The sequence below is a fragment of the Nannobrachium achirus genome, assembly GCF_963921795.1.
Source record: "Nannobrachium achirus genome assembly, chromosome: 7".
Lineage (NCBI taxonomy): Eukaryota > Metazoa > Chordata > Actinopteri > Myctophiformes > Myctophidae > Nannobrachium > Nannobrachium achirus.
This window is the reverse complement of record NC_137816.1, coordinates 57,083,935-57,151,434: the sequence shown is the minus strand read 5'-3', so window position 1 is coordinate 57,151,434 and position 67,500 is coordinate 57,083,935. Positions and strand designations below refer to the sequence as shown.

Below are 67,500 nucleotides of genomic sequence, written 5' to 3'. Positions count from 1 at the left end.
CCGCTTTAACAGGTAGTAGAAGCCAGCAGTGAAAGACATAGAAAAAACTTCGGGCTCCTCGGCCGTAAACTACGAATGAGTTAATAACCTCAGTATGTTCCACCAAACAGAAGAAAAATAATAATCTTGTGACTGGTTTGGTTTACTCAACAACATGCAATTAATATTTAATCTATGAGGAACTGAGCACGTGCAAATTGGCCTATTACAAATCAATGCAGGAGTTCTATTCTTTTATCTCCATCGCAATTAAACTGTACTATTGCATTCCCGCCTAACCAACTGTTAATTCCCATTTTAGAAAGTGTTTCTAAACGTGAAGTAGGCCTATTGATTTGATTTGATTGATTAGTAGACTAAATCTGGATTAAAACTAAAACTTTTCAGATAACTAAAATATGACTAAAACTGAATGACATTTTATTCAAAAGACTATGACTAAACTAAGACCCCGTGCAGACAACAGTGGTCTCTAGAGAAAACAGCAGCGGTGATTACAACGATGTAGTGTGCATGCCATGTTGCTAGGTGGCAGTGACACACTATCTGCCAGTGTGTGGCATCATGTCCGTTCCACTTCCTATCACTGCTGTTGTTTACATATATCACCATGGCAGTGTGCAGGCTCCACGGTGATGCGAGGGAGATCGCTGTCAAACCTTTCACCCTAGAACCTGGTCTCAACAGAAGGCATATCTTACATTTTATGTTGTCGTTTTCTCGTGAAAACGGTTTTGTGTGCACAAGTAACACTGCAAGGTGCTCACTCTAAGCCATATCTGTAAGGCTGAAAAACAGAACTTAGTAAGAAGATATACTGACTGACTGACTGACTGACTGACCTACCTTTATTGATGGTGTGTGTGTGGGGGGGATTCAGTGGGCACGGGCAGTACAGCAGTTAAGATCCAGTTGCAGAGTAAACAGCAGTAACTGTGAGGTGAGATTCAGATTTCAGGTGGAAGACTGACAGACACACAGAGCTATTGTTAGGAAGTTGAACTAAAAGGTTTCAGTCCAGACTGACAGACACACAGAGCTATTGTTAGGAAGTTGAACTAAAAGGTTCAGCTAAAGTCAATATTGTTCCTGTACGCAGAGATCGTGGAGTTTTGAACACTGGATGTTGATGGAGCCCTACCTGACTTAAAGGACAACTCCGCCCTAAATAACATCATCTAGGCCAGACCTGGGCATTGTACTGCCCTTTGGTTCACTCTGACTGGCCTGTGTAGAGTTAATGGCAAATGACAAAACAAACACATGTCTAGTTTTACCTCATGCATGGACTAAAGCTGCAATGCTTTTATTTAGATTTTTTTTAATTCACGTACATATGGACGCAATGCGTACATCAGCACGAGTGCGTGATCATTGGATCGTTGTCTCAATAACAAGCAGGTGGTCAGACTGGTCACAAGTCAAGACGACCTGCCTTACCTTACCCATCAAAAATGTCTAAAGTGGCTAAAAAAAGAAAAGTCGATGCCGAATGCCAGGTTTTCAACAAAGATTGGACTGCCAAGTATTTATTTACTGAAGTCTGAGGTAAAGCTGTGTGTTTGCAGGGAGCACATCTTGCGGGGAACACTGCCTTTTGGCCGGCCCTCCACAATATTTTCTGTTGTTCATGTGGCCTCATGGAAAAAATTATTGCCCACCCCTGATCGAGGCTCATGTTCCTACTTACATTGATCCCAAATGACTGTCCATGGGGTCTATTAGGCAGAAATGCCCCTGTTGTACAGTTTCCCCAGCAGAACCCAACAGCCCTCATAGCATAGAGTGGATCCCGTAAGCCTATCGCTTTTACAGTTTTTGTTTTGCGGTCAAAAGTTTTTAAATTATTGAATCAATCTGTTATAAGTTGTCATTACACGTGTGTGTGTGTGCGTGTGTGCGTGTGTGTAGCTTCGAGCTAATGCGTCTGTGCTGGCAGTACAACCCACGCATGCGTCCCACCTTCCTGGAGATCATCCAGACCATCCGCGAGGACCTCCACCCCTCCTTCCAGGTAGGAAATGATCCATTGATTGATTGATTGATTGATTGATTGAAGTATTTATTAGAAATGTGCTTAGGAAAAGGTACAGTTTCATGACAGTAGAGTTCACTACAAGGTCAACTAAAAGCCAAGGCTCATTTACATTGAGATCCTTTTTTTTTTACTCATATTACATTGAATGACAGACGGTACTAAAGAAAAAGGGGGAAAAAGACAGTTGTGGGAAAAAAAAACATGATGCAAAAATAAAATATATTTACAATAGAAAGGTCAGGGGTAAGGTTAGGTTAGGTTTACTGTCACCAGTTTTGAGTAGCAGCAGTGTTGATTTTGTCGACTAAAACTATGACGAAAGATGTTTGTCGACTGCGTTTTTTTTCACTGACGAAAACTAAATAAAAACTAAGCTGTGATGACTAAAACTAAGACTAAATATATTGACTATTTCGTCAACAAAATAAAAACTAGACTAAAACGTTAGGTAGGGCCTAGTGGAGAAGAGAGTCGTTTTATGTTTGGTTGCTCTCAGGTGTTGCATGCTGAAAATAGCCGATCTACAAGCTCACAACGCGTCGCGCTGCGACGCGTTGTGAGCTTGTAGATCGGCTATTTTCAGCACACAACCAAGTATAAAATCAGTCATTACGATGCCATCAAGGCCTGCCAAAATACATTTCAGTTGACTAAATAAACTGTATATTTAGTCGCCTAAAATCTTATGATATTTAGTCTAAAATTAGACAAAAACTAAAACTTTTCAGGTGACTAAATTATGACTAAAACTAAATGACATTTTATTCAAAAGACTATGACTAAAACTAAATCAAATGTTGCTGTCAAAACAACATTGAGTAGCAGCCGCCTCTAGGTGGCTTTTCAGAGCGGTTTTAAGTTGGGGAGTTAGGTTTTCACACTCCTTTAAGGCCTTCGGCAGGGCCTTCCACATTTTCATGCAATGAAAGTTGATAACCTTATCGATCGATTAATTGATAAGCTGCGTTTTTTTTTAGGACCAAAAGGATTTTTTTTGTCCAATTGCACATACCGGTAGTTTGAATTGATGTATGTAACATTAACGAGCGTCAACGAGCTTCAGCTGGACACGCACGCACGTACACACACACACACACACACACACACACACACACACACACACACACACAAATAAAACTATCAATTATAATCATTTAATTTAGTAGAATAATTTGGTCAAATGTCCCTGTCCTTCCAGGATCTGTCCTTCTACCACAGCGAGGTGGAGCAGCAGTGCCCGCCGCCGCCTCCGCACGACTCCTTCTGCTCTCCTCCTCAGCAGTCTCCTCCTCCCGGCCGCCACTCCTTCCACAAGGAGAGGTGCCTGGACCAGGACACTCCCCCAGACCACCAGGAAGAGGCGCTAGCGCCCGCTCCTCCTCCGCTGGACGTCAGCCACGCCTCCTCGTCGTCGTCGTCCCCAGGTAGGTTTGGAGCGCTCCACTGGTGGGCAGGCTGACCACTTTTTGTGGTCACATGTTCAGATACTGGATTCTGGTTGGCTTAAAACAGTGGTAAATCAGTCAACAACCTTGAGTTGGCTCATGGACCCCGCCCACTGTTGTGTTTCTGAAACAATTAATGATTGTAACTAAATAACCTTGCAAGTTACAACTGTGTTACAACTGTGTTTCAGGGTTGTTTGGCACTCTGCTTCGCCTCGTGCCACAACCCTGAAACAGTGGTAAATCAGCCAACAACCCACTCCCTCTCATGATAAATGGCTTACTTCTCAACCTTTTCAGGCCGTGACCCCCAAAATAATCATATTTCAACTGGGTACCCCTCTATACACTTAAACATTATGTTGGTTTGATTACTGTTGAGTGAGAAAACAATGTTGCACATTAAGTTAATCATCTGGGGACCTCCAAAAACATTTGGGGACCCCCCTGTTGCCATTCACTTTGCCATTCACTTCATGCATGCGCAATGCGCATACCCTCTATAGCAGCAAGTACTCCTTAGTCCCTCATTCAGTTACACTCCTTAACTCATTGGTTGTTTACAGCCGAGGAAACCGAAGATTTTGTCTTTCACTGCTGGCTTCTCCTACCTGTTAACACGGGCGCTAATCCAGTTCCCATCGTGCGCGATCGGACACTGTTATGCATCGTGTGTTCGCGTATTCCATCAGCTTCTCAAATCCTTTTAAATTTTGAAAATTGATCAATCCGTTCTCCATCTGTAAGCCGTGGTGTTTACACAGAAAGGCCTCAATCTTAATCGGTCCGCTCCATAATGTGTCCGCATAGAAACCGATCCCGGAGCATTAGTTCCGGCCTATTTTAGTTCAGCTTCGATATATATTTTTTAAAATTAAAGCTTATTAAATCTTCGGGTTCCTCGGGCATGGCGGAGAAGCCCTACAAAGGGGTATTTTTTTTGCAGCAGTTGTGTTAAGGAGACAACATAAAGTAACCTTGAACCTCGTTCCACTCGTCCTCCACAGGAGGAGGCCGTGTTCCCGCCTGTCCGACGACCAACGCCGCGGCGGCCGACTCCCACACACAGCCGCTCCCGCAGCCACAGACTCCGCCCACTGGACAAAGAGACAGATGTGTTCCTCCCTCCTCCGTCCTCCCCGCGCTGCTCCCCCTGACGCCGCCCTCGTCTGCGTCCAGCCCCACCCACCACCACCACCTCCCGCCGCTCTCCTCCGCCTCCTCGTCCTGCTCGTCCACGCCGCCACACAGGAAGTGTGAGGCGCTGGCGTCTAACGGGGCGGGGTTGGGGGGGGTGGAGTCTGTGGCGGACCTCCAGCCGTACGCTCACATGAACGGGGGCGGGGGTGGAGGGGGAGGAGACGGAGGAGGGGGAGAGGCGGGACAGCGGAAGAACGAGCGAGCCATGCCTCTCCCCCAGTCCTCCTCAGCCTGCTGACCCCTCCCCCTTTGGCCCCTTAGACCTCGCCCTCCTCTCGACCCCCCCTGGACCTTTTTTCTACGCATCCCGACGCCCGTCTCTACTCCCGTCTCTTAACAAACAACAAACAAACGGACGGACGGACACACACGACGGCCCTATTCCCCTTTTGTTTTGTTTTAAATTGAAACAACAAATAGCCTGTTTTTTTCCAACAGGGCTGCTGGGAGTTTGTTTTGTTTCTTCTCCTTCTTGAATAGCAAAGACTCATGGGAAAACCGGAGAACTCCTTTTTTCTTTTCTTTTTTTTTTTTGTCTTTTCTCTGGGAATAGGGGGAAAAGATTATGAACTACATGCCTTTTTTTGTCAGGTTCAGTTGGGAAGGTAGGCCAGTTAGGTTCGGGCATTATTATTATTATTATTATTAATTATCATTATTATATTTGAGAAACTGATTGAAAACTGTTGTATTGCAGGACATGTGTGGAGACTAGAGGAAAAGCGATTACACCACTCGGTACTGTGTGCACGTGCGTGTGTGTGCGTGCGTGCGGTTTAGCGTTGCGTCTTCGTAGCGCCATACTGTAGGGTCCGAGCCCCTCCGTTGTCATGTGGACAGACTGCTGCTGCTGAGGTCAGTGAACATAAGGGGGGGGAGTGGTTCAAATCTGCCAAATGTGTTGCCAAATTGTTCTGTTTTTTTTTGTCCTCCATTTTCAGTCCTTCCATTTCTGAGGGTCTGGTTCCTCCATTTCAACATGAAAGCAATCAGTTGTATTAATAATATTATATCACTCCAGAAGTTTTCTATTTTCTTTTCTTTTCTTTTTCCCCCCATTTTTTTACACAGGTAAATCTGTGGTTTTGGGTTCTATGGTACTATATTGTTGGTTAAAAAAAATAGTGATTTCATGGGAGAGAAGTCCCTTCCCACTGCACTGCCTTCATCTTAGGACATAGTAGATGCACATGGGTTGCATGTGTATATGTTACAGTGTTTTTGAGGTACCAGTGAGATTGGAACCGGAGCGCTCGTTTTGTAGTTCACCACACCACCACCTGCTCACCCCTATCATTGATGGTGACTGGTAATTAACGCACCTGTGTAATTCTGTGTATCCATTTTCGGACATGGAAGCAGGAAAGCAGCATTCCTGCTAGCGTAGCTCCCTGGCTGCTGTTTGTTATTGTCGAGGTGGGCACATCAAAGCCAGGTGTGGATCAAAGCCACCGCTTGCTCCACCTCGTGCCCAAAAACGGGTACCTCAAAAACACTGTGATATATATATATATATATATATAATATAAACACGTCCAAGATCGCGGAATCACAGATTCCTGATGGGAACTACCTAATAGCAGAGCTTAATAATGGGTAAGGCGGCACAAGAAAGGGCCCCATGACTTAAGTTGTCAAGCAAAAAAATAAAATGGATACAGAAATCTCTCACACAAAAACAAATATATGAGACGAAATTAACAAACTAAGAAGAGGTGGGAAGGGACTAGAGCAGTGATTCACAATTACAGTCCTAACCAGTCCCAACCAGAAAGCCGTTTCTGGTTTTCTATTTGACCATGCAGTCACCTGCATTCACCTGGGGCTCCGGGTCTGAAATTAAACCCCGATTGGACAGCTAATTAGCCATATTCACACCGTGACCATATTGGATCACATGACCACATGGGGTAGCAAGCAGTGAATCAGAAGCTCAAAACAGCATCTTGGGTAAGGCAAGACCCGCCCCCTGAAGCTCCTGATTGGCTGCGTTGCTACCCCTTGTGGTCATGTGATCCAATATGGCCGCGGTGTGAATATGGTCAATTGGAAGACCAGTCTGGGATCCCATGGACCTGGACTTGAGAACCACTTTCCTTAGAATAAAAGCCAATAGAAAAAAAAGGAGCCTTCATTTTGAGTCTTAAATAAGAGGTTTGTTCTATACAAGAAGGTTTTATTTTTTGACTAGTCACTAGTCTCGCTCTCTGTTCTATATATATATATATATATAACTATGATGGAAAACATTTCTACGGCTCTAACAGTTGTATGTTGGGGCACAGAGCATTTACACATACTTTTGTTTGTTGTCACTTTTTCTACCTTTTTTACGGTTGGGAGACGTTCATCTCTTACTAGTCTGTACAGGAAAGAAGCTGCTATTTTATTCTTTTTGATTATTATTATTTTTTTCTCTTGTGGTTGTAAAATAGGTTGTATCTATTATATAAAGACAAATGTACAATCCTTCAGGTTCACATTCTGAGAGTTTTCCCACTATAGTCCCCTTTTTTCCTTTTCTTTCTTTTTGTGATGCTCCAACTTATGTAAAAAAAAAAAGAAAGAAAAAGACAAAAATATTCTTGCACAACCTTGTTGCTGTTACTGTTAAAGGAGAATTCCTCGGTACATCGCTTTCAGACCTTGTTTTCTTGGTATTTAGCATTCAAAAAATAGGTCCAGGTGTTTTTTTTTAATCCAATAAAGCATATTGTCCTTAGTTCACAACGGCATCCTTGGGCCATAGGCAATTCCGCTTATTAAGATTTTCTGTACTCTGCTGTTCATAAACACACCGATGAGCTAACTTGCAGAAGTTACTCCATTATAATGTTATTGTGGAGATCTGCCGTAAAAAGATTCGGTCACGTTCTAAATCTCGTATCGCGAGACCTCAGAATACTATTGAATCCAATAGGATTCTAAATCTCGCAAGACGAGATTTAGAACGTATGCGTATCGTTTTACGGCCAATTCACAACAATGACGTAAGCCTGCCGTGCAATGTTGTTGCTACAACAACAGTGTGTGTAGAGAGAGACGATTTACTAACGCCGAATTGCCTATGGCCCAAGGCCGTTGTGAACTGTATAAGGTTGTCGCGGCTCGGTCCGAAATGGACAACAATGCTTTTTTGGATTAAAAAACACCCGGACCTAATTTTTGGAGGCTAAATACTAAGAAAACGAGGTAAGAAAGCGATTTAACACGGAATTATCCTTAGGTTCGGGTCTCTTTTTGCAGCATACTGTCAGTGGTGATCAATCCCATATACTGGAGGATGATGGACAGGGCTTAAAGGGATAGTTCACCCCCATTTTCTTTTCTTTTTTCTATCTATTACTCATGAACAGGAACCATAGTGTCTCTATTCTGGGCATGTTGTCATAATAGGCAAACATTCTGTAAAAAAGAAGGGGGAAAAAAAGGAAAATATTTGGTGAAAATGTATCTAAAAAAACTATTGTAGATTGCCATTCAACAGTTTAAATCCCAACGGCAGCACACCAGCTGAATCTTTATTTAGCACAATTTGTTTCCTTTTAAAGATATCTTTTGGGGAGCTTTTCTGACTGTATGGATAGTCTAATGTCTGAGACAGACAGGAAACTGGGAGAGAGAGAGAGAGAGATGGGGGAGAGATGCAGCAAAGACCGTCGGGAATGGGATTTGAACCCACCATGTGCTGTCAGGCTACATTAGAGCCTAATAAGTGCCCGGACCGCTAGGACAGAGGTCCGGGCCTATTGAGCACACTTTGGAGCAGACTAGAGGTTAAATGAGTTGTAACTGTCATCTGGTGGTGTTTGGTTGGAGTAAAGACCACAACTAGAGTTGTGACCATAATCGTCATCGTTTATCGCAGTGGTTTTCAACCCTTTTCATATCGGGCCCATTATTTATTCTGCATTTGAGCCACGGACCACCATTTGATTTAGCCTCTCAGACCCAACACTTTACATATTTTGTCGTCATTGGATAGGATTGTGTCCACAATTCCATGCTGTTTAGATTTGGTGCCATAGAAGAGATGACAGGAAAACATTGATCAAAATAACAATGATTCTACATTCTCTAATTGTGTAAACGTCTTCTAAATTGAGCAATGCAGATATCATTTAACTCTCGAGAGCCTAAAATGAAACCTAATGGACCTGTGGATTTGGTTTCATTTTACACTCTTGGATTTGGTTTCATTTTACACTCGTCGAAATGCTGAATAAATAATGCACCTTGATATGAAAAGGGTTGAAAACCACTGTCTTTTGTCATGTTTCTGACGACCCGTAATGTTTACTCGACGTGGGCTTTAGAGACCCAGCATCCCATCTGTATAGATATAGAGAGCTGATCGTACGATATTAAACATGTTCTGAACCACTTAAACACCATTATGGTTGAGTCCCTCAGGTCTCCATACCTGGTGTCTTCTCCGTTTTTCTGTTATTGTGGCAAAAGCTTTTCAATGAGCTTTGTCGATAGCCATTTCCTTGCTATTGTGCATCCCCACGATACGTATGCCATTGTGCATCCCTACGACACCGATGCTATAGTGCATCCCCACGATACGTATGCCATTGTGCATCCCCACGATACTGATGCTGGGTGTTTAAGCATTTATAACTTCTCTCCTCCCGACACCTGTACTCTCTACTAACAGTCTCCTGGTGTTTTAGAATGGAAGTGGTGAAGGTATTGCTGCCGACTTGCAACTCAATCTCAGGTTAAAAAAAAGGAGTCAAATCCCTTTCTATACGTTTCTTTTCTCTCTAGACGTTATCTTTAGCCCTGCTTCTACTGGGTGGTAATGGTCCTTGCCCTGTCGTCTCCAACTGGACCCCTAGTGCATCGGTCCACTTGTAGCTTAAAAAAATGCATTTTTTTCAGTTGTTTTTTTACCTAATTTCACATGTTCCCTCTAGCCCCTAAGAACTATTATTTTCACACAAAGGATTCTTTCCAGACACTTATTTATTTAAATGTTAAAAGTGGAAATAAAAGGTACGTCCCCAAAGCAATTCTTAGTGAGAAAGCTTCTATGAACATGTCGACTTTCTGTGACGCTTTTGACATCAAAATTGGTTTGAGTTCAACTAGATGTTGGACCAATATTTCACCAGAGTCATTCCTATACCACCTGACCAATTAAGTGTTTAATACAGCAGTAGGCTCTATGCACGGCCAGCCATATTGGAAGGACATTGGGCCTCTTTCTTCCTTCAGGAAGGAAGGTGTTACCAATGATTCTAATGTTCCATTTAGTGTTAGCACAGTGGTATTCAATCCTTTTAATTTCAAGGACCCCCATAACTCCTGAGAGTGCACAAATGGAACCAAATGGACCCCTTCAATCTCAGAGTTACACACCCGTAAGGGTCCATTTGGAAACCCCTCAAGGAACGATGAGGGTCCCTGGACCACACTTTTGAGAGCCACTGGTGTAGCAGAGTGTTTCCAGTGAGTCCAACAATGCACAATATCGGCACCCCAATTCTCAGAATTACAATTTATAATTTACAATTTAGGCATTTAGCAGACACTTTTAATCCAAAGCGACTTACAATAAGCAGGTAGTACATCAAAATAATAAGCAAGATAATATGTCAGTACATCAGCAATATAACAATGCTTAGGAATATCAATCTAGAAAAACAATGACATAGGTAGACCACGCACCTAATCAGAAAAAAAAAATCTAAAAACCAAAAAATGCTATCTAGCTTCATGTATGGTCATTGAGGGAAGGGGAGTGTTACAGTAGTGCTATGGGTTTAGGTGGAGTCTGAAGGGAGTGAGTCTGTAGTTCTAAGTGCGACAGCCAGGAGTTTATTCCACAGTTTGGGGGCCAGAATGGAACACGACCTCAATTAGCATCATTGGTAACTGTAAAGGAAACTAAGGAAGAGGCCCAATTTCTTTCCAATATGGCTGCTCTTGTTGGGGACCTCCTCAAGACCCTAAGTATTGGGTTGTGTGTGACACTGTGACGGGGTATCTGTGACACCAGGGGTCACGTACTAACAACGTCTTGGATCAGGGGAAAATGTTAGATCTACTATAGGTTACTGTTTCCCAAACAGTGGGTCGGTCCCTTAATTTTTGGTTTCCTACATTTTGTTTTTAATTATTTCAAAACTTTTACAAAAAACTCTCCCAAAAAAGCAAAATCTTTCATGAATTAAAAACTAAATACAATGTTTTTTGTAGTTTCAGGAAGAAATCAAAGAAAAATCGAAATTCCATGAATTAGAACGCAGATGTTTAAGAAGTAGTGAAAACAGCCGATCTACAAGCTCTCGACGCGGTGAGAGCTTGTAGATCTGCTGTTTTCACTAGTTTGGGCCCTGGGCAAACGTCTAATTCTCTCTTTTGGGTTTGCAGTAGGTAATATTTTGTTTGTGATTCATAACCAGTTGAAAACCCAACAGGCATAATCCTTCATGAACAATTATAAACTTTGAATTTGGTCCAGTGTGTGGGGAAAAAAAAGTAAGGACTTTGGCTAAGGTGAGCCATCACCCAGAGACAAGCGCACATCAGCCATACAATTCAGAGCTAGCTTACGACAAAGACCAATGTCTCTTAGTTGCAACCGTTCACGAGTATGGTTATAGATATGTCATTCAAAAGGTATAGCGGTATATCACGTACACAGAAAAGGGTTCTTCTATATTTACCCGAAAATGATTTCATATCCCCCTTGGGATGGTTGTTTTCAACGAACACTTGCAGTTTTTTTTTCTCCAAACATTTAAAAAAACAAAACAAAACACAAGGCCAGGTTATGCAAGTAAAAATAATGTACAATAACGACTGTTTCATTGTATGTTAATGTTCATTTCCAGGCATTGGATCATTCATTATGCAATCAATGCTGTATAGTCTACCATTTTTCTTTTGCGGAATCAAAAGGGGGGAAAATGTGGAACCTTTTGTATATAGGGTCCACTTGAAGCAGGCTTTAGAACCTTTGTTCAGTTCTATATCATCTCTTGTCGGGTGGAAACCTCATATGACCAAAACTGTAACTTTTCAGGACTTTTCAGAAAAAAAAGAAGCAAGCAGTAGATTCACAGGCTCCTGCTTTTGATGCTTTTGTGTGATCAAGTAGGGCCTTAATTTACCAAAAACCACAAAAGGTTTGACTATGGAGATACAAGGTTTCTGCCGCAGACAACGATATAGGCCTACAGTATCATTGCTGTCAGGTGGAAACCTTGTATGTCCAAAACCGATTGTTTTGTATTTATCATCTTAAAAATTATAAAACTAGTGAAAATTGGCGATCTACAAGCACACACATGAGGTTTCTTCCCCACAGTGACGATTATGCTATATAGAAGCTTGTGTAGTTCCAGTTCCCCTCCACCAGGGGCTCCAGTGCACTGTCCATGACATAGAGTTATAGGTCCATGATCGATGCTTTTACATTGTGGAGATGTTGGGCTGTTGCTGCACAACCAGTCACACCCTCTTTAGCCCCTTTTCCACTACAAGGCCGAACCAGAACTTTCCAGAACCTGAACCTATTTTTTGATGTAAACGTAAGCAGAACTCGGTCCCGGAACTTCACAGGTTCTTGAAAGTTCTTGGTTCTGGAAAGTTCTTGTTCTAGTTCTGGTTCGGCCCTGTTCTGGAAAGTTCTGGTTCTGGTCCCCCCCCCCCCCCCCCCCCTTATTCCTTCAAAATCTAGCAATCTACCTCACCCTTTCTTTTCCTGTTGTTTTATTTCATTTTCTTTGTTTTTTGGATCAAAAATGTTTTTTTTAAGATTTATTTTTGCATTACATGGTGTGCATACAAAAAGGACAATATACGGTCTGTGTACACGAGCACTCTTGGACTCCTGTTTTCAGGCGATATATCATCCTCATCCACTCTCACACACCCCAAAAAATAAAAATAAAACAATCCCCTGACCTCTTGACCCTTGGCACGCCGTTACGTCTTTCAGTCAATGTCCAGTGGTTCTCAACCTGTGGGTCGGGAACCCCAGGGGGGGTCCCCCATATTACAGTGAAATGACAATTTAAGGACCTTTGAGACATTTTTAATACTAAAATAAATAAAAAGAACACTACTGCTTCAAAAGTAATCAACACACTATACTATACAAACTGGTCAAAGATTAGCCAAAAATAAAAGTGGCTATTTACTGTATCTGTGAAACCCAGCAAATGGGACGCCTCAACTCCAGCAATTTACAAATGCTTGTCAGGGTGGGGGGGGGGTCCCTAGTGCAAAGATAATGATTATTTTCTCTTTTTTCGTTTTCTTTTTGGCCTGAAATTTGGGAAACCAGCTAACTAGTCCACCCTCTACCAGACTTTGTGTAAAGCAAGCATCAGCAAGCATTTGGGAGTGAACTGTTCTATTCTTAAGTTTGCCAGTAAAGTTCTCGTCTCTCCTGTGTGTGTGTGTGTGTGTGTGTGTGTGTGTGTGTGTGTGTGTGTGTGTGTGTGTGTGTGTGTGTGTGTGTGTGTGTGTGTGTGTGTGTGTGTGTGTGTGTGTGTGTGTGTGTGTGTGTGTGTGTATACCCCCCCCCGCCCCAACCTTAATGTATCCCTCACTGTCCTCTGTCTGTGTCCTTTCCCCCATCCTCACAAACCTGGAGGGATTCTCTCAAAACCTTTGCTAATGTTTTGGTAGGATTGTTGGTACTATTGCATGATAACCATGCTATGGTATGGTTGGTTACTGTTCTGGTACATTTGTTGGGTACTGTTTTTGATATGTCAAATATGTACACAAAAAAAAGGCTGATTTATTTTATTTTATTTATTTTATTTGGAAGAGGAGAGCAATGGGTGGATGATGCCAGTATGTATTTCTGACTGTGTTTTGATCCTGCAGTGTGTGTGAGCTGTGTTGACAGTGTTGCAGGGTAACAGGATAGGTGGGCACCGAGGTGTTCAATTGGCTGTTTCTTTTCTTTCTTTTAATACAATATTTGGATTTTTTAAAACATGATTAGAACATGCTTAAAACATTCGACAGTGAAGGTGTAATATTTCTACACTTGCTAGTTGCTACATACATACAAATTGCCACAAAACCTGTATATCATCCAGTCATTGTCTGAAAAATGCATGCATACAGTGCTTCTCAAGCTTTTCTTCACGTCAAGGACCTCCATATTGATAAGTATTTTTTTTTTGCCAGGGACCTCCAGAAGATTGTGTAAAAAAAAAATCTAAATTATTCAAAACTTTTCAAACACTTTCAAGAAAATGTTCTAAAATAGCAGGTGTGCAAGCTCACAGCGCTGCACGAAGTGACTCGCTGCGAGCTTGTAGATCTATTTTTAAATGTCCACAGCAATCACAGTTGCTGGGGACCCTGTGGGACCACTTCAAGGACCCACTGCTTTTTTTTCAAATCTTATTTCATTTGGGACAAAATGGCCAATGTTACGTGGAGGTGCCCAGAAGTCCCACAGTGCCCACCTTTCCTGTGTCTGACTGTAGCAGCAGAGTCCAGTCTGTGCCATGGAGGCCATGCTAGTGTGTGATGGTCTTTTCTTTCATTCCAAACAAACAGATTTCAGTGATCAACTCTCTAATAGTAACATCAATCTGGTGTAATTCCAGTGGATTTTAACGGCGTATAAATTATTATTATTTATTTTTTTCACTTAGATTTGGTGATCCCCAGGTGATGTAGGCTGTAACGTCACAACATGATCGACGTTTCCGATAACGTCTCGGTATCGCCACGTTTCCTCGAAACTCCCTCGGTTACAACAATGCAACAATGTACCTCTTCATGTTTTATACTGTATAGTTAATTTATGTCTTTGTTAATTAATGAAATGGGACTTCTAGGTTACACGGGTTAACGAGGGATGAGGCGACCCAGGCATCTTTACAGGAGAGAGTTTTTTAATTATTTATTGTGGCTTTTTAATTTCCTCCTAAATTATTTAAAGGAAACTTGCGTTTATTTGCGATATATCTCCATATCAAATCTTTCATGTCGTCCCTGTCGGGTGGAAACCACGTCCAAAACTGTTACTTTTCAGGATTCAAATTCGAAGGCCTTTGCGACACGTTTACGACCTCGCGAATCTGCTCTACTTTTTGATGCTTTTGTGCGATGCTGTGGTATGATCAGGTAGCTGCGTTCATTTATGTAAAAAAAAAACACCAAAAAAGTTAAAATATGGAAGATGAGCGTTTTCTGCCCGACAACAGCGATTATGTTAATCATTTATCATTGATAAACGTACTGGAAAGAAAGTATCGCCCACATCCATTTTGGAATGAACGTCATGCTCACTCACACACTGCGGCCCTCTGAAGGAGCACGACTGAGACTCTGTGATGAAAGGATGTCAAGTGCAGATCTGGCTTTGTAAAAAAAAAGAAAATGATTAAGAAAAATAAAAAAAACTGCTGTCCATCACAACGATCGACCAATCACAGTGGTGGGATTTGAATCGAGTTCCACTCCGATCAACCCCCCCCCCCCCCCCCCCTTTATAGAAACTAAAATCTAAAAAAAAGAAGAAAAATACAAAATAATGTTCCAGTTGTGTTTTTTTTTTCTTTTATTCTCCAGTTCAACCTCAAGTTTGTATCCATTGAAATGTTAAGTAAATAAAGAGAGACATTGCATTTCTACTGTCATAAGATCTCTACTATTGTAGAATCTCTTTGTTTTGTTTTTGTTTTTTTACACGCATGAGCAAAAATCCACTCCCTCCCTTGTAATGGAAACACCAGCTCCTCCTATTATAACCATTAAATGCTGAGATATAATGTCCACTTCCTTGCACTTGGCAACAACAGTCCTAGACTAGAGCAGTGGTTCTCCACCAAAAGACCATCCCCACACTAAACATGCACTTGAAATTGGGAGTTCAATTCAGTTTGACTCGGTTCCACATATTGTGAAACTAGCAGATCTACAAAGCTTACAACGCCTCGCATTTTGCGAGGCGTTGTGAGCTTGTAGTAGATCAGCTATTTTCACAACGTTTTGCCTCTCTCTTATACTAGTAAGACACCTCGCGCCAATTCTTGGCCATCTGGCCAGTGATGTATGGGACCAGTTACTCTAGTGACTAGAGTAACTGGTCTAGTCTCTAGAGTCTAGTCTATGGAGACCCCTGCATGATAGTCAACAATGTTATGTCAAAACATAACATAATGCCATATATGGGCATTCCCAGATATGTCCTTAATATTGATAACATAATATCCTTAATAATGTCCTTAATATTGATAATATAGGAACCTCCATATATCGGCATAAAACGTATGTTAATTAGTAATGCCAAGCAGGGCCAAAATAACCCCCAAATTCACACCTGGACAACGTTTAGTGTCACAGCAGGGTGATTTAACAAAGAGGTGAGCCTATATGCATATCAACAGTGGTGTAAAGTAACTAAGTAGATTTAATTAAGTACTGTACTTAAGTACAATTTTGAGGTATTTGTACTTTAATTGAGTATTTTCAATTTCCAATAATTTTACTTCTACTCCACTACATCTCGGGAGAGGGCACTTTTTACGGACGGGTAATAGGGCAGGCGCTCGAGCCCCCTTTGATGTCTATGTGTGCACGTGACCGGAATCTGCAGATGAATGGCAACAATAATGTACCATAATTCTCTCAATTCCACATTCTCCCAAGGGGGCACTAGAGGGCACTAGCAATGCACAATTATTGTTTAAATGTGGCCTCCATTAGATTTATGATAGATACAGTGCAGGCATGTGCACACATCAAAGGGGGCTTGAGCCCCTGCCCTTTTATCCGTCTGTAAAAAGTGTCCTCTCCACACCATGAATGCGGGTTTTTACTCTGGTGAAAGAAATAAATGCAAATGCCTCCTTTCCATGCCATACCTGAAGGCAGCATTCAAGAGAATTGCCTTATCCGAGTGGCGGGGTGTAACCTCCTAACTCTCCTGAACTTGAATGCAGCATCTTATGTTGAAAGAATGGTCCTCTCTGTGTAGAGATCCATGCCGTACGCTGCATGCGCACGTCTCCAGTATTCCCTTGATTATGCTTGGTTCAGTGTGGTATCAAGCACCGAAAATAGCCGACCTTCAAGCCACCCGGCGGTGCTGTTGAGCAGCCTACGGCATCGCTCACTACACACAGGTGTGATTTTGTTTTATTTTTCCTAGGACTGGTTGAATTCTCCTCCATGTCTGCCCCCCATACATGTACTGACATTGTGTTTTGTTATTCCTTCTCTTGAACGCGGTGGCTATATCTGTCTGCGCTGTCGCAGTCCCCTCTCTCTCTCTATATGTCTGTCCTGTCATTTTATTATACATAATTTACAACTGTGTGTGTGTGTGTGTGTGTGTGTGTGTGTGTGTGTGTGTGTGTGTGTGTGTGTGTGTGTGTGTGTGTGTGTGTGTGTGTGTGTGTGTGTGTGTGTGTGTGTGTGTGTGTGTGTGCGCGCGCATGCGTGGTATAGGATAGGACACTCACACTTTTTTGGTTGCAGTATCCCCTTATACTGATTTCTGAAGCCAGGTAGGCCTACCCCCTTCCCTTGACTACAGCATGTTGCTTATACATTTTACATCAAAAGTCCAGTTCCAATGCCAATATGTTCAAAATTTAACGTAATGCATAATGGCACATAAAGATTGCTTTCTATTCAATAACAGTTGTACTAGTTGAGGTATTGATGTAATTTGGTTTAAAATGTACAGATGAGAAGGTTCACACAAAGACTGTCAATGTTTTCCCATTTTCTCCTGTACCCCCGGCAGTATCCCTGCGTACCGCTACATGTACCCCCATCCTTTGCTCTTCTGTCGGGTGTCTGGGTTCCAAATAACACTGTCCAAATCCTCTGTGTTAAATTAACTCGGAAAAAGATGGATGCAAAATGGAAGCGAAAAGGTTCCCTCGTAGGCTGTCCCTGGAACAACATATTTTGAGATGGGGAGGATCCGTAGCCAAAATGCATATCATTTTGGATGGTCCTTGACATGAAATGACATGACATGGTTTTGCGCACCACTGATACAACAACATAGGTTTTTACAGAAAACTGTTAGGATTTATAGAAGACATTTTGTAGAACTGGCCTCTAGTCTTCTTGATGGGCTAAGACCTGTTTGGATTGGTTACTACTGCTGGCGTGACATGCCTGTCAATCAACGGTGGATGGATTACATCTCATTAAAAAAATATATATATATGATCCGACTTTATTTTTAAAAATGTTCAACTTTTTTTCTCCTCAATCTTCACCACTGAACTACTTTTTTTTTTAACAACTTTTTCTTTTTGTTCTTATTTGTGTGTGTTTTGTTGCAATCGTATCTATGGCCAATCTTGTTTTGAATGATTTGATGTATAACTTATTCAAGACCTTCCAAGTCCTCCTGTGTTTATATTGATATAACTGATTTATTTTAATTTTCTTTTTTTAAATATCAAACAGAGGTTTCATTCAGGTGGGTTTCTTTTATTCAGTTGTAAGAAATTATTCCTATACAGTAGGCCTATAAAATAATATAATAGGCGTTTACCACAAGATTTCAAAGTTGAATAAAAAATGTATGCAAATGTATCAGTCTTGGATTTTATTGGAAGTGTGTGTGTGTGTGTGTGTGTGTGTGTGTGTGTGTGTGTGTGTGTGTGTGCGTGCGTGCGTGCGTGCGTGCGTGCGTGCGTGCGTGCGTGCGTGCGTGCGTGCGTGCGTGCGTGCGTGCGTGCGTGCGTGCGCGCGTTGCAGTTGATGATGGATACAGACAGTCGGTCAGTGTACCTGCTTGTGGGCGGGGCTATAGCTCATAACCAGAGGTGGAAGACTCACATTTGTTACTTAACCCATTCAGACCTGGAATGATTTTCTAAAGAGGCGTCTGCTTCATTCAGCCTTGGCCAGAAAGAGATGATGTCTTCAGGCGGTAAGCATCGTCATCAGGTGTTTCGACCCTGAACCGCTACACCTTCCTGATGGCGGGTCGGCAGTGGATGGCCAAATCACTGCCCATCTCCTCCTCCTGGCCAAGGGGCTAAACTCCTCCCTCTCCTGCTCTGGTTTTCAACCCTTTTCATATCAAGGTCCATTATTGTTTTTGTTTTTGAGCGGTGGTTACACCGTCTCCTATACGTGGCCGTGTGTGTATGCGTGTGTGTGTGTGTGCGTGTGTCCGTGTCTGTATGTAGCCTGCAGAGCCTGCAGTACCTTTTCTGGCCACACATGTTAAGGGAGGGGCGCTGTTGTTCAGGCCAGAGACACACACACACACACACACACACACACACACACCGACCACCGCTCAGTTCACACGGGTGTGATTTTTTTTTACATTTGAGCCACGGACCACCATTTGATTTAGCCTCAGACCCAAAACTTTGAATATTTTGTTGTCGTTGGATAAGATTTTGTCCACAATTCCATGCTGTATTGATGTTGGTACCATAGGAGAGATAACAGGCATACGTTGATCAAAATGACACAAAGATTTGGCCGCCCCCTCCTGTAGTAACTCTCAGGACCCCATAAGGGTCCCGGACCCCCGTGTTGAAGAGCACACTGCTCCAGCCTTCAGATCAAAGTCCCCTGGCCTTCCAACCAGTCGTTTCCTCCCCATTACCACGGGAATGTGTTTGGTAGCGGCAACAACCGTCTCTTCACTAAACCAATTAAGCAGTTGGACAGCGAACAAAGAGGCCCTGCTTGGTTCACTTGGCCTCGGGACCATGTCGCCCCCCCACCACCACCTCCACCACAGGACCACCGGGGAAGAGCAGTGAACAACACCGAATAAGCACAAACCAATAAATCATCTTCACTCTAAAATACAGTGATAGCAGGTGATAGCCAGAGGTGTAAAGTAACTAAGTACATTTACTCAACTTATTCTGAGAATCTGAGGTACTTTTACTTTACTGGAGTATTTCCAATTGTCAGTACTTTTACTTCTACTCCACTAGATCTCAGAGGCAATATTGTACTTTTTACTCCACTACATATTTTGACAACCTCAGTTACTATATACTTTGTGGAAGATGTTGACTATTGGAACACATACATTAACCACTTCAGCTCTGTATACATTTCACACGTTACATTTTGGAATTGGCGATCTACAAGCTCTCAATGTGTCGTGATGCGGCACATTGTGAGCTTGAAGATCTGCTATTTTCCACCCACCCACCTTCACTCACTCACACCCACCCACGCCGATCCACCTCCACCCACATCTACCCTCTTTCACCCCTCCACTCCTCCCAGTTGATCGCACATTTGCACAAAACAAGTTTTCATTCCACTCAAGGAATGTCAGTCGACGTGCGTCTCCCTGGAGAAGCCCTAGAGCAATGGACTTAAGGCTTGCAGGTAACCCTTTCCTCATGACTACTGCCGAGTATAAAGATGTGTCCTTTCCCTGACAGCTTTTCAGTCTGCCAGGTAATGTTTATGGAGCTCCCTCTGGTGGTATCACTGCACACATGCCTATTCCCCCCCTTCTTAACTGGAAAGGAGGGTTTTCAGGACAGAGGTCTGCTTGCCTCTCACCGCAATGACGTTCTGTTTACCGGCTACAGTTGCTCTCTCGCTGTGATCAACTGGCCGCCAGACACGCTGAGACACAAGTGTGGTTGTTGATCTTTCTAAGCCGGCTGTAACTGTATGTGTGAAAGGAGGAGATACCCTCGGGGCCTGGGCTGCAACAGTTAACCATCAAAGGTCAACATTGAAATGACTTTCGAGCAGCCGTATCCATATTCACTCTGTAGCCCAGCTATAAGAGGCTGTACACACACAGGCTCACTGTGGAGTCGTGCGGACAGAATGATACCCAATACCCAATTCTGATAAGAGATTCCTATCAACACTTCAAGACAGTTTGACACATGAGGAGGCCGTGCAGAAGTTGATTCGTGATTCATAATCCTACATTTCTCATCTTCAAATTCCCACACTGGTTTCAGAGGACGGCGCTTCTGTTTGGTCGTCATGGCTCGCAGTTCCCACCTGACTTGAAAAGGAAAGTCCGTCCAGGTTGCAAATTACCTCCAAAGAGGACGATACAATCTCCCACCAGATCACAGAACGATTCTTTTGCACACAGGCATTTATTTCCCCGTGGGCTCTAACTTCTTCCAGGAGCGGCAATCCCAGCCGCTGAGCACGTACAGCTCTCTGTTGTAGGCAAAGGCTGAATGACGGTGAGTGTTTAGACGAAGCCGTGCATAAGGCGTGTCCAACCAGCTGCTTGTCTCTGTGTCAAACACTCTGAGGTCCGATGATTCTGCTTCCCCAGTGTTAAAACATTCGAGGTCCCCGGAGCCCCCGAGAACAAACATCGTTGTCCCTATGATGGTGGGAGAGATGGCGGAGTGCCTCTGGTGTTAATTAAAGACCAGGCCACTGTCGTGGTGTCCAACTTCTGGACTTCGTTGGTGCACCCCCACGCAAGGGGTTTATGTCTTGAGGATGTAGTATGCAATTGGCATCCCCCAAATACAGTATGTACATGATCTTCCCCGAGACACAGGCCGAGTGACTGCGTCTCGCCACCGGAACAGTCCCGGCGACCTTGGGCTGGAACCATCTGTGGGTGTCGACATCAAATGCGTAAAGTACTTTGTTTGTACTTCCACGCGGAGTCACGGACCTATGCTTGATCACGTGGGTCGTCCCACCCCAGACGTATTACACTTCCCATAAGCACTGCTGTGTGGCCGAGGCGGAAGTCCGGTGCTTCTTCTCTTCCAGTCATCGCCACTGCCAACGCGTCGTCCAAAGCAAAGGCACCGGCTATGGAATCACCAAAAATTAATTAATTGATTAATTAATTAATTAATTGACATTAATACCCAGAAAATTGCCAAAACTAAGCACATTTCCATCTACTGTATAAGGCCAAGCCTCATTTGAAGACAATTTAAAAAAATAAAATAATACAGTACTTGAGTAAATGTAGGCTAAGGCTACTTATAGTTACTTTACACCACTGGTAGCATGCTGTGCAATTTTCGGTTCTTTTACTTTAGCCTTACTGGATCCCAGTTTTCAGTACTTTTACTTCTACCCCACTACATCTCAGATGCAAATAGCCTATAGCCTAATATGCTTTTATTCCACTACAATTATTTGACAACTTTAGTTACTAGTTAGGCTACTTTGTAGATTTGAATTATTATGACAAAACATACATTAGCCTACCCACTTCAGCCCTTAATACATTTTGGCCATTTGAAAATAGTAGATCTACAAGCTCAAAATGTGTCGCGATATGACACATTGTATTTGTAATTGTGAGCTTGTAGATCTACTATTTTCAAAATATTTGTATTATTTGAAAACTTGTGAAATGGGACCTACTAGCTTCCAGTAGGCTAGCTCTGGTCCATCGCTTTCACCTCCCGCAGCAATGCGGGAGGTGAAAGCGATGGACCAGAGCTACCAGTAGGCCTGCTTTTGGTATAGCCTACATTTTGATACTTATACCTACTTTTGTAGGCTACTTTTACTTTACTTTCCCCCACCACTGATGTTATGTTGTGTAGTCGTGTAGACAGAAGCCAGCCAGGTTCAAAAGAACTTCAACTCCCATCAACCAACGTGCGCCGCCGTACGTCGTCGCCTGGACGATGACGTCAGACGTTGTTTACCTTTGTGTTGCTCAAGCTGCTAACTAGCTAGCCAGTCCAGTTAGCTCTGGGGGGTTAGATAATAAACGGATTGTAATATTCATGAGGGCAAACCGAAACAACCCTAACTCGTGTCTAAAAGTGATACTGGACATCTCAGGTAAAGACATGACATGTGTTTTATGTGGACGTTTAGCTCTCACAGTGCAGCAGAAAGGAACCTACACTGTTAGCCAACGGGCTGCCATGCCATGACAGTGCTGCTGTGTTTGATCCCCCCCCCCAAAAAAAACATTATGAAATATACAGTGGTGGGAAAACATACTCAATACTTAAGTAAATGTATCATTACTGCAACGTAGAAGTGCTTTGCTACAAGTAAAAGTCCGGAATTCAAAATGTACTACTTGAGTAAAAATATTAGTATTGGCATCAAAATGTACTTAAGTACTAAAAGTAAAAGTACTAAAATGTTTGAAAATAGCAGATCTACAAGCTGCACCGGTTATGAAGGAAATATGTACACTAAAGTATGACTTTATTTCACAGTCTAAAGATCTGTGTGTGTGTGTGTGTGTGTGTGTGTGTGTGTGTGTGTGTGTGTGTGTGTGTGTGTGTGTGTCATAGTGTAATCAAAATACCCTTCTATGAAGCAGGCTATCTATATAGTAGTAGTAGTAGTTTAATGTATTTATTTCACATAATCTGGATTAGGTCCAGGGGGTCCCCAGCAAAAGTTGTTAATTTATCATCATAATAATTTTAACCACTGTATCCATATTAAATACTTTGGCTGTTCAAAAATGTGCAGATCTACAAGCTCACAGCTCGTGGCTTTGTGCACACGCTTAAATTACAGCTGCTATTAGAAAAATATCAAATGTCTGGAAAAGTTTGAATAATTCTGAAACCTTTTTCAGACTGGGAGGGATCTGCGACCAAATACATATGAATTTGGGGGTCCTTGACATGGAAAAGTTTGAGTAAATAATTACTTTGTTAGAAGAAGTAGACATAGGTTGAGTGTTCTCACCTGAGAATATCATATACTAAACAGTAACATCTTTATCTTTATCACCGTTTTTTTTTTTTTTGGATTAGAATTTGTTTGTTCAGAATCAGAATTCACACCAGCCCAAACGAAGCACACTTTCCGACTTTAAGCTCCAGGATTCGTTTTAATCGCAGTAAAACATCCTGGTGACGTGAATGCCACGTTGCCGCCTAAAAGTTGGTTGGTTGAATTATTTGGGCAATTTATGATTTAATAAGATTCAATTCAACACACTGATGATGACTGATGTTTTCTGGTAATTGAAGAAGAATGCCAATCTAGTACAAAACATTAATGCCAGAGACCATAATGGTGAATTATGGATCTCAGATGCATTTATTAAAAAAACAACAACTACAAAAAAACTGAATATTATCAATCAACTGTGCTCTATAATTTTTCCACAGACATTTTGTGTTAACTTGCCTGTCCGGCAACCTGAAAACAAACGCTGCTTGCCCGAACATTTTATGAACTTGCCAGGGGCAGTCGGTGTAAACCATGGGTCAGCAACCTTTTTGAAATTAAGTGCCATATTTTTATTTTCTAGATAGTCCGTGTGCCATGTCAACATACATTTTAATGACACACCATCAAACATTCTGACATATTTTGATTGGCAGCCGGCAGGACATTGTATAACGATCGGTATACTCAGAGCAATAATCCACCTCTCCCTGTCAGAGTTCAGAGTTTTAATGAATAGATAGATAGATAGATGCTTTATTTGTCCTTGCGGAAATTCTTTTTGCACCAAGCAGTCATTCAGGACACAAAATTACAACACATAACACACAACACAATACATGAATGACAAGACAGTTCACTGACAACATGATACAAAACAGGCTACCAGTCATAACATTTTATGCGCAGAACTGAGCTGGGGCTTGTTTGTTCAGAAGCCCTATACTAGTGGGGACAAAATGTCCTCGAGGCCCTCGCCTTCAACCCAGGTACTGTGTACCGTCGTCCTGAGGGCATAAGGTTATATTGACTGTATAACGGGTGTGTTCTATCCCTAGAAATAGCTTTGCCCTTCCTGAGCACACAGGTCTCATACATAGAGGTCATACTCTCCAGCGTACCCCAGCTATCTTGCTGGATACATTTATGATTTTATGGAGCCTGTTCTTATTGACCAGTGATAAGGAGCCATACCAGGCAACAAAACAAAATGTTAATGCACTTTCCACAAAGGAGCGATGGAAAAGTAACATCAAACTTTTATCCACATTATACGTTCTCAGTCTGCGCATAAAATGCAGCCTCTGCTGACCTTTCTTATAGATGGCATCGGTGTTAGAATTCCATGTCAGCTTTGAATCAATCGTTGTACCCAAGTACTTGTATTCTTTAACAGTTTCTACCTCATCACCATCAATGACTATTTTCTGGTGTGTACCATCAGCACTCGTCCGAAGATCAAATATAACTTCCTTAGTTTTTTTAATATTTAACTGAAGAAAGTTATTTTTACACCAACCAGAAAACTCATCCACTGTTCCTCGATAGCTTATCTCGTCATCCTCGATCAAACCAACTATGGCTGTGTCGTCGGCAAATTTAACAATACAGGTGTTATCAGAGTCGCTCCTACAGTCGCTTGTGTACAGAGTAAACAATACCGGCGAGATCACACTCCCTTGAGGGGCCCCCGTGTTGGTCGTAATAGGAAGAGACATCGATTTATTCACCCTGACATGTTGTACCCGATCAGTCAGGAAGGACTCAACCCATCTGATGATATTGGTGTTAACACCCTGGACCCATATCATACAGCTTTCTCATCAATATGTGAGGTCTCATAGTATTAAATGCCGACGAGAAGTCTACAAAGAGTACACGAGCATATCGTTTCTTTTTAGGTTCATCTAGGTGACAGTAGATCTTATTAAGCATCACAAGAAGAGCATCGTCAGTACCCCTCCCCTTTGTATATGCAAACTGTAACGGGTCCATTTCATGTTGCACATTATTAAGAAGGTTGTTTAAAATAATGCGCTCCAAGCATTTCATAATCAGTGATGAATGTAGAATTATGTGCAGGATGTCATTTTGCTGTAAATTAGGTGACTTTATTATTTTAATTTATAAAAATCCTCTCTCTCACACTTCTGCCAGTGTACCAGTGATCACCCTCCCCTGTGCCAATGTTGACACTGTGCCTAAGGTTGCCTACCTCTGGTGTAAACGTTACTGAAACTGATTAAATACTTATTTTATTTTTTTAAGTTTGTGCGATGTTGTTTTGTCTCAACAGGAGCAGGGATGCTGTAGATAGAAGGAGACATCATCAAATCCTCTGACTGGATGGGGACTCTTTAAAGACCCACAACAGCCAAAGAGCAGTGATTGTGTGAGTAGTAAAACCTGTCAGAATGATCGCTGCTGCTGATGATGTGGAGAGACTGAGTACATTCTGTGGCTTTCCAAATGCCGTCGCTCCCTGACTACGGGCTGGCCATAACTGAGTGGTTAGTGAGCCCGCCTGGGGGGGGGGCGGGTTACATTTGTATTCCTAGGATGAGTGGGGCGAGGGAGCACTTGTTTTTGGACAACACGACGGAGGCGTGCCGTGCCGGCTCTGTCTTATCCCATCCTAGGAACAGAAATATCGCCACCTAGGGAGCCAGAGCCCCTGGTCGTCCCAGGTACCATTCCAGGCCAGCAATGTGTCGATGTGTCCCTGAGCAAGACATCCTCGAGCACACTGCAGCACAGTAGAATCCAATGGCTGCTCACTGCTCCTAGTTGGGTCTCACTTCTCGCCTGTCTTATGGGAGAAGTGAATGACTACCTTCGCCTCTGGTCACAAGGAGAATTTTCAGGGCTGTTTTGAAGGAGGCCAGCGATTTACATGTTTTAAGAGAGGAAATTCCGCCCTTGAGTGCCAGTGTTGTAGAAGGAGAATTTTCTCATATTTGTGCTATGGGTTTGTATGATTAAGTTGTGTGCGCTCCCTCTAGTGTTGTAGCTGTGGGTGTTGCTAACTTTTTGTAGGTGTTTGGTCAGGTATGCAGGCACTGTGGGGGTTGAGGGCAGATTTGCATTGACTATTTTGAAAGTCAGTCCCATTTTTAGTTGTTAAACACTGTCTTCTACTTTGAGCCATCCTAGGCTAGCAAAATGTGTGGGGGAGACATGGGCCTCATGTCAAGAAGTAGTCGAATCAATTTGTTTTGGGAGGTTTGGAGCTTAGTCTTCAGTGGCATCTTGATGTTGGAGTACCAGGAGGAGCAGGCATTGTCATAGTGGGGCTGAATGATGGCCCCAGCAAGAGTCCCGAGGGCTCTTATAGGATGAGTACATGACATCACTGCTCTTAGTAGTTATTATAGGATGGGTAAATGCAGAGGACAAATTTCAACGTATGTGCAAATATACAGCGACAAAAAAACACCCAACGTTACTTAATTTAATTGATCCAAGCATCATCTACAATTTACAATTTAGGCATTTAGCAGACACTTTTAATCCAGAGTGATTTAGAATAAGCAAGGTAATGATGCATCAATACGTCAACATAAATACATCAAATGCATCTAAATCAGTCCATTACTGGAATCTAATAGGACGGTGGTCTAGGGAGCATTTTTGGATCTATTATTTTGTTGATATGAGTCTGTTTTGTGTTGTTGTCAGAGTCTGTCATAATGACATGAGATTACATAGTTTTTTGCGACCGTCAGGTCTCAGTTACTATCAAAACCTCCATGGGCTGTCCGTCAGTCCGTCAGTCCGTCCCTCCATTTGTCCGTCACGTCACGTCACACTTTTGGCCCTACTCTTATCTCCGGCACCGTTGCCCCTATCCATGCCAAATTTTGCACGCACACACTCCCTTGGCTGGCAAACCACAACCTCCGCCCCTGATTTCTCACATGCCCCTCTTCTAGCGCCACCATGAGGTTGCTTTTTGCCGACAACATTGTGTATACATGCGACCTGATGGTCGCTTATCTCCCGATTAGGGAGTCTTACTGGTCTTCTGTTATTGTTAATGATATGAAATGTTGTTAAAGTGTGTAATGACACGTTGCTGCTTGCCCTCTGCAGGGCAGCCATGGCCAGCGAGCTCCACGAGACCATCTTCATGGCCAAGCAGGAGAGGCACAAGAACCTGTTCCTCAACTACAGGAACCTGGACAAGTTCCCTGTGGAACTCCTGAAGGACGAGGGCCTGCAGTTCCTGGAGAGACTCTACATGAAGAGGAACTCACTGACCACCCTGGTAAGACCTGCCACCTCTTTAGACCAAACATTTTTAGTTATTTGTTTTTTCTATTTGTATATACCATTTATTTTTTTGCATTGTGTCTTTACGACAGTTTTTTTTCTCCTTACTGTCTCTGCATAGTACTGTTTTATCTGTCTGTCATTCAATGGTATTAGTTGAAAAAAGATTGTCAATTTAAATAGGTCTAGTGCTACTTAGTTGACCTTGTACCAGTGAACTGTACTGTCATGAAACTGTACCTTTTCCTATGCAAACTTCTAATAATTCTTCAATCAATCAATCAATCAATCAATCAATCAATCAATCAATCAATCAATCAATCATAACATCTAATGTAGTTTTAGTCATCTGATTCTTTTAGTTTTAGTCTAGTTTTAGTCGACTAAATATCACAAGATTTTAAATCTACAGTCGATTGTATCGTCAAAAATGCATTTTGCTGCGCCTCGATTGGCATCGTAATGCCTGATTTTACACTTGGATGCATGCTGAAAATAGCTGATCTACAAGCTCACAGCTGTGACGTGTTGTGACTTGTGAGCTTACAGATCTGCTATTTTCAGAGTGCAACCAAAGATAAAATGACATGTCTGTTAGTTCTACTGGATCTCTTCTCCACGTATTCCCTCTCTAACATTTTAGTCTAGTTTTTATTTGTTGATGAAATTGACAATATGTTTATTTAGTCACAGTTTTTGTCATCATATCTTTTTTATTTATTTTTTTCCTTCGCTCAATGTTCATCAATTTTAGCAGAATGTTACTCATCGTCACTGTCGGGCAGAAACCTCCAAGTTTCAAATTTTTATTTTTTTTCGCAAAGTAAAGCCCTGCTTCACAATACAAGGCCGTTGCACAAAAGGCCTTGTATCGGCTCAGCTGTTTTCACAAGTTTAAATCATTTTTAAAATGATAAATACAAAACAAACGGTTTTGGACATACAAGGTTTCCACTCGACAACAACGTCATGCTTTATTATGAATGCAAATCCAGATGTGATCATTTTGGTCAGTGAAGTTTCTCTTTGTTTTGTCCCCTCTTTTCTCTAATAGCCAGACAATCTGGCTCTGAAGCTTCCCAATCTGATTGAACTGTGAGTATTCACTGCACACAGTCATGTCTATGATTATAATTATATTATTATTACAACGTGGTTCATTATAGATTTACAATGCTTGTGTCTATATGAGTGCTGTAATGTTGAGTGGTGGTGGTAAAGACACGGGTATACCGCTGCTGTGACCACTTAACTCTTTAAGTAAGCAAACATTCCGGACAACGCTCCATACGTCCCAGACTCTTCTCCCTTCGGCCTCTCAAACTGTGTAATGAACTCCCCATTGCAATTAGAACTGCAGACTCATTCCCTAGCTTCTGCCGTAGTCTGAAGACTCCACCTTAGCCTGTAGCACCTTACCGTAGCACTTGCCCTAGCCTCGACAACCTTGCATGCTTATGAAAAGGCTAAAATGTAATTTAGATAGCATGTTATGTAGACCAATGCCAGGTCATTGTTGGCCTGGGGTCCTAGTCACAATGTACAGATTATAGATTTCTTGTTATTTTGGTTATTCTACTGTTGATGGTTCCTGGTTTCCCTAGATGACTATTTCTATGCATTTGATGTATTACCTTGTGTTGTCCTTGCTTATTTTAAATTGCTTTGGATTCAATCTGTTCAGTCTGTTAAATGCCTGAATTGTAAATTGTAATACGTAGATAATGATAATGACACAGTACCATACCAAACTGGTTGGTGCACTTTCACGTAATGTCCAGCAGGTGTCACTAGAGCACTTTGTTCAGTCACCATGAAAATGGATCCGAATCAGAATAATGATAACAACAATAATCTCCATTTGTATTGAACCTTTCACATGCAGATCAATTAAAGATCATTTGAAATATTGATGACACCACGGATAAGATCAGATAAAGGCTATGGCCAAAGATACAAATAAAATAGGATAAAATAAAGTAGAGTGTTCAGGTAGAAGTCTGTGGGACATTATAGTGCAGACAGTACAGTGTAAAAGTAAAAGTAATGTAGAAATACTCTGTTCCAAGTAAAAGTCCATAATTCAAAATTGACTTGAGTAAAAGTCCAAAAGTATTGCTATCAAAATGTACGTAAAGTACCAAAAGTTAGAACGTACTCATTATGCAGAATGTTCCTTTTCCCCCCAAATATTTTGAAAATAGCAGATCTACAAGCTAGCAATATGCCTATGCATCATCACTATGCATGGTGAGCTTGTAGATCGGCTATTTTCAAATGGCCAAAATGTATATAGAATTGAAGTGGGTAATGTATGTTTTGTATTAATAATAATGCTAAATGCAAAGTAACTATTAAAGTTTCCAAATAATTGTGGTGGAGTAAAAAAGTAAAATATAATAATAATTGATTTAGAGAGAGAAACAAGCGGTCAGGTCTATGAAAACAAGCGAAACTATCTACAAACATGCGACACGTTGTGAGCTTGTAGATATGCTACTAAAAAAATATATATGTTACAGTATGTTTGGGTAACTCAGGACGTTCATTGTAAGAGCGCTTGTTTCGTTCACCACACACTAATCACCACCAGATGGCGACGACAGCCCATAGACAGCCATTCACTAGTGCAGGCGCTGACGTCACTCGTTTGCGACTCCCTTTCTTTATTTACTAGCCTAGCTGGGCGGTGTTTAGCCATTAGCTTAGCCATTAGCTTAGCCATTAGCTTACTATGAGCGTTTATCTTGGGCTTGCCCAGGCCTTATGGCCTGGGCATAAATATAACGATTGCATTCACCACGGCTTCGTAACTCGCGCGGCGCTCCGCCGGCCGCGCGGCCCTGGCCCGCTCTTCGCGGCCACTCGCGCCTGCGGCGCTCGGGGGCGAAGAGCAGGACCAAGGTCCGCTGGCCTTCGCGCCGCTTGCAATGTCGTGGACAATCGATGGGCTCCGCCTGGAGGACGTTGTTGTGGGCGACCGCTTGTTCCGCCCCGTGCGGCACCGCGAGTGCTCCGTTTCTCGGCCGTCCTGTTTCTCTAACATCCGGTGACATATATATTCCTCAAGAAAATGTGACAAATGTGGAATATTTATGTAACATTTTAACAACAAAAATCTTGAATGAGTCTCCCTGACACAAAAAACTAAAACTAAAAAAAACAAGCCCAAAGTTGCTTATAAGCAGACATGGCATCAGTGGTAGTATGTAATCACTGTAATTATTATAGAGTTTCTTATGAATGTGATGATTCCATCCGTTTTGTCTATTTTCTATTGAAGGTATCTGCACTCCAACAACATAGCCATGATTCCTGAGGGTGAGTCTGACCTTGTGTAAAAGAGTCACTAAATGGACTGACTGACTGACTGACTTCCACTCAAGCAAATCTACAAGCTCACAACGTGCCGCACCACAACACGTTGTGAGCTTGTATATCTGCTATTTTCAGAATGCAACACCTGAGCACAACCAAAATTGACTTGTCTTTTTATTTGTTGATGAAATTGTCAATATATTTAGTCTTAGTTTTAGTCATCATAGATTCATAGCTTATTTTTTATTTAGTTTATATTTTGTTTCTTTTACTTCTTATTTTGTTTTTAATTTGTTTTTAATTTAGTTTTTATTTCATTTTCGTTGTCAAACATTTTTTTGTCATAGTTAAGCAGTGTGGGTGTGTTCTAAGCTCTGTAAGTGTGTTCCAAGCTCTGTGGGTGTGGTCAAAGCGCTGGGTGTGGTCTAAGCTATGTGGGTGTGGTCTAAGCTCTGTGGGTGTGGTCTAATCAGTGTGGGTGTGGTCTAAGCTATGTGGGTGTGGTCTAAGCTCTGTGGGTGTGGTCTAATCAGTGTGGGTGTGGTCTAAGCTCTGTGGGTGTGGTCTCTCTCAGCCATAGGGAACCTGAGCAGGCTCCAGTCCTTAGACCTGAGTGACAATGCCCTGCAGGTGATCTGTCCAGAGATTGGTCGGTTGAGGTCGCTGCGCCACTTGAGACTGGCCAATAACCAGCTGCGATGCCTCCCCCCAGGTAACGTACCACGCACCCTGGCCACAATATGCGATGTGAATGGCATGATACCTGTAGACACCGGAAGTGGCGGAAGTGCTGCGGTTAATGGAAGTTACGTCATACGCTACAGTCTGTTTACATTCCCCGGTGAAACAAAACAATAGCACTATTGACCAGCTCGTAAGTTAACTCGCTCTTTAGTAGAAACGTAAACGTTTAGTAGAAATGTGTAACGTTGGTAGAATCCATGTTTGCTGCTTACTGTGCGAGCACTCCGAGCAGAAAGGACAAAGGCGTGAGGGAGAACAGAAAATGTTTCTGCTGAGAATAGATTTTCAGCAACACCGCACTGTGATTGGTCAAAAAAAGAAATTCTCCCGGCGGAAGTAGCACTGTTCTATGCCGTATCAGCCTATTAGGCCAGTCAATCTAAGCTAAAAAAGGGCCTGACCCAAAAGAAATTGCAATAGTAATGGTTCAAGGTTTTTTATGATCCTTAGGGTCATCCAAATAACATATTAAAAGTTGTGAATTATATATTTAGTGGATCACGGTGAATTCAGGGGGTTCAAGTTTGGGTCTATTCACTTACTATACAGGAAAAAAAGACCCCCAAAAAATCTTCTTTAAGTAGCATGTGAGGGGTCTAACTAGGGGTTGTTCATGATTCTGAATACATTGCAAGCATTTGTTTTGCACGAAAAACATTCCTTGGGGTAAAAACGGACAACACAAAACTATGGATTAGTGATGAGTCATCACTTTTCTGGGGACAGTTCCGTTTTGTGGTGTCTGTTTTTAACCCGACAAATGTTTTTTGTGCAAAACAAATGCTTGCAATGGATTCAGGCTCATGAAAAACCCCTAGTTAGACCCCTCACATGCTACTTAAAGAAGACGTTTTGGGGGGTCTTTTTTTTCCTGTATAGTAAGTGAATGGACCCAAACTTGAACCCCCTGAATTTACCTTGATCCACTAAATATATAATTCACAACTTTTAATATGTTATTTGGATGACCCTAAGGATCATAAAAAACCTTGAACCATTACTATTGCAATTTCTTTTGGGTCAAACCTTAGATTGACTAGTCTATATGGTCGTAACCAGGCTTTTCTCTTCGCAGATTAGTACAAAGCCTGGCTGCGCAAGGCTACGGGTCTCTAAATCCTGCTTCTTGCCATTATATTGATTGATTGAATACTTTATTAGTCAGAAATGTAAAACATTAAGGCTAAATGGATAACAAAACAAAAAAGTCCTGGGGAATTGTTTCCATTGTGGGCCTGTGGATTCAATTCATGTTTCCATGTTTGTTCTATGTTGTGGGTACTACCAGACCATGATTGCTCCCTCTAGTGGTGTGGCTGTGGGTGTCACTCACTTTGGAGAAGTAGTTTGTCATGGATGAGGGTTTTGAGGGGCACTAAGATAGTATTTAAGATGGTATTTCTTTCTATTTGATCCATCCCAAGTTTCTTTGAGCAGTGCCAGCTGCTCCAACATTTGACTGTGTGTGTGCTTGTATGTCTCACAGCTGTATGTCTCACGGCAACAACAGCTGCAGCCACGTGTTGAGCAGCCTTGAGATGAAGGCACTGCTCACTGCACGCTGGGTGTGATTCTTTTTCTCCTCCTCTGTGCAGAGCTAGGTGAGCTGCGTGAGCTGGAGACGCTGGACGTGTCCATGAACCTGCTGATGTCTCTTCCAGAGAAGCTGCACCTATGTGTGTCTCTGCAGTGTCTGACCGCCGACCGCAACCGCCTCAGTCTGCTGCCCAGGCAGATCTGTCAGTTACACAGCCTCAACGAGCTGTCTATGGCCGCCAACTGCCTCACCTCTCTGCCCTTAGGTTAGTTACTACTACTACTACTACACAGGGATCAAGTTCTGCTTACTTTTCCATATAACCAGACCTAACCGGGAAGGTCCCAAAAAAGAGCAGCAGCGCTGCTGGCCCCTCCCATGGGTTCCCAGAACTCAAGTTTAGTTCTACATCAAGAGCAGGACCTAAAAAAGGTTCCCAGAACCTTGTCTGAAACTGGACCGTAGTATAAGTCAAGAGACCAGGATTACTGCATGTTTTTAGTGAGGATACCTGCCCGAGGGGACACGGGGGGAACATGCAAACTCCACACAGAAAGGCCCGTTCGTCAACCCCACCTAGCTCCCTTTTCCACAGACACCATGCCATCTACCTCCCCGATGGAGGGGAAAAGCACTCGTCACTCGCCGCCCTGTGAGTGCCCTCTGTTCTCCTAGTGGTGTCTAATGGTGATCTCTAGGTCAGCAGCCTGCTTCTCTAACCTCTCTAGGTCCCTGAGCCCCCACCCCCTCCCCCATGTACTGCAGGTCATAGGTCAACAGTGTTGCTGCTGGCCCTCCTCACCAGCAGTTGAGCAGCAGTGAAGCTGTCAGTTAGATTGGTGGACGTATCGATGCAGCTGACTGCTGGTTGGCTGGATGGAGTCCCCTAGAACACTGGTTCTCAACCAGCGGTCCTTGAGGGGTGGTAACCAGATGGACCCTTATAGATCATTAAATTATTGTTAAACTTCTGCATTACTTAAAGGGATATTTCACTTTAGATTATCATCTAATCAGGCTTTTATGAACACCCTGAACAGTTTTAATTTTAATTTGATTGATTCAATATTTAGATATTTGATGTAAATGTTATGAGGCCCTCCTCCTCCAGGGCTTCTCCCCATACACACCCATTGTAACTACAAACTCCATTTTAACCATGATAGATTCATTAAAAAACCCCATGTGTGTAACCAGTGCATGACGGAGGATGATTTCACGATAACCATGGCAACCAGTAGCATAAACTGTTTGACTCAGAGGCTTTCAGGAAGAAACCAAAAATACACATGGAAGGTAAATTTGCACATTATAACCACACCTGGGTTGGGGTCTATTAGAGTAACGTTGACTCCATAGACAAATACAAAACAGAAAAAGTACAGAACTATGGCACCACCTCTTTAAAATGTTGATGTCCGCATGAGTATAGTAATACAAACACAAAGCTATTTGTGCGTGCATGTGTGTCCTTAGGAGCGGGGGTGGTGTTTAGGGGGATGGGGGTGGTGTGGAAGTGAGAGTCGTGGGTGGTGAGGTAGTCTCGCGTAGCCAAGCCAGACAACTATTCCACAATCTCCGAATGCTATTTAGAGTCTGGAACGGCAGCTCCCGAACGGCGAGTATCGGAAGTAGCCGCTGCTGCACTGAACTGTAGTCCCACTGGAAACATAACAGAAACACAATAGCTCAGACAAAGTCATTCGAGCGGCCTATTTTTTTTATTTATGGGTGTATAGTTTAAGAAAACGTTTGAAAACATCATGGAGGTAACACCAATAACACCAGAGAAAGACGAAATAACACCCCCAGAAATGTTGAAAGGAGACATAACGCTTCCAGTAGGACATGTTATTGTTACTGCACCAAGGGAGCGGTTGTGTCACATCCGCTTTATCTCGCACTCATCGTTTCTATTTCCGTTTGCCAGACTGTATGCCGGGAGCATTTGCCAAAATTGCGGAGGCAACAGTCTGGCCTCGCGAGACTAGTGGTGAGGTGGTGATGTCGCAGGTGCCCAGGACACGCACCGTTTTACTGGATCACACTGCAGTGTCACACAAAAGTAGCAGATAGCTTCAGCTTGTAGATCTGCTACTTTTTTCTGCGTTGGAATTTGAACCCTGAAAAGAAACAGTTTTGGTCATAACAAGGTTTCCACCCGTCAGAGATCAATATACTGTACAACACGCCTAGAACTAGCAGCATAATGAACCCATCATGTTAATAACAAGGCCTGTGGGGAGCGGCTACGTACTGTACGGTGTAACGTGAGGGTTACAGGAGTCTTGTTTGTATGTGTGTGTGTGTGCGCGGCTGCGCGCATGCACACCCAGCAGCAGCCCCTGCCTGCCATCACTGAACCATCTTCAAAGGCTCTCTCTCTCTCTCTCTCTCTCTCTCTCTCTCTCTCTCTCTCTCTCTCTCTCTCTCTCTCTCAGTTGATAATTGCTGCAGGGGTTTTCCAAGCAGAGTTTACTCAGAGGACAGAAGGAGACCAGAGAATATGGTGTACAGTATAGATCTGCTGCTACGCTCACACACCTTTTATCTGTCCTCAGGTACTTACCTGAGGAAGTGTGCACAACACCCGAGCACGACTAAACATTACATGACTTGCCTTAGTTCTGCTCAGTGTTGATTATGACAGCAAAAATATCCACAAGTTTCCAACGTCCCATCGTGCATTGCGCAGAAGGTGTGCGGCAGTTCCGGCGTCGCAGCCGAGCCAAGCCGAGTGTGATCTACAAGCTCACAGTGGTTACATTTGCGACGTGACGTAAGATTGTATGTCCCACACTTAATGCTACAGTAAATTCTCGCAGAAACAGGTGGATAGATTTAGTTTTAGTCATAGTCTTTTGAATAAAATTCCATTTAGTTTTAGTCATATTTTAGTCACCTGAAATGTTTTAGCTTTAGTCAACTAAATATGAGATTTTAGTAAACTAAATCTACAGTTGATTTAGTCGACTAAAATGTATTTTGGTGGCCTGTGATGGCACCATAATAGCTGATTTTACACTTGTTTGAATGTTGAAAATAACCGATCTACAAGCTCACTGAGCTGCTATGCTACTGATTGCAACACCCGAGCGCAAGCAAACATAAAATGTCTTAGTTCTACTGGATCTCTTCTCCACTAGTCCCTCTCTAACATTTTTGTTTCTATTTTAATTGTCATTTCTATCTTGTTCCTTTCAGTGAAAAAAGGTTGTCGATTTTTCGTCATAGTTTTGGTCGACGGAATGAACTCATTCTCTGACAAGAATATTTAACCAAAACTAACCACTGCCAGCTATCTTAAAATGTTCACAGAATATTTTTTGATTTTTCGATCGTTCACGGACACGGACCATCACTCTGTGTTTCCGTGAAGAAAAAGTGCGAGGGATTCCAACAAACACAGAGCGAACACCAGGAAGCAGAGAGGAATGGAGAGCATGTTTTTCGCTTCTGCTGTGATTCCATTATTTTTTTCTTTTTTTTTTAACTCTTTTACTGCTTCGAACATTAAGCAGCACTGTAAGCTGATGAGGGGTCGTGCGGTGTGTACCGTAAAATTTCACATTTCCACCACGCGTAAACATCAATGGAGTCCCAAATCACTTCCTGGCTGTATTCTGTGGACCTGATCTAGAAAATGCATTTCTACGCGCTGAACGACAGAAAGAGGGGAGGGCCATTTCACATTCATTCCTTGCATAAGGCTTCCCCCTGCCGTCAGTTTGGCTACAGTACAGATATATGTGTCCATTGAAAAAGATTATGTTTGTAAATAATCCATAGATAATTTTCTATAACATCGCAAAGGTAAGCTACTTTTTGATGGCACCAGCACAAATAAATAAATAATAAATATGGCAGTAGAACTGTTAACACCAGATGGGGCTGGTCGCTAACTTGTGAAAAATGCAAACAACAACAACAAAAAGGGGAATAAGTTAACACTGTGTGTGTGTGTGTGTGCGTGTGTGTGTGTGTGTGTGTGTGTGTGTGTGTGTGTGTGTGTGTGTGTGTGTGTGTGTGTGTGCGTGCGTTTGTTTGTTTCAGACCTGGGTCGGTCCAGAGAGCTCCAGTTTGTGTTCGTTGACAACAACGTCCATCTGAAAGGCCTTCCCTCCTACCTGTACAACAAGGTGATCGGCTGCAGCGGGTAACCATTCTACACATGTCTTCTAAATCCTTCTAAGGTTTTTAGGAAAAAGCTATGTTTCTATCGTCAGTGGTTCTTCTCAAAACCTTTCATGTCAAGTACCCCCAGAATTGTTATGTATTTGGCCACCGACCCCCCCATCTCAAAACATAAAGTATCAGGGACGCCCCCAGAAACAGATTTGAGTTGCAAATGTTCGCTTTAAAAATGTATATAATCAAAGATGTTGTACAAATGTCCATGATGTTTCAAAATAATTATAGTATAAAATAATACTTTTTATAAACAATGTTTTTTATACATATACTAACCAAAATGAATAATACAAATAAAAAAATAAAGAAAATAAAGAAAGTGAAAATAAATTAAAATAAAGCAAATGAGACCATTTAAAGTAGGGATAGCTTTCCTGTAGTACTCCTAAATTAACTTTTACGCTTACTCCAGTTTAAATTCATTCACGCCATCAAGGCACCGCCAAAATGTTGACGAAATCAACTGTAGATTTAGTCAACCAAAATCTTATGACGTTTAGTCGACTAAAACTAGACTAAAACTTAAACATTTCAGGTGACAAAAAAATATGACTAAAACAAAATTACATCTTATTCAAAAGTCTAAAACTAAACCAAAGTGAACACTGGTATGCGGTGCACGCATGCGTGTGTGTGTGTGTGTGTGTGTGTGTAGCTGTGGTCTGTCTCCTCAGGGCTCCAGTGCCCCGGCTCTGTGCCTGCTCCAGGGGGAGGACCTGGCCGTCCCGCTGCCCGGGGAGGTGAAGGCCATCGGGGTGGAGTGTGACCGTGTGGTCCCTCTGGAGGAGCTGGCCATGAGGACCCTGCACCGCTCCTACCACAGCAACCCCAGCGGTAACGCTATAAGAACTATACGCGCTTCTCATTCTTAGGGATGGCATGATATGAACATTATTTCATACAGGGTTCCCACGGTCCTGAAATTCCTGGAAATATTTTGAAATTAGAAAAATATTTTTTTCCACTACTGGAAAAGTTTTGGAATTGATCAAGGGTCCTGGAAGGTCCTGGAAAAATAGCTATGCATTGTCTTTGGTTATTGATTTTGTTAATACCTCTGAAATGACAAATTAAACATTGGCCAAATTGTCAAATATTAGAGGCAGAAATTGTGAAAATAGCTGATCTACATGCTCACAACGCCTCGCAAAGCGATGCGTTGTGAGCATGTAGATCGGCTATTTTCACAATAAAAGCGTGTTATACAAAATTCCTCAACTCTTAGTGCTCGTCAGGGTGCCCGGGTCACCAGTTAAAACATGATTATTTCGTGGGTCACGGCCAGGAAAGGTTGAGAACCACTGCCATACACTACCTGTCTTTGGGCATTGCGCATAGGAGTAAGCGACTCCTTATTGAGCTGAATTATTGTTACTAGCCCTTACCCGTTCAAAGATATGAGCTCCAAAATGATGTGCAGTGTGTGGGTTATGGGATGTGCACTGTGCATACAGTATATGAGGGATGGAAAGTAACTTTAACTGGTGCTTGCATGATAATATGTAGGAGCATCAATGTAAGAAATACCCGTTTCGTTTAATGGCTACCCCCCCCAGCCCGCCCGCCCACCCGCCTGCGCACACACCCGCCTGCCTGCACACACACACACACACACACACACACACACACACACACACACACACACACACACACACACACACACAGAGAGCTGGTTAAACATGTTGCCTCATGCTAGATGCAGAATAGATGTGCCTCATGCTAGATGCAGAATAGATAGTAGATACACCATAAAAATGCTAATATACAGTATATGATTTGTGAAAGTGACAAACGGGCTTCACAGTTATGTTAGGTGTGTTCATATGCTAATGGTGATGCGATTTCAGATCAATTGCTCCAGCCACTGAGGAGAAACGCTGTTTCAGACAGACAGACAGACACTCACTCAGACATTCGCAAAATTATAGTATAGATATAGTCCTGGAAATCGGGTTAAATATTCTTGAAAAGTTTTGGAAAGGTTTTGGAAATTAATTGCTAAAGACGTGTGGGAACCCTGATTATTTCATATCATGATTGTTTTGAGCAAAGAAATCGGGATTTACGATATTATCGAGATAATCAAAATATCCCCAACATTATCCTCGGGTGGGACATTTGCTCACAACGCGTCGCAATGCATGTAGATCGGCTATTTTTTGGCAAAGAGATTTGGTAGAGAGTGAATAAAAGACTGTATCAAGTACGTACTGTATATTATAAGTACGTTTTACCAATAGAGGGTTTAAATGGTAGCGGATATGCAGCTCGGCAAATGTAACGCGACACAGATGCAGCCATGTCTAAATGGCTTAATCTAATCAAACAGCTAACATCTTCCCTTACGGGGGGTCCCTGTCATCACATTCATTTTTCAACTAGGAGGGCTTAATACCGTACGCTTCAATTTGAGGGTCCTCGACGTGAAAATGGCAGTGGATTTCGAACCTTGAGCCTTGAGATTTCGCTACAACCACAAACTATTATTACATGGAATTATCTTGTCTTCAGACGGGGATGTTTTTCATTTACGGTTTTAATCTGGCTGAATATTTGAGTACGCAAATAGAAATCAGGGTCCTTTTAGAAGATGGCAAAATGTGTTTTCGATGACGGCCGACTGACTTAGACAGCATACATGTGATGTGACACCGCCACACTCAAGCACATGTGTGCGTGCGCGGCTTGCGCGCACGCACACATGTAAAAGTATCAATACAGCAATATAGAACTACTCCATTACAAGTAAAAGTCCTGAATTCAAAATGTACTTGAGTAAAAGTATAAAAGTATTGGCATCAAAATGTACTTAGTGCCAAAAGTAAAAGTACAAAATGTTTGAAAATAGCAGATCTACAAGCTCACAACGCGTCGCATCGCGACGCGTTGTGAGCTTGTAGATCGGCTATTTTCAAATAGCCAAGGGATAAAATAAGGCTAAAGTGGTTAATATATGTTTTTTTTATATTATAATGTATAACTGCAAAGTAACTAGTAGCTAAGGTTTTCAAAAAATGTAGCGAAGTAAAAGTACAATATTTGGATCCGAGATGTAGTGGAGTAGAAGTAAAAGTATTAGAAATTGGAAATACTCAAGTAAAGTACAAATACCTCAAACTTGTACTTAAGTACAGTACTTAAGTAAAAGTACTTAGTTACTTTACACCACTGACACACACACACACACACACACACACACACACACACACACACACACACACACACACACACACACACACACACAGACGGCAGGGACTGTGGAACAGATGGTCGATGTAACTGCTACATAATGAGGTGTCAGCCGTCTAAACAGCAAAACGCACTACGGTTCTCTGGCGAATTGCTTGAGACTCATCCACCAAGCAGTGACTCATTCACTGGACCAGGAAACAAGAAAACGCTTCATATCTCCTCCTTCCAGAACCTTTGATCTACCTTTCAGCTCAACTTACAACCTGCTTTTCTTTTCTTTTTGTTTTGCTTTGTTATAGAGAGCAGGTTTTCATGCAACAGCGGAAAAAAGTGTTCAAGTGCAATTTGACCGGGGTAGGGGATTGGAGCGGTGATGTCTCTGCAGCAGTCAAACGCAGAAATGATAATGCAAGATGGTGTTCATTTTGACAGCAAATGTAGTTTTAGTCATATTTTAGTTATCTGAAAAGTTTTAGTCTAGTTGTAGTTGACTAAATTTACCGTTGATTTTGTCGACCAAAATGTCTTCTGGCAGGCCTTGATGGCGTCAAAACGGAAGATTTTACACTTGCATGCTGGACCTCTACAACTGTGATGCATTGTGAGCTTGTAGCTCTGCTATTTTCAGAGAGCAATCCCCGAGCGCAACGAAACACAAATTGACCAGTTCTACCGGATCTCTTCTCCACTAGTCCCTCCATGACGTTTTAGTCTAAGGTTGTTTGTATTTGTTGATGAAATTGTCACTATATTTAGTCTCAGTTTTAGTCATCATAGCATCGTTTTTATTTTGTTTTTATTCAGTTTTCGTCAGTGAAAAAGTTTTTTCAGTCGACTTAACACCACAGGGGTTTTCAAAGTGGGTAACGGGGCACCCTGGGGTGCCGTGACGGCAGTCCAGGGGTGCCGCGAGATAATTTGATATTTGGAATTTATTTGGAATCTTGAAGCACAAAGTTATTTTCAGTCAGTTCTAACCAAAATGGCTATTATCTCAGCGTTTTTCTCGCAACATAATCACAAAAATATTGTCACTGTCGGGCAGAAACCTTGTATCTCCAAGTTTCAAAAGTGTGCGTCTTTTGGTAAAGCAAAGCCCTGCTTCGTCATACAAGACTGTCGCTCAAAACTAGTGAAAACAGCCGATCTACAAGCACACAACGCCTCGCGTTGCGACGCGTTGTGTGCTTGTAGATCTGCTGTTTTCACAAGTTAAGTACATTTTATAGATGATAAATACAAAACGAACGGTTATGGACATAAAAGGTTTCCAAACGACAACGACGATATGCTATAAATATAAGGTGTTGGGAGTGAAAATTATAATGTACGGGTGCCTCGGATTATTATTTTTTTTTATGGGGTGCCCTGAGACAAAAAAGTTTGGGAACCCCTGCTTTAGCAGTCAGATGAAGAAGTGATACACAGGAACACCTGCTGCTACACAGACACATGAACAGTGGCCTGGATGATGGCATGCAAATTACACACGCAAACACACGAGTGCGCACACACACACGCACGCATGTTTGCAATATACTTTTGAGGACATCAACATTTTAGGAAGACGCTTTTATGAATGCCTTTGTTACAATCTTCGGGGGCATTTTGTAACTGTAGGCTTAGAGCCGAATAACAGCAGATCTACAAGCTCACAACACGGAACACGCTGCGAGATTGGTATAGTGTCTATTTTGTCCGGTGCGTGACACAGGCACGCAACTGTGTATAAATCATGTTTAACCCAACCTCTAAATGTCTAATGCTGATGCTAACCTGCATCTTTTTCTAATTGTAAACCTATCTCTATATATATTTTTCTCTGGTCAGGACCAGGAAAACAGACCTCAATTCTACTATACTTGTGGCGACAGTGAGCTTGTAGATCGGCTATTTTCAGAGCGCAACCCAGTGTAAAATCTATTATGACGCCATCAAGGCCTGCCAAAATAAGTCTTTGGCGACAAAATCAACTGTAGATTTTGTCGACAAAAAAAAGAAGAAAAAGAAAACATAATAAAATAGACTAAAACATTGCAGAAAACTAAACTAAAGCTAAATTAAATTGTATTCAAAAGACTATGACTGAAACCAAAATAACAGTAGTGCTCAGAAGTATAGTTACACGCACGCACGCACACTCCGATGCTTTCACTGTCTTCCTCTCTCTCTGTCACTCACACTCACTCACTCACTCAACACAGAGACAGCAGGACTTTGTAGAAAACCTGCTCAAAGACTGGTGAGGGACCACAGCAATGGATGACTCACTGAACTGGATGGAGAAAGCAGGCCTCCAGAGCTTTGATGTTACTGTTAGCTTTCAAGTCAGAGCCAGAGTCAGGCCTTTTCTTTAATTTGTATTACACACGTGTCATACACAGGCCAACTGTACATACAGCTATGCTCTTCACATGTCATACACAGGCCAACTGTACAGCTATGTATGTTCTTCACATGTCATACACACTACAGTAGACGTACAGAGGGTGAAACATGTATGTGAACCAGGGACATGCTGGGCCCCAGATTCAGCCCGGGAAGAATAGTTGGAGAGGCCCTCATTGCGCGCTATATAGAGAGATCTCTCTCTATAGCGCTGCTACTTTGCCATTTCAGATCATGACAAGTGACAAGCCAGTGGGCCAATTACATGTATTACTTGTATGTCCCAAACCGTTTGTTTTGTATTTATCATTTTAAAATGTATTTAAACTAGTGAAAACAGCCGATCTGCTGTTTTCACTACTTTTGTGCATCGGCCTTGTATGATGAAGCAGCGCTTGGCTTTGCGAAAAAAATTACAAATTTGAAACTTGGAGATACGAGGTTTCTGCCCGACAGCGGCGATTTACTTTGTTGGCCGCCCAGCCCCCAAAATGGAACGAAGGCCGACATTTTATTTTTATTTTTTTCCTAATGGCCGGCCTGGACCGGCCGGGAATGAACCGGCCGTTCGGGAGTTGTCCCGCTTTTCCCAATGGCCAGCACGTCCCTGATGTGAACACGCCATGCGTGTTCTGTACAACAAATGAATGGAAACTGGCACAATTATGGGTTTGTTTGAACCCATTTAGACCTGAGGCCGATTCTACAAATGCCTTCTAAATCTGTAGTCCTAAAAGTTTTCCATAACTCATTGACTGCCATTTGACCAGTTTCCACAGATATTCCCAATGGTCCTCCAGGCCGCCAAAGCCCAGTTTTTGTTTCATTTCATTTCAATAATAATCGCGATGTTGTTCGATATGGCCAAAAAAGAAAATCTCGATTATTTTCTCTGAAATCTCGATTTTTGATTTCGATTTCGATTTTTTGTTAAAAGAATAATACAACAATTTTGTTTTCATTTAAAAGATGCAAGGAAATGATTTTTTATTTTTTTCATTATTGTTAAATTTATTTTTTATTTTTTATATATATAGCCAAATAGCAAAATGCAATAAAACAATAAGGGTATTAAGAATAATAACTTTAGTTGCGCAACAATCACATACAGAAGTTAACTTAGCATCCTTAGTGTTTCATTATCAATAGTGAGTGACAAAACAGCCAAAACAAGCCAGCTCTTGGAGGCTGGTGAAACGGGTGAAAAAATAGCTAAGGCCGCCCCTGCACTGCTCATGCACGGAGGCGAAGCGCTTCGCTTCCCGACACAAAATTAACACAGTGACAGGGACAGTAGGAGTAGACTACAGACAGACAGTGGATGGGTAACACAGAATTAATAAGCTTCTTTCAAACTACAACAACAAGTAGACCTAAGTGTACCAGCTCAGCAGCTTTTTGTTCTGTTTGCTGCCTGCATGTAGCCAGGCTACGGTACCAGCGCGAGTGAGCGCATGCAGTGCTGTGGTGAGCTCTGCCCCGTTTGACTTGCGCTGCACGCGCATCAAAGAAATGACACATCAGAGAGAAAGTAGGTATTAATTTGGTGTCAGACCTTGTCGTCCTGCTTTAGGAGGACCGGGCTGTGTACTTTTTGCCCCGTGCAAGGCTCCAATGAGTAAGAATTACCCTAATTAAAGTGAAAATCGATTTTACGATTTCTTCTTTTTTTAAATCGTCCAAAGGAAAAAACCTGGGTTTCGATTAAAAATCGATTAATCGAAAAACCCTATGGTGCGCATCTGCTGTAAAAGAATCAGATCCGGTTTCCAGCAAGAAACAGGAAGTGGGTGTGATTAAAAAACTATCTCTGTCCACTCCCATGTTACATTTTGCCCATATCTCGGTTTCAGCGTCCGCAGTGTAAACAATGCAAAACAAATTGCTCATAGCCGGATCGACGGATTAACGCATAGTATTTTTTGCCAGGGGCCAGGGGCCGGGACCCCCCAAGCGGAGAAGAAACTTAAAGACATTTTTGAAAGATTTTTCTAAAATGTTCAAAAATAGCTGATTTACAAGCTGTGAGTGTGTATGTTCAAGCTCATAACACGTCACATCTGCGGCCGGCGTGTTGTGAGCTTGTACAACGGCTGGTTTTGGTTATACTCTGGCGTATGACAGTGTTACACAAAAATGGCTTTTTTTAGGTTACAGTTTTGGGCTTTAAGGACAACCAAAATAGGGAGTTTATACATATTGAACCAGTTAAGCATATTAACAAGAGCTTGTGGCTATAAATAATAACTCAATCGGATTGGATCTATTGGAACACACATGATTTATTTTTTCTTTCTGAAAAGTATTGTAGTTTGGACGTACAAGGTTTCTACCAAACAGCGATTGCTCACTCATAAACACATACTTAGGGATGTCACAATTCTGACATTTTACATGACGATTTATTGTCAATCAAATGATTACGTCAATCAAATGATTTAGTTGTGTTTTTCTCGTTGACAATTACATTTATGTTTGGCTTTTATGCTTTGAAGTTTCACATGGCAGATATGACACATAACCTAAATATACAAAGAAATTACAGACATATTTGACAACTTTATACTTTAACCCATTTAGGCCTGACCTATAGAATAGGGCTAAATCAGAAATTAGCCTACAAAACAAATATGTTGCTACATACTGTACATGTACTGTAAGCCCCTCCCAAACAGCAAAATGTGTTCCCGGCCTGAATGGGTTAAAAAGAACATTGATAGTGGAAATAGCTGATCTACAAGCTCACAACATGTCGCGTTGTGAGCTTCTAGATCGGCTATTTCCACTATTCTTTTTCAACGATGTTTGAAAATATGTGAAAATGTTTTTAGCATGGAAACAATTATGACAAATTAATTGGGATTATGTCAACTAATTGGGATTATGTCAAATAATTGCGATTAGATGATGATGTAATAATTGTGACAGACCTACACATATCTATACATACATTTTAGAACTGCAGCCAGCAGTATTTGGTAGATAGGTAGATAGGTAGACAGGACCAAATGCAGCACTCCAATTGGCTATAACGTCCTCCCAGCCCATGGATCTGTAACCCTACACCGGCCTGCAAGCAGGCAAGCAGCTGTTGTCACGGTTACGCTCCACCCAGCCCACAGCCCACAGCCCACGGCCAGCCAAATGCAGCACTCCAATTGGCTAGGACTGATCACGTGGCACATACCGGAAGTGCGTCCGGCGGTCAAATATGTCCGACCGGAAACGTGCGCTGCGGCATAATAGTTCCGCCCCAAATTTTTTTTTTTTTTTTTTTTTTAACTTTTTTTTTTTAACTTTTTTTTTTTTTTTTTAACTTTTTAACTCATTTAGTGCCACCCCTTTCACCACTAGAGGGCGCCCAGTGGCCAGAGAAAATCCCATAGAGATATGCTGGTATATGCAGAAGCCCTGCAGCCATGACTTGCCTGAACACTTTCCTTTGTGCATGACTGCATGTACAGGAAGAGGATGAAGTTAGCTTGAAGTTAGCTATTGGCTACCAAGCATTTTAGAAGCCTTATTTTCGTCAACTTAGCCATGATTAAACCTTGCACACCTCATGCATGGGAAAAAAACAGAGAAGAATGAGCTCTGAAAAATCCAATGCAATCCTGGATTGCATTGGAGTGGATTTGTGCAGTTTGTTCACAGCTTTCAAACAAAAAAATCCGATTGGAAATCCGTTCAGGCATTCTTGAGATAATCGCCCTTATGTTTTACATGTAATGTAAACAAAAATGGCTGCCCTGTATGTTAGATGGGGTTGTATGGGGGTGGAACATGCAAAATCGCGATTGAAATCATGTTCACCAGATTTGATGGGGTCCAAAAAAAAAAAAAAAATTCAAAAAATTTTTTTTCAAAAAAAAAAAAAAAATTTTTTTTTTTTTTTTTTTTTTTTTTTATATCCCGAACTTGTTCGGGATAGGCACCCTGTGATACGATCATATATCCCGAACTAATTCGGGATAGGCACTCAATGAGTTAATTTTTTTTTAAACTTTTTTTTTTTTTTTTTACTAGATGTGAGCGGGCCGAAGGCCCGCGAACCTCTAGTTACATACATTCTGTCACACACACACACACACACACACACACACACACACACACACACACACACACACACACTGCTGCTCCACACACACTGCTGCTCCACACACTCACACAAACACCAAAATACTAGCATGGCGCGTTAAGCCTGAATCATACTTAGGTCGCGTGGCTGGCGACGCCTCGTGAGCTTGTAGATCTGCTATTTTAACTGATCACAGAAACCACCAGCAGCCTTGCTTTTAGTCGGCTGAAGGCAGCATAGCGAGATGATGAACTCCTGTAGACCTTTCTCTAACCTAAATATACAAAGAAATTACAGACATATTTGACAACTTTATACTTTAACCCATTTAGGCCTGACCTATAGAATAGGGCTAAATCAGAAATTAGCCTACAAAACAAATATGTTGCTACATACTGTACATGTACTGTAAGCCCCTCCCAAACAGCAAAATGTGTTCCCGGCCTGAATGGGTTAAAAAGAACATTGATAGTGGAAATAGCTGATCTACAAGCTCACAACATGTCGCGTTGTGAGCTTCTAGATCGGCTATTTCCACTATTCTTTTTCAACGATGTTTGAAAATATGTGAAAATGTTTTTAGCATGGAAACAATTATGACAAATTAATTGGGATTATGTCAACTAATTGGGATTATGTCAAATAATTGCGATTAGATGATGATGTAATAATTGTGACAGACCTACACATATCTATACATACATTTTAGAACTGCAGCCAGCAGTATTTGGTAGATAGGTAGATAGGTAGACAGGACCAAATGCAGCACTCCAATTGGCTATAACGTCCTCCCAGCCCATGGATCTGTAACCCTACACCGGCATGCAAGCAGGCAAGCATCCTCCCAGCCCATGGATCTGTAACCCTACACCGGCCTGCAAGCAGGCAAGCAGCTGTTGTCACGGTTACGCTCCACCCAGCCCACAGCCCACGGCCAGCCAAATGCAGCACTCCAATTGGCTAGGACTGATCACGTGGCACATACCGGAAGTGCGTCCGGCGGTCAAATATGTCCGACCGGAAACGTGCGCTGCGGCATAATAGTTCCGCCCCAAATTTTTTTTTTTTTATTTTTTTTAACTTTTTTTTTTTAACTTTTTTTTTTTTTTTTTTACTTTTTAATTTTTTTTTAAACTTTTTTTTTTTTTTTTTACTAGATGTGAGCGGGCCGAAGGCCCGCGAACCTCTAGTTACATACATTCTGTCACACACACACACACACACACACACACACACACACACACACACACACTGCTGCTCCACACACACTGCTGCTCCACACACTCACACAAACACCAAAATACTAGCATGGCGCGTTAAGCCTGAATCATACTTAGGTCGCGTGGCTGGCGACGCCTCGTGAGCTTGTAGATCTGCTATTTTAACTGATCACAGAAACCACCAGCAGCCTTGCTTTTAGTCGGCTGAAGGCAGCATAGCGAGATGATGAACTCCTGTAGACCTTTCTCTAACCACTGGCCTGAACTGACTCACCAACCCTCTGACTGACTGGAAGCACTCAGGAGTTGGACAACATCCCTGCCTTCTCCCCCCATGCACCATCTGTCTGTTCTGTTCTGTTCTGTCTCCCCATGGCCTCTGCCTGAGGACACTTAAATACAGTAAGACTTGGAATTATTTGATGCTTTAACTATTGAAAAATAGCAGGTATACAAGCTCACAGCATGGCAAATCTTTGAGTATATACTTTTCAAAGCAAACTTTTCCATTCAAGTCTCGTCTTCTGAGGGGTCCCTGGAACAACATATTTTGAGATGGGGGGGTCCGCAGCCAAATCCATCCTTGACAGGAAAACGTTTGAGAACCACTGATTTAGAAGAAGGATTTAGAAGACATTCATAGAATCGGATCTTGCCCAAATTTTCAAGATCTTTCAAAAATAGCAGATCTACAGATCTATAAGCTCGCAGCTTGTAGATTGGTGAGCTTGTAGATCTGCTATTTTTCAATAGCTAAAGTATAAAATAATGGTCAACAGAACACGATCATTTCAGGTTGGATGTCAATCTATAGAGTAGGGCTGTCACCAATAACCACGTTTTAAATTGATGATTAATTGTTACGATTTAATTGTGCATTCTTGGCATTGGACATTGGGGACGTAATGAATATAAATGCAATTTCTGTTTGCCTTTTAGGCTTTTGTAAACTAAAATTGTACCGGGCAGAAATGACAAATAACTTATATTGTATATACAGTACAATTCAGAAAAGAAATGACTGACTTATTTATTCATTTTATACTAGCTGAGCAGTAGTTGTAGCCCAGTATTAGTCCGCGAGTGATTTCGTATTTCCGCCTCCTTTGAACATTCTTGAAGTGTAAAGTGAACGTGGTTTAAGCGTGTATAAACATTGAACCAATGAAAAGCATTAACAAATAGCTTTGAGGCTAAAATAACAACCACGGCGGATCCAGAACACAGGTTCTTCTTTTCTCCATTTGCTGAAAAGTAGCGTTTTGTTTTGGACATCCTTAGCTTTCCACTCGGTAGAGAGGGCTGTCTTCTACATAACATCTGCTGCCGAAGACATGAGAAGACTCACTGCTTCAGACCGCAGGAATTCTTGTTAACTGTCTGTTGTCTGTCTCTTTGCGGTAATTTTATCACAAGCACGCGTGACACACACACACACACACACACACACACACACACACACACACACACACACACACACACACACACACACACACACACACACACACACACAGGGCTAATTTAAGAACATGACATGGCTGGACTCGGAAAAGCACTTCATTTTGACCGAACGCGGGCGGACGTCAGAACGGCCACCGTATGGACGTGGGGACAATTGTGTCATTGTGTGTGTCTCTTCCATTCAAACCATGTTAAACCACGTTTAAACGTCTCTGTGTGGTTGGTCACCGGCAGGGCTGAGCCTGCTGCCTCCCGCCATGCTGCCCAAGAGTCTGCTGGAGCTGCTGCGGTGCCCGCTGGGCCACTGCCACCGCTGCAGCCAGCCCATGTTCACCATCGTCTACCCCAAGCTCTTCCCCCTGAGGGAGACCCCCCTGGCCGGAGTGCACCGCAGGTGAGGAGCACGAAGCACTGCCAAGGAAAAACGCCAATGCTAGGCATATGTAACGATTTATCGTAAATCGATTCAAAAGAAGAGAAGAAAATACAGGAGAATTGATTAAAGACGCAGTGCCATGATTTTTTCCCCCCCTAAAACATGATCAGGTATTATGATTATACTAGGAGGAAGATTTATTTTTTTAAGTGTACAGAAAGTGTTAAAATTGTGTTTTTATGTGGCCACATCCACCAGTTAGTTAAGTATGCCTGGTTGTCAGGTGTCTGGTGGCCCAGCTGAGGTTAGCCACACCCACAGTGTTGGGTGAATGGTAAAAGGGGAGTGGATGAGTTTATGATGTCATTTAATCTGTGTTTCGACTGGGCCTTTTGAGTCTTTCAGCTTTCAGGAAGTAACCAAGAATACACAGGGAAGACAAATCTGCACATTATAACCACACCTGGGGGTCTATTAGAGTAATGTCAACTCCACAGACACATGCAAAACAGAAAAAGTACAAAACTATGGCACCGCCTCTTTAAAAAAAATGTTGGTAACACTTTCTATGAAGCCCACATTTATAATGCATTATGAGGGCGTTCATAATGAGCTCCCCAAAACGTACAAACCTCACACACACTACCAATCTATCTCCCTCCCTCCCTCTCACCCCCTTTCTCTCTTTCTCTTTCTCTATCTCTCTCTCTCCCTCCCTCCATCTCTCTCTCTCTCTCTCAGGAACACAGTGAACTTCGTGGCCTACTGCTGCTCCAGTCACTGCCTACGGACCTTTGACCTCCAGGGATGACATGCCCCCCCCACCCTCTCCCTCTCCACTCACCTCAGTTCCTGACTGCTCCTCCTCTCCTCCCCCATCACAGGGGTCATCAAAATGTCCGTACGCGGACAAATGTGTCCCTGAAAAAGACTTGGCCTTCTCGATTTTCTGTTTTACACACCATTGTAATGTTCTTATTTTAACCGTAAGACCCAATTGACCCTTCGCTATGCCCCTACCCTAAAGCGACTGTCCAATGCTAGCTTAGCAACCGTCACTAACTGGCAGCTTGCCATGGCAAGCTTCCGTCTGCAGTCATAGCTATCAATGCTATTTCGCCAGCTCACACACAGTTTGCAACATAATAGCAAGAATATGAATTCCGCGATAACGTGAAGGTGACTATAAGAACCAGCAACAGATTCCACATAGCCAGAAAACTAACCCAGGAAACGGTTGGAGGGTACATTTTTCCACCGCTTTTCCCAAACTGAAATCTGCACTTAAGTTACAGTGTTATTGTACACTACTTACTTTACTTACTTACTTACGCCTTACACCCCTACTGGGGTAGGGGTATAGGCCGTCGACAAGGGACCTCCAGAGTTCACGGTCGCTGGCGTTCTTTTCTATCTGCGACCAGGTGTATCCCAGTCTCTTGGTGTCTGCCTGGAGATCCCACCGCCAGGTGTCTTTTGGCCGGCCTCTGTTTCTCTTCCCTTGAGGGTTCCAAGTCAGAGCCTGTCTGGTGGTGTTTGACTCTGGCTTGCGCACTACGTGCAGTGTGTGCCCGATCCAATTAATTTAGACAAAAACCACAAGCCAGCATGGCGGCGATGACCCCTTTTCCTGACCCCTCCTCCTCTCACCTCTGTCCCTGACCCCGTCTCCAGAACGACCCTGACACATGAAGGCTTGACGGGACAGTCCTGAAGGTTCTAAAAGCAGCTGTGGTTCTTCTTGGTTCCAGTTGGGACTGTGGGAGGAGCCTGATAGGACGGGACTCGGAAGCCACTAACCAAGTGGATGTGTTTGTTTTGTTTTTGAACCTTTATTTATACAGGGGTAAGTGGACAGAGTGCAACACCCCTTGCTTTAAACTTCTACCACATTCGTGTTACTGATGGCCTCAGAAGCAGCTCCACTGGAACAGGAGGTTAAGTGCCTTGGCTCGAAGGCATCTCGGAAGGTACCGTCGTTTTTTTGTTTTAGTTTTTTTCCCCCCAAGAACAGTGTTTCTTAACCAGTGGGCCGTGACCCTAAAAGTGGGACAGAAGATAATGGTCCAACAAAGGGCTGAAGAAAATCCCCTTTAATAATTGAATGAAGTTTTTTCAATGTGTTATTTAATATTTACTGCAATAGAGTGGAAAAGTTTATAAAGTCTATAAAGTCTTTTTTTGGCTAACCTCGATAATCCTAAAACGTGTGTTAATTTGTGAAGGTTTTCTTGTGGAACAAAACGTGTAAGGAATCAGGTTTTTATTTAAATTGCCACAGAGCTGATGTTTGACAACAATCAAAGATCCATTAAAAAAAAAGAAAAAAATCCCTGTTTTCTTTTTTAGAGAAAGAGAAAAGCGATAACTTCCCTGATCCCAACTACAAAACACATCATCCGACCACTATGTATGTGTGTGTGTGTGTGTGTGTGTGTGTGTGTGTGTGTGTGTGTGTGTGTGTGTGTGTGTGTGTGTGTGTGTGTGTGTGTGTGTGTGTGTGTGTGTGTGTGTGTGTGTGTGTGTGTACATATACCGTAATTGCCGGACTATAAGCCGCAGCTATTTTCCCATGTTTTGAACCCTGTGGCTTATACAACGGTGCGGCTTATATATAGATTTTTACAGCTAACGGCCACCAGGGAAGCTCTAGCAGGAAGCAGGAAGGACACCTGCGGCTTATATTCAGGTGCGGCATATAGTCCAGCAATTACAGGTATGTGTGTGTGTGTATATATATATATATATATATATATATATATATATATATATATATATATTAATCCTGCAACGATAAATGAACCGATATCGAACCGTTCGATACGGGGGTCTTGGTTCGGTACGCGCTACGTACCGAACGTCAAAACGATAATTAATTATATATATTTTATCAGCAGCCCGGAGCTCGTGCTCCGCTGCTCCTCCCCTCCTCCTCACACACACAGAGAGAGAAAGACATGCATGCACTCAGCTGCACTGACCAGATGAGAGACAGAGAGAGACGCTGTTTGGGGGGGGATTTATTTTCACGAGTGACGTGAATCATAACTCTGTTACACTTGGATGGAGAAGATCTATTGAGCTCTCTTTCTTGGCTATGGAGAAACATATTAGCACTCTACTGTGTGTAGGGACAGACAGACAGACAGACAGAGAGAGAGAGAGAGTGTGTAGAGATATCCTCTCGGTGCGCACTGAGAGGATATCTCTACTCACTTTCTCTCTCTCTCTCTGTCTGTCCCTACACACAGTACGCAGCACCGTTGTCTGTAGCTAAACTGGCTACTTAGCCTAGCGTTAGCAAGCTATCCTAGCCGGCAGCTAGACTATCTAAGTGCCAACACAAAAGCCAAGGGCAGTCACAGTGTAGCCTCGGGAGGGATACAGGCAGATCCCCAGCCATGTCCACAGTGTGATGTTGTCTGACTCTGACGAATATGTGAGGCTCAAGAAGCAAGCAGCAACTCTAGTCCAACAGTACTAGTAGCCCCCCTCTCACTGAGCCAGCGTACTGTAGCGAAGTCTGATGAGACACGGCACAAAAATCTGGTTGTTGCCACATCTGATTATTATAAGCCACATTGATGTTGGGCTTGTTTTTATGTATGGTTGTTGCCACATCTGATTATTATAAGCCACATTGATGTTGGGCTTGTTTTTATGTATAGTTGTTGCCACATCTGATTATTATAAGCCACATTGATGTTGGGCTTGTTTTTATGTATAGTTGTTGCCACATCTGATTATTATAAGCCACATTGATGTTGGGCTTGTTTTTATGTAAAGGTGCTTATAAAAAATGGTGGTTGTGGTTGTGAGCTTGTAGATCGGATCAGCTATTTTCAAATAGCCAACGCATATAGGTTTAAAGTGTTCATATGGCCTATATTCACTGTTTTCATAGACCTGGTTGCTTATTCCTCTCGCAAAATCTGGCAACAATCCTATTTTGATAATGGGGTTTATAGAGAGAACTTTAGGTTATTTACAATTAATTTATGCTTGTATAGCCTATATAGTATTTACTGCATTTTTGTAGGTAAAAAAAACCTTTTGTAATTGCTTTTTAAAGCACGTTGAAGCTGAAGATCATGGCCAATGTTGATGATGATAAAAATGATATTGTTTATTTTATTTTATTATTATTTAGTTTGATGTTTTGAAGAATGCACAGCAGAAAACAAGTCAAGTGTAACTCCATCAGGCGCATTTGTTTTAATTGCTGCTAAGAATACACCATGGAACAGTGGTTCTCAAACCTGTTCATATCAGGAACCCTCAAATTAATATGTATTTGGCTGTGGACTAACATCTGAAAATATCTTGTGCTGATACATACAAGATTTGTGTTAGAATGCACAAAAATATTTAAACATTGTTAGATTTCTTTTTGAAAAAGATCTACAGGCTAGATTGGTTATAAGGGTTAAAGTGGTTAAGCTGATTTTGATACTATATATATATTCTAGGGCTGGGGACCCCCTGCCCTTGAATATGGGTGTTGTTGGTTGTTGAAAGTTGAAAATGGGTTTAAATACATTTAAGGGCAAAAAAATGGGGCATTTTATAATTTTCTTTGTATCGAAAAAATATCGAACCGTGACAACAAAATATCGAACTGAATCGAACCGTGAATTTTGTGTATCGTTGCAGGCCTAATATATATATATATACTGTATAGTGGTCCTTAAAGTGGCAGTTCAGTGAATTAAGCTATTAGTGACAAACTGGGAATACACTAGTTATCATATGTATTTGACTGAACTCCACCTTTAAGGATCAGTATGAAGCCCTAATTGATCCTGGTTCCATCAAATAAGTGTGGTGTTATAGGGACAGTGGTTATCATATATGGACCCCTTGGCTTTAGACATGGCATTAACCCTCGTAGGGTCTTCGGGTCACTTTGACCCGGTTTTCAATTTTCAACATCAAGAAAAAGTATGTTAAAATATATCTTTTTCCACGAAACTTCTTCTGCTTGGCTTATTTATTGTACTAAACATGTGATATGAAAATGGTACATGTCATGCATTTGCAACACCCCCCTGTATCAACATATAACACCCAGGGTCTTCGGGTCACTTTGACCCGGCCATTGAAAGTGTATGCTAAATGGCTAATATTTAGACCATTTCTTTCTGAAAAAAACATTGGACAAATGAATTCTCTAGTACATAATTTGTTCACCATTAGAAACTACATTGATAACAATTCAATCAATATTATCTCCGCCAGGCCGGGATGGCCAAAGGTGAGTGATTATGTTTTCGTTGCTTCTGTCTGTGAACAGCTAATCTCAGTCACCGCTGGACCAGTCAGCGTGAAACTTTACATGTACTCCCCCAGGAGGCCTAGGAAGATATTCAACCCCAAATCATCCTGTTATAGCACCACCATGAGGCAGAATTGAGCAAAACAAGTTTTGGGGGATATTTCCAAATTTTCTCTGGTCATTTTGATCAATGTCATGACCTACAGTATGTGTCACATTTTCTATTTAGAGTGGCCACGATTCCAAAGGTGCTTACGATTTTTGCGGGAGTGGCACATTTTGCTACCAAATGGGAACTTCATCCCTATGCCACTTTACAAATTCCAAGTTCCACAGCTTTCCGACATGATTTGTAGCATTTATTTTATTTTATTTTATTTTGAGTAGCCAATTATGGTTTACCCACTTTTTCTCCCCAATCCAGTCCTTATGCCAATTGATTCCTCCCCTATGTTGTCACTGCTGCCTACCAAATCACCTGACAGTGAGGAGCCCCCACCGAGAGGACTATAGGGCCTTCGCCCTTCGTCCTACTCCTCCCTCCCAAAACCAGCTGCCACCCAGCCTGGCTGTAGGAATTCATGTAGTGACAATTATCACCCTCTCCGCCCAGCTTCCCATCCCTCGAACAACAATTGTGTTTGCATAGATGCCCCATGATTGATTCAAATCCACAACCTCTTTAGTGGTAGCAGGGACACTGTGCCACCCGGGCACCTGTAGCACCTTGTGCAAATCAGAATGGGAGAAATATTTGATATAGTTCTTGATCAAATGACAATAGGGATAATATGTACCAATTGGTGTGAGGTTTGGACAAAGTCTATATGGTAATACCAACAAAATATTTTGCAAAGATCAGTCTCATGGTGGTGCTATGAAAGACAGATGGGAAAGATTTCTAGTGGAGTTTCTTTCTAGGCCTCCTGGGCGTATGTGTGCCAAGTTTGATGCTGAAGTGGTGCCTGAGATTAGCTGTTCACACAACGGCCTGATGGTGGCGCTGTGAAGAATTTGGGGAGGAGGTTCTTCTTAGGCCTCCTGGGAGTGTGTGTGTAGTTTCACACTAATTGGTCCAACTTTCCCGAGATTAGCTGTCCACAGACAGAGGGGTGAAAACATAATCCCTCACCTTTGGCCATCCCGGCCTGGCGGGGATAATAAAAAATATTGATTGAATTGTTAGTAAAGTAGTTAGTAATGACAATCAAATTGTGTTTAATATGATTTTTTGGGATTTCTAACTACTTTAGAATGGTTTAATATGAGCCGGGTTAAAGTGACCCGAAGGCCCTGGGTGTGACTAGAACACGAGGATCCTACGAGGGTTAACCTGTCTCACATCAGGGGTGTGTGTGTGTGTGTGTGTGTGTGTGTGTGTGTGTGTGTGTGTGTGTGTGTGACTGTGTGTGTGTGTGTGTGTGACTGTGTGTGTGTGTGTGTGTGTGTGTGTGTGTGTGTGTGTGTGTGTGTGTGTGTGTGTGTGTGTGTGTGTGTGTGTAGGGGTGTGTGTGTGTGTGTGTGTGTGTGTGTGTGTGTGTGTGTGTGTGTGTGTGTGTGTGTTGCATTGGAGTACATTAGTGGTATACAGCAATCATTGCATTTTACTGTACATGCGTTTTGATGCATTTGATTGATCTCAATCTGACAATTTTACTCTACAATGCAAAGAAAGTCCTGCCTCTCCGGTTTACTTCCCATACAGTATCTGTGTGAAGTGGGCGGATGCCTTTTTAGGAGGCAGGAAGCAGGTTGGAGTCTATTCATTCCAATGGGAGAGTGAACGTGAACACAGCTTCTGAACCATTCCTTAGCTCCATGGTCACTCAACTATATATTGGACCTGACACAATATTCCCAAGATTTTCAGACAAACCAATCAGGAGAAGGAGAACAGACGGCACCCACTTAGGAGTTAGGATACCATTTGTAGGATTTGTGTACCATTTTGCCTCTAGTGGCTCCAATTAGGATGGCACAGGAGCCTATCGACACCTGGTGGAAATATATGATGAAGACACACAGTCTGGATACTAGACAAATGTTAATGTCACATGTAAATCCATGTCAACAACATGTTGATGGCCAAAACACATAACGTCCTATCAGCACATTTCCTGATTTTTGGATTTCACTTGAAATGAGGACAACAAGCTATGCTGCACATGGTCAGTCTGTTTGCAAGATCATTCTGCCCCTCATTTTGCCAAAAATGTCATGTGACTAGAACATGACATTTGACAGGTTTGCAATTGTTACATTGTTAGATTTCTTTTTGAAAAAGATCTACAGGCTAGATTGGTTATAAGGGTTAAAGTGGTTAAGCTGATTTTGATACTATATATATATTCTAGGGCTGGGGACCCCCTGCCCTTGAATATGGGTGTTGTTGGTTGTTGAAAGTTGAAAATGGGTTTAAATACATTTAAGGGCAAAAAAATGGGGCATTTTATAATTTTCTTTGTATCGAAAAAATATCGAACCGTGACAACAAAATATCGAACTGAATCGAACCGTGAATTTTGTGTATCGTTGCAGGCCTAATATATATATATATACTGTATAGTGGTCCTTAAAGTGGCAGTTCAGTGAATTAAGCTATTAGTGACAAACTGGGAATACACTAGTTATCATATGTATTTGACTGAACTCCACCTTTAAGGATCAGTATGAAGCCCTAATTGATCCTGGTTCCATCAAATAAGTGTGGTGTTATAGGGACAGTGGTTATCATATATGGACCCCTTGGCTTTAGACATGGCATTAACCTGTCTCACATCAGGGGTGTGTGTGTGTGTGTGTGTGTGTGTGTGTGTGTGTGTGTGTGTGTGTGTGTGTGTGTGTGTGTGTGTGTGTGTGTGTGTGTGTGTGTGTGTGTGTGTGTGTGTGTGTGTGTGTGTGTTGCATTGGAGTACATTAGTGGTATACAGCAATCATTGCATTTTACTGTACATGCGTTTTGATGCATTTGATTGATCTCAATCTGACAATTTTACTCTACAATGCAAAGAAAGTCCTGCCTCTCCGGTTTACTTCCCATACAGTATCTGTGTGAAGTGGGCGGATGCCTTTTTAGGAGGCAGGAAGCAGGCTGGAGTCTATTCATTCCAATGGGAGAGTGAATGTGAACACAGCTTCTGAACCATTCTTTAGCCCCATGGTCACTCAACTAAATATTGGACCCGACACAATATTCCCAAGATTTTCAGACTAAAATGGCTTTTTTTTTCCAGACAAACCAATCAGGAGAAGGAGAACAGACGGCACCCACTTAGGAGACCATTTGTAGTATTTGTGTACCATTTTGCCTCTAGTGGCTCCAATTAGGATGGCACAGGAGCCTATCGACACCTGGTGGAAATATATGATGAAGACACACAGTCTGGATACTAGACACATGTTAATGTCACATGTAAATCCATGTCAACAACATGTCGATGGCCAAAACACATAACGTCCTATCAGCACATTTCCTGATTTTTGGATTTCACTTGAAATGAGGACAACAGGCTATGCTGCACATGGTCAGTCTGTTTGCAAGATCATTCTGCCCCTCATTTTGCCAAAAATGTCATGTGACTAGAACATGACATTTGACAGGTTTGCAAAAGTGACAAAATGATGAAGCTCAAAACCTCCTATCTGCATTGCCTTATTGATTGCTAATGATTGGTGTCAGGTGGTGAAACCTTTGATAATTTGAATGGTAATACTTGTAACAGACCTGTAGACTGTCTTGATCTCAATTAAGTGCTGTAAAAAGTGTTATTTAACAAAAAAAAATTGCCTAGTTATTTCTAGGTAAAAAACCTCCTATCTGCATGGTGTCAACTTGGATAGGAACTTTTTACCTAGAAATAGTAGATAGGAGGTTTTGGTGTTGACCATTTTCTTTTTCATTTTCTCAACGAAGTGATTTTTTCAGATAGGAGGTTTTGCGTTTTGGCCATCGATGTGTAACTTTTCTAACGACATGGCTGTGACATGCGAAATGCGTGTGAACAGAACTGTCACTAAAATGATTTGATGACATTTTATCAGCATTACAGCCATGTGCACTGAGTGATCGGTTCACCAACACAGACATTATCACTGAACACAATGAAGGATAAACATAGTTTCACAAACAGTGGGCCAGGACCAATTTTTATGGGTCCTAGCCTTCTATTTTTTATGAAGAAGAAAATACTGAAGTGTTTAAAAAAAAACAAAAAAAAACGTGAATGTTTTGAATCAATATTCATTTCTGACCCTTTTTTGAATGTTATAATGTGGCAAGTATTAATTATCGTCATCTATTTGATGCCATATTAAACATTGTGTGGGGATAATTGTCGGGTTGCCAGTCATTATTGAGAGAAAAACTCCTGACAGGGTGATTAGGCACCGACACGTAGGCAGTGGTGTAAAGTAACTAAGTACATATACAGGTACTTAAATGCTGTACTTCAGTACAATTTTGAGGTATTTGTACTTTACTTTTTTATTTCCAATTTCCAATACCTTTACTTCTACTCCACTACTATCCAAATATTGTACTTTTACTCCACTACATGAATTTGAAAACTTTAGTTACTATTTACTTTGCAGATATACATTCTAATATTATAAAACAGACATAAACCAATTTAACCCTATTTTATACCTTGGCTATTTGAAAATCCGATCTACAAGCTCACAATTCTGGACTTTTACTTGTAACGGAGTACAGTATTGATAATTTTCTCAAGTAAAAAATGTGAATGCTTTTTCACTCTTTATCACCCTGATTTATTTCTAATGTGTATTAGTCCTGTACTAGCTCAAACCACTGATCTCCAGTTACCTTTTCTTAGAGCACTGGTTCTCAAACTATGGGTCAGACTCAGAACCCCCCTACAGTATAATGTAAGTGTATACAGAGGGTATCTGTGAAAGACACAAAAAAAGGCACGGTGACACAGATTTATACAAAATAATGCTAAAAGGATAACCCAGATAAGCCCTCAGAGCTTTAAGTCCTGTGTATTCAATTCATCAAGACATTTAAAGACAAACAATACAGTAATATGCACTGATGGTTAACTCTGTCAGCCTTTTTTTTTCTCTGTTAAAGTATGATTAGAAACATATTTTACCCCTCTTTCTCCTCAATGTAGTCGTTATAACAATGAATTCCTCCCCACACACATTGTCACTGCTGTTGTATCCTACTGACTCACCTGCCAGTGAGGAGCCCCCACCAGGAGGACGTACTGTTGTATCCTACTGACTCACCTGCCAGTGAGGAGCCCCCACCAGGAGGACGTACTGTTGTATCCTACTGACTCACCTGCCAGTGAGGAGCCCCCACCAGGAGGACGTAGAGCCTTCGTCCTCCCACACACCACTCCCTGCCGCCAGCCTGTAGGATTACATGCTGTGACAATAATATCACCCGCATGGCTTCCCTTAACGTTTTATTTTCAAGGACTCCCATTAAACTGTATACAACTGTTATAGAGGTTATGGATATTCTAATAGCATTTACCCATTGGCAGTTTTATTGACATGAACATCTAAACCTTTGACCATTTAAGCACACTAAAGATGCATGTGGTGTTTGCCTAGCGGAGCAAACAGCTTTGCTACAGCTATGTTCTGACTGCTTGGAATCGCTGCTCTCTCAGCCAGTCCCGACTTCAAGGGAACTTCAATTCCCATGAGCCAATCTGGTTCCAGAGGGAGTTGTTGCTACTACACCATGCTCTCTGTTCATTTTGCCTCCTAACCAAACAGGAGTTTGTGAAGTCTGTGCGTTACACTCAATAACAACAGCATGGAGTAGTAGCATAATGAGTATCATAATAATGCACTTATGTGCACTTGTGTAATTCATGCGTCTTTCTCCAAGCCAACAAGCCTGTCAGGGTGTCTACTGTCTACTGTATCATCTATCTAGTCTAGAGCAGTGGTTCTCAACCTTTTCAGGCTGTGACCCCCAAAATAATCATAATTGAACTGGGGACCCCCACACTGTCCCCAGCACTTGGAATGCAGGAGTTGAGGCGTTCAATTTTGTTTGACTTGGTTCCACAGGTAAACATTGTGAAAATAGCATCTACAAGCTAAAAAATAAATAAAATAAATCTCTCCTTCCCTCTAGCCTCGCGTAGCCAGGCTTACTCATCTGCGAAGAGAAAAGCCTGGTTACGACCATAGGCTGATACGGCATTGAACAGTGCTACTTCCACTGGCAGAATTTCACCGGATGTTATTGTTTTTTCACAGTGTGGTGTATTCCCCGCTGGCGAAAACAACTGTTCTACTTCTCCCGACCCTTCGGTTGCTTGTAATAAACAATATCCAAACAAAAACATGGATTCTGACAAAGGACATCTATTAAGAGCTACAATCTATTTAGGTTTGTTTCGCTAGAGTATGTAAACAGACTGCAACGCATGATGTAACTTCCGTTAACGGCAGCACTTCCGCCACTTCCGGTGTCTACAGGTTCATGCCATTCACATCGCCTATTGTGGCCAGGGTGCCTTCCCTCGCCTCTTCTCCTCCTCTCCTCTCCTCCTCGCCATCCCATCATCTTTTCTCTTCTCTCCTGTTTCCCTCAGTGAATGAATGTATCATTCAAGTGTCCTCTGTTTCCATCAATCTCTTGGCTATCACATTCCCTCTGCCCCCTCACTCTCACTCACTGTGTGTGCGTGCGTGCGAGCATGCGAGCGTGCGTGCGTGTGATTGTATCAGGTTCAACTGCTGTACACAGATTGCACTGATGGACTCACAATCACACACATGTGCACACAGTGCTGAGGTTACGGGGTCAAGTTTAGAGGTCAGGGTTCATGGAGTCGGGTGGTCTGACTCAGGTTCAGATTCCCAGACGGTTTCAGACCCAAAACATACAAGGAGTTGTTAGTATTAGTATTATTGGTATTTTCAGAGAGACAAAGCAGTTTTAGTTGTATTCTTATTTTACTTATCATGTAAATGTTTGTTCTCGAATGTTTATTGGCCATGCTGTACTCAATTTTATCATTTGTATTGTGATTTTTATTAATTTATATATCTTTTTTATTATTTTTTTGACTACACCCCATGAAGAATAGTCTCCATATCGGTTTGTGGACTAATGGGAATCCTTAATAAACAATAAAACCACGGGCCCACCCACCCACTCCCCTCACTTTAAAAACAGATTTATTCCTCCATTGTGCTTCTATTGAAATGTAATTTCACACCTTATGGCCGTAAAATCCAGCTTTTGGGGTCACGAGAGATATGGCTATAAGACCCACCCCCAATATGACTCTCCTACACTGTCTCTCTCTCAGCTTTCCTGTCTGTCTGTCTGTCTGTCTGTCTGTCTGTCTGTCTGTCTGTCTGTCCCTCCTTCACAGCCATTCTGGTATCACTTTAACCATTATTTTATGCATTAACTATTGAAAAATATCCGATCTACAAGCTCACAGTACGACACAAAGTGTCGCACTGCGAGCTTGTAGATCTGCTATGTTTGAAAAATCGTGAAAACGTTTGCAATTCTTTGAATATTTTGGCCCGATTCTATAGATAAATATTACATTTCTAAGTCAGTGGTTCTTTCTAAGTCAATCAAGATCTTTCAAAAATAAAAGATCTACAAGCCCGCAGCATGCCACCGAGTGCTGCACTTGTATATCTGCTATTTTTCAATAGTTAAAGCATAAAATAATGGTTAAAGTGGTTCCAGCTCTTATGCGTTAGGAAAGAAAGAATACAAAGGTGGCTTATACTTTCTTTTTCAAAAGAAGGGAAACAAAATCTGCTTAGGTTCCCTGCATGAAGCAACATTTTTTTTATTTTATTTTTTATTTTTGCTGAGTGGGATCAAATCCCATTAAAGGTGTGACGTTCCTTTTTAAAATGAGCATTTTATCAGTAATTCATGTCTACTGAACTCCTTTTATTGAATGTCTCTTTAAGCTCTGCAGGGAGCCTTGTCCCCTACATGATCTCTTTTTTTTTGTCAAATAAGTTTTATTGCCAACAGATTATCAACAACAGGATGTATCAGTTATAAGATTAACAATTTTCTGTTTTAGCATATATAAGAAAGAAAGAAAAAGAAAGAGCTGAAAACAACAAGAAATAAAATACAATATGTCATCAAAACAACCCCTTCATACCCTCCCACCCCTACTGCTCAGTGACGAAACGCATAATAGAGAATCAGAATGAATTATCCAATGGACATGCATTAGAATAAACAGTCTATTTACACTAACATCATCCTTCTACTCAGGTAACGGCCCTACATGATCTCTGTACCATGCCTTTGTTCTCTTCTCTTCTCTTCTCTTCTCTTCTCTTCTCTTCTCTTCTCTTCTCTTCTCTCTAAGTTCTCCTCTCCATCTCCTGCTCTCCTCACCAACACCAACAATCTATTATCCTCCATTTTTCTCTGTCGACTATCTTCTTTCGCCTCCTTTATGTGCAGTAAAAATCTTCAGCGTCCATTTGTAACTCAGAGAGTGTGCAATTGCACTCTCAGAGTTACAAATGGATCAATATCGCTATGGCCATCGTCAAAGAAAAGAGAAAAACAGCGCTCTCTCTGTTTTGTTCCTTTTACATCTGTTCTTGAGAGCTTACAACTAAATAAATGCACACTGGATTGTATGGTGTAGTAGGCCCTAGACATCTCCAGAAAGTCCATTGGTTGAGTTTTTGATATCTATCAATATATGTATTATATGTATTGATGATGAATTAATTGGGAATCAGTCAGTATAGTTATCACTGAACTCAACTGCATTTCGTTGATCTGATGGTCGTATGAGGACTGTTTTCTGTTGCAAACACATGTTTTTGGGTTCTTTTCTTTTCTAGACCGAAGTATCAAGTCATCCCTGGACAGCGTTTGGCTTCCCTGTATGCAGAGCACACTCTGTTGGCTGTGGCACAAAGTGTTGACTTTGCTCTCCTTTCTCCCTCTGCTCAAACTGAGACCTGATTACAACCAGTCCAATATGTCCAACCCGGAGCATTTGGCTCCATTTGTACACTCTCCACAGTTACAGTACAAAGAACCCTTAAAGGGCAAGACCAGGTTGGTAGAGGTTTGACTTGTGTAGTTAGTTACCTTGCCATTATGTACAGTAACAACAAAGGGCAAGACATCAAAAAATAATCTCTCCATTGACTCGAATTGTCAGGATTTAAATATAAATGGTAAGACGGAATTAATCAGGAACAGTACACACATTTTTTCCCCAGCTGGTTCCTTGCGACACATCCGTGCAACCACACTCTAGTATTTTTACATTCTAGAGACAAATTAAAGGGGAGAACTACCAATGTTCAACATTGAACTGTCATTAATATACCTTTGAGTTGTTATGTGTTGCCTAGAACTGGACGATTGATTTTGGGGTTTGGCTTGTAATACAAACCCCACAATCAATCCAAGGTATATCAATGACATATTACACTACACGCTACACTCCCTCTCCCAACCTGGGGAGACAACGGGCTGACCTCATGCTTCCTTCTATGCATGAGGAGTCCAAGCCGCTTCTTTTCACTTGACAGGGGGAGTTTACCCGGTTGGACGTAGCGCATGGAAGGAACACGTTATTCCAACCAGTTCCTTTCCCCTCAATCAGGCGCCCCGGCTGGCCAGAGGGAGGCAGTATAGAGACCAGGATTACTGCATGTTTTTGTGATTGTACCTACCCTAGGAGATACGGGGAGAACATGCAAACTCCACACAGAAAGGCCCTTTTGCCAACCCCACCCAGGGTAAGGGCACTGATGACACGGAGGAGAGAACACACCCCCAGCACCCACAGCGTCCCCGGTGGGAATCGAACCCAGGACCTTCTAGCTGTGAGCCGACAAAAAAACAATATCCATGAATTCAAGCTCCAAGGGGTAAGTCATTTTGGGGTGAATTATCCCTTTAACATTTAAATAACTCTAGCTGGGGGGTCCTGAGACATTCCCATGTGGGCCAGTGTGGAGAGATAATAATCCCCCTCATCTGGTCTCTTCACCGCTGTGCGTGACTATCTGGAAAACCTCTTGAAAATTATGATGATGTTGAAGAGGATGATGAAACATTGGATTACTTAGTTTGTGGACACTTGTGCAGTGAACGTCCTACAACAGAGATGACATGCTGTTTTTCCCTAATCAGTCTAGCTATATATTATTGATCATTATAATTGAAGCAAAATTATATGGCTGGGTGGGCATTGCACTGCCGCTTGCCGTAGGGGAGGCAGGCACGCAATGTACATTTCTGGTTGACTACCTTTTTTCACTGACGAAAACTAAATAAAAACTATGATGACTAAAACTGTGACAAAATATATTGACACTTTAGTCAACTTAAAACTAGACTAAATTAGATTTCAGATGACTAAAATATGACTAGGCATTTTAGTCAAACGACTGACAAAAACAACAAAAATTAGCTGTCAAAATTAAAACTCGTAGGCATGCAGTGTTTGTCGTTTATGAAACATTTAACACATAAGATATGATAAACCAACGTAGTCTAAATACAGATGACCTTGTGCCCATGACCTTCACCCCGCAGTGCTGGAGTTATATCTTTATCATTTCTCAAATAATTTAAGAGTAAGCGTGTTCATCTCTGTTGTTGAAAAGCAACACCATGAAGGAAGCAAGCCATCGTCTATTTTTAGCACCACAGCTGTGTGTCTGTGCGATGGAGGTGTGGAGAGAGGTGCATTCAGCAACTTTTTTCCACACCTTTCAACCCGACGATTTCCCAACTTCATTCGACCATAATATCCTTGGTGCGTGGCCTTGTTGTGCTAAGTAAATAGCAGATCTACAGGCTCACAACACGTCACGAATGTGACGGGTTGTGAGCTGGTAGATCTGCTATTTACAACATGCAACTAAAGTATAAACCAGGCTATTACAGTCTGTAGTAGTCTGGATCGCGAAGTTTGGTGCTGCAGAGAGCTTTAAGTCAGTGGTTTTCAACCAGTGGTCCTTGAGGGGGTTCCAGGTGGTCCCCAGCTAAATGATGGAGAGTTGGTAACCAAATGGACCTTTATGGATCTGTAACTCTTGAGGGTACACTCTCAATTAGTGTTAAACATCTGCATTACGTCATTTACAAGTAGTCTACACAATTAGAGAATGTAGAAGAATTGTTATTTTTGACCAATGCCTGTTATCTCTCCTATGATACCAACATCAATACAGCATGGAATCCTATCCAACAAAATATTCAAAGTTTTGGGTCTGAAAGGCAAAATGTCCGTGGCTCAAATGCCAAATAAATAATAGACCTTGATATGGAAAGCAGCTTATGGTAAATGGCTGATGCTTATATAGAGCACATATCAAGTCCTTATCAAGGAGTCCACATGATAACACATTCATTCACAACCTCATAGACCATACATGGGCAACTGGCTGCCCGGGGGCCACATGCGGCCCCCACCTTCACTTAATGCGGCCCACAGGTTAATACCGGAATACTAATATATTATTGATTTCAGCTGTTACAATACCAAACATGACCTGCTTTAATTCCGTCAGTCTATCTTAGTAGCTTAGTGACTGGTATAGTATTATTATTATTATTATTTTTTGTATGTCCAATGTATTTGTATTTAAGTTCATAAAGTTAACATAAGTATATAACTAAATGCGTTGGAAATTAAATCAAAATGTTAGATTCCAATTCAAAAATAAAAAACTATATTCAGGATTCCAATTCAAAAAAGCAAAAATAGCCGATCTACAAGCTCAAAACGCATCGCAGCGCGATGCGTTTTGAGCTTGTAGATCTGCTATTGTGAAAGACAACTGACTGACTTCTTTGTAAACCATACTATATGGACAGTTTGTTCTGCATGTCACTATATGCTGGAAAGCATCTTCACTTCAGCCTCACAAAAACCCTAACTGATCACCTACATTCCACAGATTTGGAGCTGGCATCTGCCAATAGACGGGTTTCTGGTCCACGTTACACTGATAAGAACTAGATGCGTGCGCAGGCTCGGTACTAAAATTAGCCAATGAAACCAACGCTCCCCAAAACAACAGGTTTGGGGATTGGACGGAATTGATTACATGATACAGTCAGCTGTGCATTTAGTCTCAATGTTTGTAAACAAGAAACCCGTCTATGATCTGGTCTGT

At 42.0% G+C, this 67,500-nt stretch overlaps 2 protein-coding genes across 2 annotated transcripts in view; both read left to right on the top strand.

Moving 5' to 3' along the window:
* Nucleotides 1-4,921, top strand: part of LOC308288866 (insulin-like growth factor 1 receptor) — a gene marked incomplete at both ends in the record, with an annotated part of 95,763 nt that extends 90,842 nt beyond the window's left edge. Inside the window, 3 exons of the mRNA XM_080730341.1 lie at nucleotides 1,912-2,014; nucleotides 3,237-3,462; nucleotides 4,491-4,921. Coding sequence (XP_080586467.1) covers nucleotides 1,912-2,014; nucleotides 3,237-3,462; nucleotides 4,491-4,921 — 760 coding nt within the window. The remainder of the gene's footprint in view (nucleotides 1-1,911; nucleotides 2,015-3,236; nucleotides 3,463-4,490) is intronic.
* Nucleotides 4,922-22,306: 17,385 nt separating this feature from the next.
* Nucleotides 22,307-52,353, top strand: lrrc28 (leucine rich repeat containing 28). The gene is made up of 11 exons (XM_080729438.1): nucleotides 22,307-22,437; nucleotides 25,595-25,690; nucleotides 27,391-27,565; nucleotides 28,625-28,665; nucleotides 30,854-30,891; nucleotides 31,463-31,600; nucleotides 33,228-33,434; nucleotides 37,223-37,325; nucleotides 38,016-38,194; nucleotides 49,934-50,093; nucleotides 50,817-52,353. The coding sequence occupies exons 3-11, from the start codon at nucleotides 27,398-27,400 to the stop codon at nucleotides 50,884-50,886; spliced, it is 1,104 nt and encodes a 367-aa protein (XP_080585564.1). The 5' UTR covers nucleotides 22,307-22,437; nucleotides 25,595-25,690; nucleotides 27,391-27,397; the 3' UTR covers nucleotides 50,887-52,353.
* The last annotated feature ends 15,147 nt before the right edge of the window (nucleotides 52,354-67,500 follow it).

Coding starts and splice junctions, on each gene's coding strand:
- lrrc28 (XM_080729438.1), top strand. CDS start 27,398: ATGGCCAGCGAGCTCCACGAGACCATCTTCATGGCCAAGCAGGAGAGG. Junction 27,566..28,624: donor GGAACTCACTGACCACCCTG/GTAAGACCTGCC, acceptor TTTCTCTAATAG/CCAGACAATCTGGCTCTGAA. Junction 30,892..31,462: donor CATAGCCATGATTCCTGAGG/GTGAGTCTGACC, acceptor GGTCTCTCTCAG/CCATAGGGAACCTGAGCAGG.